Here is a 72,089-nt window from a genome sequence, read left to right as displayed (position 1 = left end):
GTTTATATTATGCATTCTCATATCCTTTCTTATGTCCCTAACGTTATCATTAAAGATGTCTTAGTGCAAACATATCCGGAAGGGAGACGAGGCAAATGGATCATAGCTTCGTTAGAATATGATGTGGAGATCAAACCAACAAAGCTCATTAAGGGGCAAGGGTTGGCAAAACTGATGGAAAAATCTAATTTGCATGCCTTGGACATAAATCTAATTGCTGCTATGTCTGAAGAAGATGAACAAAGTTCGCTTGTTCAGGTATCTGAAATGTTTCTTCTTTCTGCTTGGTATTCAGATATTATCTATGTGCTCCAACATCTTCCACTGCCACCTGGAATGGCTAGGACTAAAAGTATGACACTGAAATTAAAGGCTGCCAAGTTTTGTATAATGAATAATGCACTCTATTGTAAAGATCCCGGCAGTGTCTTGCTGAATTGTTTGGTCAAAGAAGAAGCAAAACATGTCATGGATGATTTTCGCAAGGGAGATTATGGAGGTCATCTATTTTGGAAGACAACAGCCAATAAAATTTTGAGAGTAGGATATCATTGGCCATCCCTCTTTGATGATGTGTACAAAACTATTACAAGCTACCACGAATGTTAGATTTTCAAGGTAGGAGAAAATTACAGCCTTTACCACTCAAGCCGGTTGAAGTAAGTGCTCTGTTTCAGTAGTGGGGTTTAGATTTTATTGGCGAGATCCATCCTAATTCTTTAGCTTAGCATAAGTGGATCCTCACAATGACATACTATTTCACTAAATGGATTGAGGCGATTCCCACTCGGCATGCCACTGATTCGGTAATCATTTAGTTTCTTGTAAACAATATTTTGTCACGTTTTGGTTGTCCTAACAAGTTTATTACAGATAATGCAGCAGCTTTCAAATATAAAATAATGATTGATTTTTGTAATAAATACCAAATAACCTTGGGGCACTCAACTGCATACTATCCACAAGGTAATGGATTGGTGGAATCCTCAAAGAAATCATTGGTTAACATTATCAAAATGCTGCTAGAAACAAACAAGAAGAGTTGGCACAAGAAATTGGTCAATGCACTATGCGCGGATAGAGTAAGTCAAAAGAAATCAATAGGCATGTCCCCTTTCGAGATCATGTATGGTGTTGACACGATGTTCCTAGCATCTCTTGCTGTCCCAGTTGTTAAACTTCTGCAGGAGGCTGGCAGCAAGGAAGACCATTTGCAGCGAAGAATCAATCAAATGATCCATTTACAGTAGATGAGAGAGGAGGTTTCTCATAATACCTTCAGGCTACAAGAGAGAATCAAGAAAATATATGATCGAAAGGAAAAGGCAGACAAGTTTAAGATTGAAGACATAGTGTTGAAATGGGATGCTCGAAACGAAGACAAAGGAAAGCATGGAAAGTTCGAGAATATGTGGAAAGGACCATTAAAGATTGTTGCATATTGGGGTCAAAATGTTTTCCTACTAAAAGAGTTGAATGGAGAAGATTGTCCAAGTGGGCTAGTCAATGGTCGACTACTGAAACAGTAACATATTTGAAATGTTTTCTGTTGTCATATGTATCATTGTACATACCATTTTATTTCCTTCATTGTAGGTGTGTACTGTCATCATTCATTCAATTTGGGGCCTAAAGTGAAGGCTATAAAACTGAAGGTCTGATTTCAGTTTTGGTTTGGATTGTTTGAGTCACTTTTCAGTCGATTTCAGTGTCGAAATTGAATCAGTTTTGAGTCAGATTTCAGTCCTGAAATTGAGTCAAGATATTGGTTTTGGTTTGTTGAAGTTATTGACTCCATAGCCCAATGGAAGAAAGAATTGTCTACTTTCCAGATATTTGTAGTTCTTGGCACCTCCAAGGAGCTACCATCCCCATTAGAGAAAATGTTAGTATCGGTATCTTCATCCCTCCATCAGTGATCAAAATACTCTTGTTGCATTTCATTTTAGGTGTCTCATCCGATCATCTGCATTCAATTAGGATCATGGATCATTTGATGGAAGTGGAATATTATAAATTTTCCCTCATAGTCTTTACCTACTAGCCCATTTTCATACATTTAGGTCATTTACAGTCATTTTTTGTCCTTACATCTGCAAAATCTATTTTTAGGGTTTTAGGTTTCATTAGGTCTAGGTTTTGTGAATAAAGTCTTGTAAAAGCTCAATAATAGTCAGCAGGCACATGAGGAGGTCAAATAAAGTCTTAGCAACAGAAATTTAAATAATCACATGCTCAATAATTGATTTTTCCTCAAAACCGTGTTCTAAGGAAAAACATATTTTTCTATATTTTATGTACAAAATTTCATTTAATTTCATTTTTCCTATATGTAATAATTCCGAGAAGTAGGCCTGGTCACCTTTCCAAGCTCCTGCACTCCAACTCCTGCAAAAGAGTAAAAAATTCAAAGCATTTAGTCCATCAAAGGCAAAAAGCAAGTCAAATTGCCAAAACAGAGTTTTAAAAAGCAAGTGAAAAGAAAACTTTAGAAAAGTGGGTTTTTGTAAATAAAAATTAAAGTCCAAGGATATATAAAGTGTTTCTTATGATCAAGAGTTCATTTGTGTGCCAAAGAAGAGAAAAATAAGAGCCAAATCATGTTTGAGGCCAAAGGAGTGAATTTGCAGCAAAACTATGAAGCTCAGAAATGCACAGCACACCTGGTTTGAGGAGCGACACATCTAGTTAGCGTGGCGCATAGAAGCTCAGAAATGCCAAAGAAATTTCAACTAGCATGACGCATTAGTGTGGCGTGGTGCACCTATTAGTGGGCACGACGCACCAGTCTTCTGAACCCAAACTTCACTCAAATCACCTCATCCAAGCTCCAAATCATGCCAACCTCATTTCACAAGTAAGTTTTGACAATCCGAAGTGCCGTTGGAAGGGTTTTAGTTAGTTTTCATGGTGTTTCAATAGGTGAAAAGAAAAACCATAGTTCCTTGCATGGTCAAATTGAAAAAGATGCCTAGGCGCAATTTTTGTTGTCTTATCCCCCTCTACAATTTTCACATCCTATCACTACATTTCACTCACCTAATTTCTCCTTCCCTCTTTTATTTACACTCACCTATCCCTCTATCCCTAAAACTAAAAACCCTAATACCTAATCCCACTACTCCCAAACCCTAATTGGCATCTCTAAACCCTAATCCTCATTCCCCAAATCCTACCACTCCCAAAAAACCCCACAGTCGGTAGCAAATTCCCACATTCACAGTCCCCACTCATCAATTTGTTTCATTGAACAACAAACACCTATTATTCATATAAAATCTCTTCATACTCATCACATCAACCTAAACAGTGGCGAACATGGGACAGATTCACCTTATGAAAGAGATGAGGAAACAGTAAGTGTTTCCTCCCAAGAAATTCGTCCACCCAGAAAACCTCACAAGGGAGGAAAACACATTCGCGAGGAGCCCACTACACTTACTGAGCTATTGACTTGCCATTTTGTTGTAGCATGTTTCAAACATTAATCTTGCTACCAGTTTTGTGAGATGGTGGAAAGAGTCAAATACTACCATGAGCTTGCCAGACCTTTTGTGCTCCATCTTCATGATGGCTAGGTCAATTTCGCAGGTGTGACATTCACTTTGACACCTGAAACTATACCTGAAGCAACAGGTGTTCTGAATATGGGTGAATAGTGGAACAAGGGATAACTGGTGGACAAAGACCATTATGAGCCTTATATCAAGGTTGGCTTTCAGAGGAATATCAGTAGGCTCTTCCCTTTTAGATACCTACAGGACACATATGCTCCCCTTATGAAAATCATAATCAAATATTTCAGCTGTGAAGGTATATTTTCTCACCTATACACCTATCATGTCAGATTATTGATGCATTTTGCTAGAGGATGATGAACATCCCTTATTTCATGTGCTGAAATATTGAGAAAATGACCACATTGGTGCAAAGGAAACCTCCTCATCCGTATTACAACAATATCTATCACTTTGCATTGATCAAGATTGTGGTTTTGCATCAGCTGAGTTTATTTAATGTTCCATGGGATGATTTCATTTCACATGAGGTATTCACAAGCCCTCAAGTGACTCCATTAGTTGTTCATGAGGCAGGAGGGCCTACACATCAGCAAGAGGTGCATGAGACTCAAACCACCAGTGTGCCAGTATTAATCACTTATCAAAAGGGGATAAGGATATTGTTTGTAGTAGCCAAACGAGTACTATCTCCACCCGAGGTGGAAGGGGTCTCATTTCCTTCAACAACAAAGCAGGTACAGGACAAAGGAAAACAGCCATTGCATGATGACGAGCCTTGAGAAGGTCAATAGAGGGAGTTCTTTCTCATTTAGGATGATGACTCTGGTTTGGGCTCCCAAAACTCAAATCTCAAGGAGATCATCCAAGAACAACAAGCTAACATTCATGACTTGTCTCTCAACCTGGAAAGAGCCAAGTGGGTAATAAACTATCTTGAGAAAAGGAACAAATAGTTAGAGGACCAGCAGATTATCATGGAGCTCCAAAACATAAGAGAAAATTGGCAAGCAGTGAAGAGGAGGAAAATCAAGTTGACAGCACTAGCGCAAGAGGTTGAAGCTAATCATGAATCTTGGCTTGAGAGGGAAAAAATGCACTTGGAGAAGATGCTAGAGAAGGCCAAAAAAGAGAAAAATATGTTGAGGCACGTGGCCTATCACTATTTGGCAAGAAACAAAGTTTGCAAAGCTAGAATAAGGACTTTGAAGGCCAAGTTGAGGAAAGCTTTGACGAAGAAGAAAGAGCAAGACAAGCTCAAGAATTTGGCTGAGGCTTCCTTAGCCCAACATAGAACTTGATTTGGGTCACTCAGCCCAAATTTCAAGAAATTTGGCACACTTTTTGTCAATTTTTAATTTTTGTAGTAAAAACAATTCTTTCTACCTGGTGCGTAACGCCACCTGGCACTCGCTTTTGCTAGGGACCTCCTATGGAAGAAAACTCAACATTTTTGGATTCCTCTTGAAAAATTATGAATGCCAAAAAATGGCTAGAAAGTTTTTTCAAGTTTTGAGCTTCCAAAAAGGTCAAAAACACCTCAAAAATGCCCTTTCTGCCCCTTTTTGGCCACACAAGAAGAAATGTTGGGAGAACTCACTTTTGGAGGGGCAAAATGGACACCAAATTCAGAAATTCCACATGTTGGGGAAAGTAGATAGATAGAAATTTCCAACAAACCCACTTGGAGGAAATTTGGTGCACAGGAAGGCCTTCAGAATCAACTGCAAAAGGACACTATGCACAGGAACAGTGGTGCGGCGCACATGATGGAAAATTGTCATTTTTGGCAAGAAACTCTGTTTTTCGCCTAGTTTTTTTCTTAGTTTGAATTTTCTCTCTCTCATGGTCAAACTCATGATGTAAATTAATGTAGCATGATGTAATTTGATTTAAAAATGTTAAAAATTCACTCATGGAGGTAGATACATCATGAAAAGGTAGTTTTGAACTAAATGAACCAGTTTCCTAGGTTTTAGAGGCAAGCTGTTCCACTACCTACTTTTCAGTTTTTAGTTTAGATCTTGTTGAAACAACTCCTAAACTCATGAATTCGACCTCTAAAGCCTAGCATGAGTTGTGTTTTGCCTATATCTAGTATTTTCTCAGTCATTTGTGAAGGTTGGACTCTTGTGAATGCTTTGAGCATTATTGTACATTCATCTCTGCAGTTTGGCAAAGGAATAGACCAGGGTTTGCAGTGTTTCATGGGATTCTTGTGGCAAGTTGATTTGGTATTGTTTTTCTCTCTGTAATTCAAGTTTACATCTGTTTATGTATGCCATCATCTCTCTTTGTTCAGCTTAACTAAATTAATCAAGGATAAAGGTAGAATTCATTGATGTTGCAGTGATCTACCTAGGGTTTGTTTAGTTATTTATGTTTCGAACTATTTGAAGAGGATTCCTGAGACTCTCATGCCCTCTCCAACTCCTCACCAGTCATAAGACTCTCCATATCACTTATTTCAAAGTACTAAACTGTTTGCTTACCTCGCTCCACAGAAACCTCTGCAAGACTATGTCCATTCCCCGAACCCAAATCTGCCTTTCACATTTGAGCCAATAAACCAACATTAAATTCAATCAAACTCCTCTGAGCATGTACCTAGCCTAAAATTAGTCTTTATATCAGTCATATCAACCCTCATTTGCTATATTTTCCTAATATTGAAAAGGAGAGAGCCCTCTCTCAACCTAGTAGGGTTAGCTACCTAGTTAAGCGTGGTTTGATGTTACCCTAGATCCTGTCTTTCTCAACTTGAGGTAGATTTACGCCATAACATGACCGTGATGACACTTTTGTGACAATGTTTACAACTTTGTGTTTGAGTATGAATGATGTTCATAGGGTGAAAACAACTCATACACACAAAGACAAACCTTCAAAATTGCTACAACAAACTCGTAAGCATGACATAGCAATCAACATGCCAAAAGGTGATCGGTGCTCAATCAAGCAAAAAGGGTGTAAAGAATCAACAAGATCTAGTGGGATGAGCTCGAGCATTTGCAACCATCAAGGGGAAAATCCAAGGAAGTCTCTAAAATTTGGATGTAGGCTAAAATTTTGGATGGTGTTGCAACCGCTACAACAAAATAATATCAAGATTTGTTTCAGTCATTAGTCTAGCCATACCCTATCCTTTAATTAACTTGTTAGGTTTAATTTCCAAGTCAAACTCCAACATTTTAGCAATCCAATTCCTTCTTTACCATCATTGTTTGGTTGTACTAAAATACACTTTATTGCATCATCTGACACATACCCAGTCATATGGGAATGCAGAATAAAAAATCTAAAATATTTTAGTGCTTTTCATAAATCATATGCCTATTAGTCTAGAATATTGTACTTCAATTTAACATCCCTCAATGCCCTTCTAAAAAAGGATATGGGTTGTTCTTGACCTACCTCATTCTTCTGAAGCAACACACTAGAGATAGTGTGTTTAGAGGCAGAAGAGAAAATCATGAAATCCTTCAAAAAACATGGACTATGAGTAAAGGTTCTTGGGCTAAGGCTCTCTTTCTATCATTAAAAGAATTCTTTTCTTTCTCAGTACGCTTAATTTTTGTTCTTTTATTAAGAATTTCTATTGTTAATTTTAAATTTATACAAAATTTGGAATAAATTGCCGCAAAAAATTTACTTTGCCTAGCAATGGTTACACTTCCTTCTTGTTTCATGGCTGCTCAATTTCTCTGATTGATGTCACTCTGCTGGGGTCTATCTTGATGTCGTCCTTTGATACTATGTTTCCTAAATACCTTTCCTTCTTTTATGGTGAAATGAGAATTTTTTGGATTTAGAGAAGCTCCAAATCTCCTGCACTTGTTAAAGACTGTCCTCAAATGTTTTCGATTGGAAGATTTAGATTTTGAGAAAATAGTAATGTCATATAGATAAATTACCACAAACTTATCTCTTTTGTCAAAAAAGGTGATATCCATTATGCGCTAAAATGTAGCTCCTACATTCATGGGTCCAAATGGCATCTTAGAATACATGAACATACCACATGGTGTGGTGAAGGCAGTCTTCTTCTAATATTTTGGGTCAACTAGGATCTGATTGTATCTTGAGAACCCATCCATTTTCAGCAAAGGATAATTATCCTCTAGTGAGACTTTATTTAAATTTCTAAAATACACACACAATTGAATTTTCACTCTTTTCTTTTTTATCGGCACCTAGTTCGATACCCAATTGAAAAATCTGAGTGGAATGATAATTTTGGCAGGCAACCGCCTATTTACTTCTTTCTCAATCAGGGGCAGTAGTTTCAGAAAGATCCTTCTTAAATTTTGTTTAAATGGATTTTCATCTTCCTTAAGTGGTATAGTATGCTAGATGATGGAATGATCATAAATATTCAAATCTTCATACCTCCAAGTGAATATATCAACAAATTCTTTCAATAATTCTTCATATTTTGGTTTCTGCTCCTTTTTCAAAGTGTTGGAAACTTTGACTACTTTTGGGTCACTTTTTCTCCCCAAATTATAATCCTCTATCCCACCATCGTTGGGCAGAATTATTGGCTTTACCGCTACACCATTAGAATCAAAAAATCTTTATAAAGGTACGAAGCCTCTAGGAATCAAATTATTACTTAGTTGAATAATTTCCTACCCCACTACAACATTCAAAAAGACTCATGTTTCAGAATATCTACTTTTAATTTCATCTTCATGCTTTTCTTTTGGGGTGCTAAGAAATTCATCTGTTCTTTCCATACAACTTTTGATTTGTTGATCCTCTTCAACCACCTTCCAATGCTTTGTATGATCTGGAATTGAAGAGATATTTGGAACATTTATCTTGTCCTTTTCATTTGGATAAATCAGAATTCTAAAATAACTAGTAGTTATTGCTAAGGAATCTACAATTTCATTCTCCTATCTTGATAACAGTGAAATCTCATGTTCGGAAAAGAAGTTAGAAAATAAATCTCAAAATTTGTTCATGTAGGCTCTAATTCTCGGAAGTTTAGTTTGATAGGTACCTTTTTCTTGGTTCACAATCAGCTATTAGTCCTTAAAGGTATGAATTTTTTGTGCCTTCTGCTCTCCTAACAGGTTTAACCCAATGATGAGAGATTCATACTCTACCACATTATTAGTACAATCAAAGTGAAGTTTAAGTGAATACAATTTACTTGTTCAATCTAGTGGAACAATCCACACTCATTCTCCAGAACCTTTCTCACATGTGGAGCCATCAAAATGTCATTTCGAGACTTCATCCGAAAATTTCTAAACTTGTTCCTACTGAATATTAGTTTCATTTATTGTTGTTGTTTCTCCCTCAAAACAACAATCATTGAAGAATAATTTTGATCCCAACTTTGTGTCTACTATATGTATCAAATGATTATCCGGTTGGGTTTTGTTGCTCACCATGCATGTCAGTTGAACCTCTTAGTATAATCTTTTCATTTCACAAAACAATGGGATAGAAGCATAGGATATGTCCATCTGTAAAGTTCCTCCCAATCTTGCTTCCTAAGATCTGGATAACGACATGCCAAATCTATTAGGGATGTCTGCTACTACTATATCCATCAATACACTCTTAGCGGGAATTTGAGCTTAGGTGACAACCAAGTCTTTTATCAGTCCTAGGCATTTTACCTTCCTAGAATCAAAGGTGAACAAATCATTGTAGGATCTAATAATTTGGATTCTTAGATGGTCCATGACTGACTTAGGCATGAAATATGTGAAGCTCCAAAGTCTAACATAGTGTTTTGAAGAATCATATCATGTACATTTAGACTTACATAAAATTGGGGCACATCATCATTTGAACTTGTGACATGTGGGCCAAACAAAAATTCAGGAGCATCATCATCTAGGTTCAAAGAATCTTGTGAATCTATGTTGACTTGATCAATTTCTTAATTTTTAATCATAATATAAATTATTTTCCTATATCTCTCATTTCCTAAAATTTCAGCTAAAGGAATGAACACTTTCAACTTACTCATTTCAGACTCTAAATTAAAAGCTTACTCTAATTTCTCTACATCTTTGGTCTCCTTTCTTGCACCTTTAAGGTTGTCCTTCTTTGGCTCCTTTGGCTTATTCAGTACCTCTTTTCTAGCTTCAGCTTGTTGTTGAGCTACTGTCTTTCATGGTGGAGCTTTGATACAAACATTTTAGTTTCTGAGATTATACTACCTCTGAAAATATACCACCACATTATTATACCCTTGCTGATAAACAATTGAATCACAGATATGAGCATTGTCCTTCTCTCCTAAACATCCAGTAGAAATGTCATGTTCTTCTTCGGTGGAAAAGACTTTGGTTTCCTTGTCATTGAAGCACACAATTTGACAGTCTTATTCATACAAATGATTCTGGAAAAGGAGGTCGAACAGTGGGTTGTTGTTCTCTAGGAGATTTCTACTCTGTAAGACGGTTTTGACCAGCCCAAGGTCTCCTAAAATTGAGGTTTCTGACTCGAGCATGATTCTCACCTCAGGGAGGAGCCAATTTATCCACCAATTTCTCCATAGTTTTCATCATCACATCAAATTTCAAGTCTGGAGAAGAAGATGACTCTTCTCTTCTTTCGACATTCATTCTTGGCTTCTTTTCCAATAAATTGGCCTCCACTCCAGTCGCGTTACTCTGCACTTTCTATAAAGTGGTAGGATTTCTTTCAAGGAGTTGATAAGCAAACTCGACACCAAAGTAGTTATGATGATGTAATAAAGCTAAACTGAGAGGAGGTTTTATCTCATTTGTAATAGAATTATAAGTCTTATTAAATATGATCGTGAATTCTCATACAATTTCTCTTGGATTTCTTTTAAGTGCATTATACCTGGCTAAAATTTGCAATGGGTTTTTCTTCACTTCTCATCTGGCAAGAAGAAACTGTTCAAACTATTGGAATTTATTAAAACTAAATGCAGGTAAATATCTAAAGCATTTATTTACCTCACCTAACAGATTTTGAGCAACAATTCTGAGTTTGATGTCCTCATGGTCAACTTATTCTAGATCTATGAAATTGTTAAGTTTGTCTACATACTGTTGGGGTGTCTAATACCCAATACCATCAAATTGAATAATACATTTTCGATAATTTTGTGGGAGGTCATGGATCTGACCCCCAATATCTAAAGGTTCATATCGGGAAACCCTAGGCTTGTGTGTGAAATTATACTAACAACAGGAGTAAGGACAATATAGGTTACAGGTACTGAGATTGTTGTAACAGAAGTTGATGGAATAATCTTTTAAAAACCTCCAGAGGACAGCTAACTAGTTGGGGCAAACAAATATGGGATTAAATATAGATAAGTTGGAGATTTAGGAGTGACTTCTTTAATTTCATGGACTTTTTGTTCCAATTTGTGGAAATGAGACCAAATCTCAAAATATTGGGGTAAAATCTCTAGTTTTGGGATAGAGGTCCAAGGGGTGGAGGTCTTAAGATTTGTTGGATGTAGAATAGTATCTGACAAGATTTGTAGGTAGAGAGAAAGATCTTGCTAAACCAATTGTATATGTTTCCTTGGGAGTCTTTTTCTTCAAAAACTTTTCTGGGATTGAAAAAATCTGGGGTGGATTTGGATCCAGTTTGCTTCAAGTATCAACACCTGTATGAGCCAGAACTTCGTCAATAAGAACCCTTCATATCATAGTGTTGAGTCACCAGAGAAAAAATCTTGCATCCAAACTAATATAGAAATCTATGTTTTCCCTCAGAGATCTGATCTTCAATAATTAAATCGTTAGGGGAAAATTATGCTTCTTATTACCCAACAACGAGGCCAAAATATTATCATTTAGGGAAAACCTTGGCTATGGGAAAAACCCTAACGTAAACTCAAACCTCTTTTAGGTTGAAAGTTGGCCCTTCAACCCGGAGAGGGATCTCTCTATAAAACTCAACTACTCTATGGTCACTATAGTAGAAGGTTTCGCAATTGAGTTCGATGTACAAATTTAAATCATTGGATCAAATTGGTCGGGTGGTTTACAAAACATACCATTGGGAATAGAGTCTAGTTCTAAACAAGTAAGGCTAGAAATGTAATGAGAAATCTATAAAGAAAACATGATATCAGCAAATCCTTTGACTGTTTGAGAAATTGGAATAAGAAAAGTGAAGTGAGACAGACTTTATAGCTGACTGAAATAACAAATACTAATGTTTGATAATACAAGAAAGGAGCATACATGAAGTACACTCTTAGAAACTAACATTCTCAGACATGGAAGAGAGGTTGTATTAAAAAAGGAATACTGATAGGGAACTACAACAAATGAGTTTCATACAAATTTCCCATTAAAAACTACAAATATATTCAAGGCTGCTCAAATATATAAGAATCCAAAATATGTTTTTTTGGATAAAATTCCAACCCTTATTCATTCTTCATAAACTTTTTTTATAGAACTTACATAAACTATTTCAAAAATAATAGTCTCCATATTAATAAAAAATCTTAGATATATAAATTATCTGTCAAGTTCGTGCGTGTAAAATATAAAACTTAAATATATTTTGTTTTCCTAAAATAGCTACAAGAAAATATGTTGGTATCTAGATGAAGTAAAATATCTCTCAAATTATCTTCCTTAGAAAATGAAACAGGTCCCTATCTGGTGGTTCAACATCCTAGCTGGAAAAACTGGTCCCTCTGCAAATCAGGCCCAAAACTCCTCCAAAACTGCTTTACTCTTCATCCTTCTTTCCTTCAAATTTCCCGGAAAAACACTAATATTGTTGTTATCAACTTCAATGTTTTTTGTTTGTGGTTTTTATTGGCAGGCTAACTGTCAGCATTTTCATTTCTGCCTAATTTTAAAATAGCCGACAATGCATTAGGAGAATTTTGAGGTATAAAATGGGAATTCTAAAGAAATGATAAAATAATAGTGGAAATAATAAAATAAGATTAGAGAGCGATGGCGGGCGAACTGCGCAGCTAGGGTTTCGGCGCAGCGAAGGCTGTAACAGAACTGGCGCACTACAAACTCAAACTAGCAGCTCTGTATCGAAAGGGCCAACGATTGTCGGACTGGATGGGAGCAGAGGGGTCCAGTGGGACCCCTTCGTTTAAGCAAATTCTCCTGCAGAAACAACAACCGAATATGACAGAAGGGGTTAGAATCGAGGGGTTGAACAGCACAATCCAGAACAGTAGGAAAAAGAAGGCAAAGACACCAATGATGTCTGACAGGACAGAAAATACAACAGAAGACAGAGATACAGAAAGGCAAAACAGTGCAGGCACTCAAGACAAAACAGATGTCAAATCCCAGCCCTCAGATAAGGAAGACGAGGAAATGAAAGACGACAAAGAACCAAAAAACAAAAGTAAGATCCAACCGGAGAAGGAAGGGGAGTCCAGCGCAAACCCCAATAGAAACCCGATGAACAGCAGTGCATGTAAGCCAAAGAAAAAAGACAGCCTGCGGGTAACTATCACTGACCCCGAAATCCAGGCTTATAGGGAGCACATGGCTGAACATGCCATCATCTGTAAATTTATGGGGATATGGCCTTCTGAGAGGACTCTATGTCAATGGATAAGACAGCAGTGGAAGCCAAAAGGGGATGTGCAGTTACATCTGGGAGCCAAAGGGTTTTTCACAGTGGTCTTTACCAGTCTAGAAGATAAAGATAGGGTGTTTGAAGGTGGCCCTTATTTCTTAGCAGCAGCAGGGTTATACATGAGACCATGGAAGGCGAACTTCGTTCCAGAAAAGGAATCCTTCACTCAAGTTCCGGTATGGATTAGACTCTTCTCTCTCCCGATTGATTATTGGGGTTTGAATGCCTTAAAGCAAATAGGGGATAAGTTGGGAACGTTTGTCAAAGCTTCAGAAGCAACCATCCAGAAAAGATACACTACCTATGCTAGGATATGCGTGGAGATGGATGTATCCGGAGCACTTCATGAAGGTCTGTGGCTGGAGTACAGAGATGAGGAATATTTCCAATCTTTAGACTACGAGCAAATACCTTTCAGATGCAGGAAATGCCATGAGCATGGACATCTGGTAAGAGATTGTCCATTGAACAGAAAGGAGACAGAAGAAGATAAAACCCAGAACAACACAGACAAGAACAACTTCACAAAACCAAAGAACAGGCAGCGCGCCAATAGAAGAAGGAATACTAAAGGAAATATAGGCAAAAACCACTTCCGTAACCCCTTTGGGATCCTAGAGGTGGATACCGACTCGGAGGAAAGGCAGAAGACACCTCACGAGGAGGCAGGGCAAAAGGAACCGGAAAAATTCACAGGGGAAGGCACTGAGGAGGAGACCTTCACTGGTGAAATACACATGCAAGATAGAACAGTGGAAACGGATGAAGAAACAGAGATGTTAACTAGTGAGGCAGGGAGTGAGGATCTGGAATTCGAAGATACCTTAGCTAGGGAAGGTATGGACCTCACGAAGCTCGTAGAAAGATGGAGAGCTAAAGGGATTGAAGCTGTACCGGAGGAAGAAATAAGAAAGGTCAAGGACCTCTTCATAGCGCGGCAGAAGGCAGTATTCGAGAAACAGAAGAACAAGTTAGGCATTATCAAAGGGAACATCCCACAATACAAAGCAACACTTGGAAGAACCTCTGGTTCGAGGCACAAACGTCGCAGAGGCCGCAAGTCATGCCAGGAACAATTGCAGGAGCTTGGAGAGATGCTGATCAACGCAGGTAAGATAAGGCAGTTAAGTGATTATCCGTCCTTCCCTAAAATCGTTTAAATATGAAGATAGTATCTTGGAATTCAAGAGGCATAAACAGCTTAGCCAAACAAAGGCTGCTGAAAAGGCAGATGGAGAAGAACCACCCGGATATGTTATTTTTACAAGAGACCAAATGCAACAGAGTCCTTATAGAAAAGCTACGAGTCAAGTTAGGCAGACACTTTGAAGCCTTAGAGATCGAAAGCAAAGGGCGAGAAGGAGGTTTAGCAACCTTCTGGGATACAAGAAGATACCGTATCCTCACTGCTGAAGCAAGCAAGAACTACTTAGCACTGGAAATGCAACCTACAGGTATTTCTTCTTCTTTCCTATGTATCAATGTCTACAGTCCTCAAAGGTTAGATGATAAGATAAGCTTCCTAGCTTCATTAACCAATTTTATAGAGAGGCACCCTGGTGCCAATTTCATATTGGGGGGGGATTTCAATATGATCACCTCCCTACTGGAAAAAAAAGGAGGACTAAGGAAACTAAACAGGGATGGGGAGGTCTTCATAAGTTTCATTGATAATGCAAGACTGGTAGACGTTTACCCCAAAAATGGACAGTTTACCTGGAACAACCGAAGGGGGGGGGGGGAGACTAATTTCATCCAGATTGGATCGTTTCTTAATCTCAGAGAGCTTCATTTTAAATGGTACTGCAGTAGAGTCGAACATCCTCCCAAGCGGAGGTTCGGACCACTGGCCGATCTCTTTAGCTGTCGAGCTACAGGGGACCCCCAGGAACAAACCCTTTAGGTTTGAGAAGTTCTGGATAGAGCACCCTACTTTCCTCACCATGGTGGAAAAGTGGTGGTCAGAACCTTTAGAGGAAGAAGGATCCAAAATGTTCAATCTGCAAAAGAAACTAAAACTCATCAAATCGAAATTAAAAGATTGGAACAAAACAGTATTTGGAAATATTTTTCAGGAGAAAGCTACCATAGAACAAAGGCTGGAGCAAATTCACAAGGATGGGGCGGCAGGCTGCAGGAATGAGGAAACCTGTGAATTAGAAAAAAAGCTAACTCAACAATGGCACAATAGATGCAAGCAAGAAGAATCTTTATGGAAGCAGAAATCACGAATCCTTTGGTTGAAGGAAGGGGAGCAAAACACTAAATTTTTCCACAGATCAGCCATGGACTACAGAAGTGCTAATAAAATCCTTGAACTAAAAAACAGTGAGGGGGAATTCCTGAGGAATCACAACGAGATATCAGCCTCCCTGGTGGATCATTTTAGCCTCATAGCGCAGGAACCAAGGATAGACAGAGAAGCGGCCATCAAGGAAATAACTACTGTCATACCCAAGACAATCACAGATGAGCAGAACTGGGCCCTAAGAAGAAGAGTCACCATGGAAGAGGTCGAGGAAGCTGTCAGAAGCATGCCCAATGACAAAGCTCCCGGACCGGATGGGTTCACCATAAACTTCTATAAAGCCTGCTGGAACATAGTAAAACAAGACATATGGGAAATAGTGGAAGACTCAAGAAGTTCCAAAACGATTCTCAAATCTCTAAACTCAACCTTCATTGCTCTTGTTCCCAAAGTGGAGGAAGCCAACACTCCAGAAAAGTTTAGACCCATAGCCCTCTGCAATGTCATATACAAGATCATATCAAAAGTCATAGCCAACAGGCTGAAGGCCATCCTCCCGGGCATCATCTCACAAGAACAGTCGGGCTACGTGGAAGGAAGACAGATTCTAGACAATATTTTGCTGGCCCAGGAGATGATTCACTCCCTCCATTCGCAAAAGGAAGCCGGAATGCTCATGCAATTAGATCTCTCCAAAGCCTATGACAAGGTAAGCTGGTCTTACCTGGAAGGTGTTTTAAAAGCCTTTGGGTTCAGTAAACAGTGGATCAAATGGGTTTTAGCCCTAATAAGATCTCCAAGATACTCTATCCTAGTGAATGGTGCCCCCTCTGATCCCTTCAGCCCTTCCCGAGGCATCAGACAAGGGGACCCGTTATCCCCTTTCTTGTTTGTCATTTTAATGGAGGGCCTAGGCAGACTAATTGCAAAGAAGAAAGCAGAGGGACTAATAAGAGGTCTGCAACCTATTAGAACCAGCCCTGCTACCACGCATCAACAGTTTGTCGATGATACCATGTTACATGGTACCCCTACCGTAAAAGAAGCTTTGGCTTTTAGAGATATTCTTAATCTTTTTAGCAAAGCTTCAGGAATGGAGATAAATTTTGCCAAATCAACCATCTTCTTCTTCAATACGCATCGGGCTATCCAATCTCATCTTTCTAGGCTGCTGGGGTTTAAAATTGGCTCTTTACCTTCCAGATATCTTGGCGCCCCCTTAACCCTTAAACCTTGGCAAAAGGACCACTGGGAGAAAGTCCTTGCCAGCATGGAAAGGAAATGCAAACATTGGACGAATAGGGCTTTGAATTTTGCAGGCAGATTAATTCTAACAAAAGCGGTCTTGCAGGCTATTCCTCAGTATATGCTCTCAATATTACCTGCTCCGAAAGGAATCCTAGAACGCATGAGAAGCATCCAGCGCTCCTTCTTATGGAGTGGAAACAATGAAAAGAAGAAGTGGTCGCTAGTGGCATGGCAGAAAATATGTAGGCCTAAGAACAGGGGGGGTTTGAACTTGGTTGATCCCTCAGTGGTTAACAGGATTTGCGGGGCCAAAATCTGGTGGAGATGGATATCGGACACAGGCCTGCCTTGGGCAACTCTATGGAAGGAAAAGTACAGGCCAAACAGCTACAATCAAGAACTAATTAGAATGCAGGAAACCCCCATCGGCTCACCAATATGGAATCATGCCCAAGCCAACAGAACTATTGTGCAGGACTACAGCTTTTGGGAGATAAGGAATGGAACCCAAGCACTCTTCTGGGAGGATGCTTGGCAACAGTCCCCAAAACTGGATACCCCTCAATTCCAACCTTTGAAACATCACTCGCAGAATCAGGGCAAATTCAGAGTCAACCATTACTGGAACCCTACCAGTGATGACCCGGAGTGGAGAGAATGGACTATATTTAACTCGACCCACAACGAAGAGTTCCAGATTACCACTCAAGCTTTAAACCAACATATCCTCAAAAGGAAAATCAGGATAGCTGTAGAAAATGACAAGCTCAGATGGGGACCAAAAGGAAACGGGGATTTCTCTTTAAAAGAAGCCAGAGGAATCATAGAAAGGGAAGAACAGCCTGACATTTTGCCCTGGCCTGATAAAGTTTGGGACAGCCTTCAATGGCCGAAAATTAGAACCTTTCTCTGGCTTCTAATGCAGAAGAAAACCCTGACTTGGGAAAACTTGTTGAAGAAAGGGTTCACGGGTCCCTCCAGATGCCCAATGTGCCTGAAGGAGGCGGAAACAATGAATCATCTTTTCAACTCCTGTGATTGGGCTTCCCAGCTTTGGCAATGGATGGAAGACATTCTGGAAGCGTCTGACAGGAACAGGGACTCTATTCAGGAGACCATCATCAACTGGAGAAGGAACTTTTCTAGAAGTCAGAGAGTGGATAGTATATGGAAATGCATCCCGGGTTTTATAGCTTGGACAATTTGGAAAGAGAGAAATCGTAGAATTTTCACGGAGGAAGTCAGAAGCTTAGAATGTGCAAAAGATTCTATCACCAGCAACATCAAACAGCTAATACAGGTAAAATGCAAAGCTGAGACGAATGAACAACCCACTGCTCAGGACTTACGCATATTAAAAAGGTTTCAACTGGAAACCTCCAGCAATCAACCTCTGGGGGGAAACAGAGCTCAACCCTCTTCACAGATTCACAGATGGCTTCGCCCTCCAGAAGGCTGCCTAAAACTAAATTTCGACGGGGCTTCGAGGGGCAACCCAGGGATTGCAGGCATCGGAGGCGCTATTAGGAACCAAGATGGAGATATTATCCATATATACTGCAGGGCTCTTGGAGAATGCACTAACAATGAAGCAGAGTTTGCTGCTCTCGAGCTAGGATTGAAAATTCTAAGAAACATGAGACAAAGAAATGTCATAGTGGAGGGGGATTCCTCTTTGGCCATTTTGACGGCTAAACGCCTACAAGCGGGCACGAAAGCCAGTAAGGCCATCAAACATTGGAGGCTAGCAAAGGCTACAGAAAGCATAGAGGAGATGATAGCAGAATTGAGAGGCTTAGTTTTCCAATCTGTGAGAAGAAAGGCTAATGGGTTGGCAGACTTTTTGGCAAACCACGGTGCTGACAACCCAAATACAATTACAAACAGTGGGTGGCAAGAGGTAAATTGCCCAATCCTCAAGGGGACATGCGCACAGTTGGCGGAAAAGGACTCGAATCAAACCGATCCATCCCAGCCGATAATGGCTTAGACAATCGGCACCGGAAGTCTGAGGAAAACGGTAAAAGGTTTAATCATTACCGAAGTAACGGCATGACAGGACTCATAGGAAGGTGGTGTTATAGGCGGCGGCAGGCCAGCCCAACTAGCGATCATTACAGATCGAGACATAGATTTCAGGGCACCAGCACAATTAAAAATAGGACACTTGGGAGAGAGACGTACAGGAAGATATCGATAACATTTATGTGGACTGCAAAACGGGCATGGAGGATCAAAGCCCAGCGTATGGAGAATCGGAATGAAAGCAAGCAGGGTATGTCCGACACCAGTCTCATACACAGCAACCGTTTAAGCGTACAGAACACCTGGAAAATTGATAAATGGGTCATGAGCAGCCACACTCATTCCAATTCGACCTGCATCTGCTTCGAGTGTGTGAACTTCAATCAAATTGAGTACAGCAATACTCCTACCTACAACGGGTTTAAGACCGAATACAGAAGGCTCCACATTCGAAAACACTATAAAGCTGAGGGCATTTGCCTTGTTTCCCTCACAATTTCTTTTCACAGGGAAGAGAAAGCTCCCGTGAGTGATAGTTGCCTTTGCTGCAAGAAGCACAGAAAGTTAAGGATGGAGGAGGTAGGTTGTCGTTGTGCTGCTGCGAAGCAGGACCTGCTTGAGGCAGAGAGAGGATATGTAACCCGTGCCGCAGCTAGGAACAAACGTAAGGTGGAAGAGCTGGAGGCCAAGGTCAAGCTAGCGGAAGAAGGGCGCACGGAGGAGGAGATTGCAGAGAAGATTGATTGGTTGAAGGACCCGGGCACCCCATCGAAAAGGGCCACTCAATTTATCAGAACCAAGGCCGAAAGCTGGCGCACCAATATGCTCTTAGCCAAAGCCCTGGAATCGATTGAGAATGAGAAGCAGCCCATTATCACGGATGTGAACCTCACGGAGGCTCAAATGGAGAAAATTATCAACTACAACAACTCTCTGGAAGGACGGATCAACACGGTGCATGAAGCAGTTCAAATGGTCAATAGGAAGCTGACCCTACTCATCAGGATTCTGAGAGATACGGCCAACCCAGCTCCCAGCACTCCGCAGCCTACCACTACTGAGGTTCAGGATAATGAATCTATGGCGGCAGTGCAAGCCAGGATGAATACTCATATGAAGCAAATGGGTCTGGATACCATAAGTCAAATGGGCAAGTACATTTAGGGCTTTCCTCTGTTCTGTTTTCTCCGGCTTTATCTATGCTTCTGTCTATGTCTGGTTATGTAGATGTTATGATATGTAAGGTCTGGACTATGTCGGCTTATAGGAACAAGCTCAGGTCGAGCCATCCTACGAGGTGTGCTTTTTGCAGTCTCTTTTTTAGGAACTCTCTGAGCAGGTGTTTAGATATGGTTCATTGTTATTCCCTGCTATCGATCTGCCACGGTGGATTTTTTGTACTATATTTTGTTATATAATATAAAAACCTCTGACTTACAAAAAAAATAAAAAATAAGATTAGATTACATCATCAAATTTTGGAGGGAAAAAAGAAAAAACTATTTTTACAACTCATATTTTCAACTTATCTCCCTATGGGTTTACTAAAATTTCAAGTGGAAACACTCTTTGGATGTAGAATTTGACTACTCATCCAAGGAGTATTCGTGTTTCATACTTTTGGTAGACCCGACTACACGAAAAATGAGAAATACATGGAGAAACTTGATTGCAAACACGTTTTTTCATATATTTCTCATTTTTCGTGTAGCAAGGTCCATCGAAAGTATGCAACATAGGTATTCGTTGCATGAGGAATTAAATTTTTCATCCAATGTGTACTCCTGCTTGAAATTTGAGTAAAACCTTAGGGAGATAAGTTGATAAAGTAGTTTTGTTTTTTTATTTTATTTTTTAATCTTTTCGCTTTTTTACTCCAAAAATTTTGAATCATCCACCATGGTTGACATCATCATCTTGAATTCTATTGGTTCTTATAAAGTTTACTTTGGTTGTACATTTTTCTTAGGAGGTCCATTTTAGACCTCAAAATCCCCCTAATGGAGATGTCAACGCTCCCTCTTTGCTCCAAAAATGTTGACAGGCTAGTTGTCTACATTTCCCTATATCGTTTCTATCAACCAACATACATAGCTTCTCCCCAAAATACCTAACAATGGCTTTGTCAACCTTATCAAGAATGCTGACGACGGGAATTTAAGCTCTCTCAGCTGTTATTTTGCACACAAAAGCTATAAGGTCGAACATCACCGATAAAGCAAAAACTCTGTTGCATGAGATAGGTAGGGACAAAACCTCAATTTAATACCCAAGCATCTTAGTTGAGGGTACTAGCAACCTTCAACAATACATATACCTTCTCCAATCTCTTCTTTTTGCTCTGCCTTGTCTCCATGGGTGCCTTTCTCACAACTTCTTTGCTTCGGCTCTTTTTAGATCCTGTAGCCTTTTCCTATTAATAATGAGGTCCTTCAGAAGCACGTTATCAATGTTAATCACCTCCCTGGCCAACTTCGAGTTATTCCTTAGTCTGATCCTGTATCTTAACTTGTTAGTTGGACTGGTATGTCTATTGCTACTCTTGAATACCTTAGGCAATGTCTCGTCCGCTATGCTTTCCAACTCTAATTATTTTTCCCCTAGGATCCTTTCTTTTAGTTGTGTCTGCAGGGCATGTTTTGGAAGGTGGAGTTGTAGCATGGGAAGAACCAACATCAACAAGTGAGTTCACAGGGAGTATAGTGTCTGGTTTATGAATCTATGTGATTTTCCTCTAGTAAACCTTGGGGCTCTTCGAACGAACTGATGTAGACGGAACCAATAGGTTTTCTTTGTTGAGAGGGGGCTCAATAGGAGCATGCTTTTCATATTTTCTTCCCTTTTTGACAGTCTATGGTCTGTCTCTTCTTCTCTTAATGGGTTGAGGTTGAAAACCTCCCTAGAAAAGGAGATGATTCTAAGTTCTTTCTGCCTTAACTAGTTGGCTTTCTATTATCAATTTTATCAGGGCTTTGTAGTATATAAAGTGAGAAGAGAGGCCCTGAACCTAGCTGCCCTATGTTTAAGGCTATCTAATAGATGCAAACATGGATTGATTCTAATCTGACCAACAAGATGTGTGAGAAAGTAAAAATGGTAAAGGTTTACCCAATAAAATTTTCCTTCACATGTAAAATATTGTTGATAGAGGCATAAAGGGACATGTCATTAGTCCTGCATCCACTCCATTCGAACTCCAACCCTTCAATTTTTCCCTCTGAATTCTTTGAAGAAGAAGAAAGGGACATTAACCCCTTCCACAATATGTCTATGTAAAATATTCTCACTGTTCACTGGTAAGGTTGTGGCCTCAACAATGGTTTTCTTTGTAACGGCAAATGACAAGCCTACCACCTCCACACGGTTCCCATCAAACCCTTGCACAAAAGATTGAGCCACAAGATCATGGTAGTACGTACAACAATGGAAGAATTCTCTCCAGACTGCTTGCTAAAACAACTGAAGAATTTTGGGGTAAATGTCCAGCAAATCTAGCACTTTAGGCTAAGACCAGTTCATCTTACTTCCTCTCCCCATTTCGATGTGTGGCCTTCTCGGGATTCGATCCTGAATCACTATGAACAAAACAATTCGTAATGCCAAGTGTAAAGAATCTTGAACTAACACCAACAAATTGCTTACAGGACAAGGTTAGGTAACTTTGGCATGTGGTTGAGATAACAAAGGTGGCACATGAATAATTACATCATTTCAAGTTATGATTACGAATATATTTGTATCATATGGTAAAGTGATGTTAAATGATGTTCATTCATTGCAGCAGAGGAAAAATGATTTAACCTATACTATTACCCTCTCAAACTAGATGGAGACACATTTTAGTGAAAATGCTAACGCTTACGTGGTCATCACAGTCATCATTTTTTTAATTTGAAAACTGGTTTGGGCACTGAGAATTGGCCTCTCAACCAAAATGAAAAATGTTGCTACACTTGTTTTCAACAAATTCTTTCACAAGACCATATCACATTGCCAAAAACTCTAATAGCCTTGCTATCAGAAATTTTCCTTCTTTATTACAATTTAAATGCTGACAGTGGATAGCATTTTCTAAAAAAAACAAAAAATGAAGTTTATTGTGATAACATGACCCATAAGTGTATACATGTGAACTACTGCAAAAGTCTAGTGATGCCATGTTACATATATAAGTACCTCGCAAATGATATTTCAAGTGTCATTATGACACTTAGTAAAAAATTACAATGGACCACTACACAACATTAAAACACAATAATACATAAATTATATGATTTTTTAAATTCTATGGTTAGAGGTAGTATGTATCACCAAATTAGTGTATGAAACCCTTTTGTTTGTGAGACAAGGGACCAACCTCTTTTCTAAAATCTATAAAAACACACATACTCTATACTCCTCTAAATTTATATATATAACCTCTTATAAGAAAACACATACTCTTTAGCAATTAAACCCACTCTAATTATATACACATACACATCATTTCATTCTTTTAGAAATTTGTACACTACTTTTCTTGTGTGATATCTTAAATCACAAGTCCTCGAAAAGTATTTTAATTATTATCTTCATTTAAAATGTCATATATATATATCTATGAGAAATAATATTAACTTCGTTTAACAGTAGAATTATATATATAATTTCTTATATTATTGTAGCGAATACTTCGGGCTTTGATTCGTAATAGCATTTTTATATGGAAATAAAGTGTGCCTCAATGAATGAGGCTCTCTCTAGGGGTTGAAGAATTGTACGCCAGATTGGATACATATCTACTGCAACAAGTATTCATCTCTACATGCTCAGAGCTCATCCATGCATCTCCTGAAACCAATTCATCGTAGAACCAATTATATCGAGACAATCAACTTAAGTTACTGATCCACAGATGGACAAAACCAAAATTATAGCTGCTTAATATTTTCGTCCATAAATTGTTAATTAAGTTCTTATGACGTATTAACTTGTTACTCTCGATTATAAATTAACTTTGCAAATCAATCCAACTTAATGGCATTTGGAAGGACATAGGTGGCTGAAACTCTTGTGTTTTCTTCAATGTAAAATACGATGCAACGTGAGCGACTACGTGGCCTCATCAGCATTAGCAACAATAACCAACCAGAGAAGCCATATCATACTCTATATTTATGATTGCAAACATTAGCAACAATAACCAACCAGGGAAGCCATATCATACTCTATATTTATGGTTGCGAACAAAAAAACAATCCACGTATACGGTCTAATTTTAGCTTTATTATTGGGTTTGATAGACTCGGTCTATTTCAGAATAGGTCTTTCCCTACTCAAGTTAGTTTAGATTTTAAAGTACTAAAATATTTTTGTGTAGTTTACACAAAAAAAATTCCAATAATGGAATTTCTTATAACGTTTTATTATACATATTGGTATACACATGTTATCCCTGAGATTATCTAGCTGGCCGATTTTCTAAATAAACATGTTCAAGAATTTGACACCGATTACCAAATATTCGGTGAATTGGCAATCCAGATAAAGATGCCTCGCTTGTTACAAAGTGTTTCCAAATATAATTAATAAATTATAAAAGACTCTACACTCTCCCATTGTTGTTTGTTCCATTCTGCACTGCCTTGTCTGTTCCATTGCCTAAGTGGCTGTTTCCTTACTCTTTTTTTATGTTTCGTTCCCTACCAAGAGAGAGACCGTTCAATTGTGAAAGAGAGCGAGACAATTAAAAGGGGCTACTGCATTCTGCAATGGATTTTAGATTTAGGTGTAAGGCTTTTTTGTTTAGATTGAAAGCAATAAAACGCCTCAATCTGCCTGAAAATTCTGTGTTTCCACAATGTTGATCCTGTTTCTTGGATCACTGCAAGCAAATTCTATAGATATTCGTACGATGGATCTCAGTTTGGGCATTATCAGAGGACAAAATTTTTCGCAAATAATTTCTCAGGTTGTAATCGTCAATGATGATTCCATGCTTCAAATCTCTGAAGAAGATTACGGTGCTTTAGCCAAGATGCGGTCTTTACTGTTTATCACGATGGTAGTGCTAATTATACCAGAATTACTGACGGGCTGAATGCTGCTCCAAACAAAAGTTTAGATAGATATGTGATACATGTTACAGAGGGAGTCTACCAGGAATACATTGAGGTGCCCAAATACAAAACAAATATCATATTGGTGGGAGATGGCAAAACAGCCTAAGTAATCGATAACACGAGTTGTTTAAAGGTGAGTGAGAATTTAATTAGGTTATATATTCTTTCATTCCAGTGTCTAATTTAGTTTCAGTCAGTTCAGTTTAATTTAGTCTCACTGGAATTATTTATTGAGTTTGTTTCAGCTAGTTCAGTTTGAGTTTGTTTCAGCTAGTTCAGTTTAATTTAATTTCACTGCAACTATTTATGGTTAATATCTATAAGTTAATTTTTGGGAACGCTTTTGATATCTGCTGTCGAATTACTCTAGTTATCAGTTACAAGATTTTGATGAGCTCTCTGCTATGTAATATGATTGTTATATTATCTTAATATAACTTATGATGATTTTCTCTTCTGAAAAAATATATATAACTTAATTTCATTTAACTCATTCATACTACTGAAAAGACCAACAATATGCTCCACTTTATTCTTCCATCTTCATCATAATATCAAAACTTCATGTCAAATAAGACTCCAGAGTTTTGGTCTAAAGAGAGAAGAAGCGTCCGTTGTTGTGAAGAAACTAGTTGGGTGAAGTCAATTCTACTTAAAAGATGAAGCAGATTGTTAGCTCGAAGTGAAAAGGGAACACATTTTTTAATTATTTAAAAAAATAAAAAGTTGAGTGACCAAAGCACCCATACATTGGTAAAAGCGCCTCAACTCATCCTTCCTCTGTCGAGGAATGCGTTGAGCACTACAAAAAAAAATACCTCCACGCAGCCTTCGAGAGGTGCGTTGACCACTCCAAAATATAGCAACTGTCCGCTCACATTCTGTCTCGCGACGTGAACTGACGTCAAGTGTCGGTATGCCTTTCCAGTAAGTCAGCTTTCCACGAATGTTAAATTCAAAGCCGGTGCAAAGTCTTTTATTCATGATTAAATGATTAAGTCGGGTTACAAGTTTAAAGAACCTTACTGATTTAAAAGGCTTTAACCAAAGTCACGTGTTTTGAAACGATTTTTTTCACAAAAGTTAATTAATTTGGAGTTGTCTATAATGCGATTTTTTGGAGATTCCGGTGACGGAATTTGGGGGAAGAAATTGAGGTTAAATTTTGATTTGTTGCACTTAAAATGGTTTTTTAACTGCATATTTGGATTGAGCACCCTCAAAAACCCCTGGGATGCTTTCATTGTGCACAAACTAGCTATCAAACCTGCGATTCCAATAAATTCCTGCCGGATTTCGACCGGAAAAACCCCCAAAAAAGGCTTTCAAAAATTCGCGTTATAGACAACTCCGATTAATTTAAGAAAAAAGTCTTCCCTTTTTGTATAAAGGCTTGCTTATCATATTCAAAGGGAGGATGTTCTTTTCTTAAGGGTTCTCATTTTAAATGGAGTTTTAGAAGGCAAAGTGTAGTTTAAAGAATAAAATTTTGAAAGGGAGATTCCAATAAAGGCCTTGTTAAAGTTTTTTATATATAAAAAAAATGAGGAGTGTTAGCTATTTTTTATAGTTTTGAAAAAGAGATTAAAATAAAAGGTATTGTTCCAATTGCCTCTTGGAATTATATTATAATATTTCTGTGAAAGTTTTATGAAAGTGTTGTTTTATTAGAGAATTTTTGGAAGGTTTTGGTAGAGAATTTCTAGACTCACTTGTTTGTGGAATCTAAGTAGCAATGACATTTTCATTGCAGTTAGTTGTGATGTGTACAATTTGCTTTGCTTGTTGACTAATAGTAAGTCAGCGTTCAACAAATGGGAAAAGCAAAGAGGCTAATAAAATCGAAGCAACAGCTAGAGTTATGTGAAGTTTTTTTAAAGAACTGGAAGTGAAGAGGTAAAAGAACATCTTTGAATTGAAATGCATAATAAAATATGTAGATGACAACTTTCTTCCCCTGATTTCAGATGCCAAGACAACCACGGAGGATTGGGATACCCTTGAGGGGTGTTTTGGTGTAAGGGAGAGTAATTTAGTTGATGATGAAGAGTTCGGTGAATCCCACTGTGCTTAGCACAAGTGGATGATGATTGTGAAAAAATTGTCCAAGAAACAGAGAAGGAGCACGTAGATGCTCATGATTCCCACTGTGCACAGCCACAAGTGGATGACGATTTGGTGAATCCTGCAATAAAGATTGCTAATGACAATGAAGCTGCCATTGAGGTAGACAATACTATGATGAATCCAACAATTCAATTTGTTGATGTCAAGTTTTATGAAAACATGTTGCCTAATGGTGAATGGTTGCAGATGTTGGAACAAAAACATGATATCAACATGATACTATTTAGTGAGATAATCCCACTTGAGTCTGCAAACCAGGTGGAAGAAAACCTTCCTGCAACAACATAGGTTAGTAAAGAAGTGAAAGAGGCAAAGACAAAGATAACGAAAAATGCAGAGGCAAAGAAGGAAGCCCACAAGGAGAAAAAGAAGGTAAAGGCAGAGACAGAGAAGGAATCACAAATGGAGAAAGTTCTCATTATAGAGCTAAAGGAACAAAACCAATGTGGGTGTGCAAATATTTTTAATTCTAACATTCATTTCGAGTGTGCAAGTACACAGAACGATTATGAAGAAAAGTTAAATTTCCTTGAAACATGGCTTGTAATACCATGCATTGATAAATTCTGTATAGAATCTAAAAAAGGAATGTTGAAGACAACTTGGATGATGAAAACACAGGTATTGGATTTCTGAAGGTTTTTTTTTTTTAATTTAAACTTATTTTGGCACAAATTGATGATGAATACCACACTACAAAATGTGACATGTGGTAGGAGTCCACATACAAACTGACTTTTAAAGAGGTCAGGGACATTCTTAGACAACTTGGAAAAATGGAAGACTTGCACCAACAAAGGAAGAAACTAAAATTTGAATCCTATGCCAAGAAGAAAAATGTGAAATAATTTAGAGGCTATAGGATTTGGAAGAAGAGAAGAAGAAAAGTAAATGCAGTCGAAGTTAACTTTTTAAATTGTAAGCCTAGTTCAAACATAGACCACGAGACATCCTAATTAAATTTTTATGTAGTTGTAATTAAGGGGGAGTGTTGGAGAATCTAATTCCAACAACTTGATAGGTGTCCCATTTATCCATCCAAGCATCCGAGTTCAATTTCAATTGGTCCAATTAAGTTTAGTCTCACTCCAATCTTTTATTGTTTATGCCTCCAATGTAATATTATTTTACTCATTCGTAACATTGAGAAGAGTAATCCTCTACTCCCCATTATTCTTCAATCTTTTTCATATATTATTTTGATCTATATCCTTTCATACTCACCTCAAAATGACCTAAAATAATTTTTAGATGGAAAAAAGTCTATACGACGACTTATGAGGGCTACATATCAATAGTTACAGCTTAAGAGAATGCATATTATTGAAATGATGATTGCTATAGAAGGGATACCATAGATCTAAAAATATGTGGTAATTTTTTTTTTAATAAATTGTCTTTACAGGCTTCGCATCTTCTTCCAATTAAATGACTCGTGAATGATGGGAGGAACCTTTATATTTTAATCTCTAGATCTTGAGCTTGCCTGTTTTTGTTTTTTGTATACTTTGAAAACGGTATTTAGCTAAACATCGTATGTTCAATAGATCCAAATATCTATTATAGTGTGTTCCATCAATGTATTGTGAAGCAATACAACACATTACAATATTGCACATTGTATTTGTTATGTACTACTTAGTATATTTATGCCTTAGATTTTGATTCGATGCTATTGGTATAATTTAATCCATTTTGTAATCATTGATACAAAAAAAAAATAAAGGTTGGCGTGATAATACATAGTGATGGTAGATTTGTTAGACTAAAGGAAATATTATTGATATTCCTACAAGTTCTTTAAAGTGGCCAACACAATGAGGATACATTCTCATTGATATAAACCTATCCATGTGTTATCACTGAAAATGCCGTTGTCAAAATTTTTTAGTCTAGCTTAAAGTCAGGGTGTTTTCGCAGTGCCTGAATTCTGTTTAGCAGTTTCGCAGCGCTACCTGTTTGAGTGGTTTCGTAGCGTGCTACGAAACTGGGAATTTGTTCGAGTTTACAGTGGAGGCCCGAATCACAGCATGTCTGTTGTACGCTGACTACAACTGCTGTGGATGAAGTTGATGTGATTAAAGGTCTAAGGTTGACTAAGAATATAACTCTGGTGTTGTTGCATATGATACTCTGATCTATGGATTTTGCAAAATGGCCAGAACAATCTGAAGAGCTATTAGGGTTGATTGTCGATTCTCTCAAGGCATTTGATGGTGTAGTTCCTCACGGTGGCCAAAGAGCATCGCACAGTAACATTCCTTCATACCAGCTACATAAACAACATAGGAATCAAGTTGTTGTTTCAAATCTTTGGAATTGAGAAATATGGAGATGAATGTCGGTGATTTTTCCTCCATAATCATAGTTGGAGTATGCGTAATGGAAAAGAAGGTTCCTTCTGCTGCCAAGAAGTACATCCTGGATTGGCTGAGGGAATTTGGTGAATTTGAGATCATAATATTTGGAGACATCACCATTCTTGAAGAAACAACGATGAAGTGGTCAATTTGTGATTGTTTTTTATTAAACCAGCTATCCTTTTGAAAAAGTTGAAGCTTATGCTACTCTTTGAAAGCTTTTCCTTCTGAATGAGCTTAGATCTTAACATCCTCTCCATGATAGTCAAAAGGTATATGAGCGCCTTCAAAATTTTGGCATTCCCACTCCAAGTATGCACTTGTAAACGGGGATTACCTCTATCAAGAGTTGGACTATTTTGTGGAGCAAGGGATTTTGTTCAAGTCCATGAAAAGTGAATTATGAAGCCTTTTGTGAAAAACCCAGTTCATGGATATGATCACAGTGTTATGATTTACTATCCAAGTTCTGCTGGTGGAGGAATGAAAAAAGCTACTTCAAAAGGTTGGAAATCATTCATGTGAGTTTTGTCAAGATGTTAGAAATGTACGAAGAGAAGGGTCATACAGACATGAATAATTCATGCCCACTGGGGGAACAGATGTTAAGGTATTTAAACTCGGGCCTGACAATGCTAATGCAGAGGTCAAAAAGTCTCCCGTTGTTGATGGCATTGTCATGAGGAGCCTTGATGGGAAATAGGAGAGAAGATTCAGTGAATGACTCAATCATTTCGGTCAGCTGATGATGATTGTAAAACCAAACTAGCCATAGTGCAGAAAAGACTTCCCGCACTTACAGAGTCTGGTTACAATGCTTCTTGATATTAATAGTGACCTGGCACATTTTATGAGAAAAAGAGCAAAGGTTGAGGGTGGCGCATTTGATCATAAGGCACGTATGAATGCTATATATTGCCATGTCCGTGAACTAGCATGGAGGATGCGCATTAACTGTTTGACAATATCAGCATTCGAATTTTCTCTTATGCAATGCAGTGATTAAATGCCAAATGTAAAGTGGTTTTTATAAAGGTTTTGATTGCCACAGGGTCGCCATGATTAATGACACCGGGATAGAGATGTGGCAAACGAAGATATTAGCTGTTCATTCATTTGCTCTGCCACCGATGAAAGTCAGAGACACCTGGTTGATATTTGTTTTTCATTGCCATCTGCAGATTGCGCAAAAGGGATCGTATTAGTTAAAGTCATTCCACCAGCACATTGATACAAACGGTATTGTGACTGTATCTGCTAGAGAAAAAGCAATGAATACTGGTGACTGGTATCGTAAAGTCTATGAATTCAGATTTTCGAAGATGTAAAGTTTCTATCTTGCGTTTTCTGCTGAGAAAGAAGGGAGGTCGACGGCAAGGCGGAGGAGATGGTTCTGCAGGAGTTTGGTTACGGGTTTCCACTATGACAAACGACGAGTTGGTTTCATCAGAGGCTACCGTCGTTTTTTTCCATCAAGAGAGCAGTGGGTTTTACACCTATGCGATACATGAGCGTCCAACGGGTGGCCATATTTTAATCTCAATCAAACTCGTATTACATTCAAATTGAGGAAAGACAGATTTCACTACATGGTAATTGCTGATAACAAGCAAAGATTGATGCCATCCCCGGATGATCGGATGCCAAACAGATGCAACATATTTACATATCCTGAAGCAGTTTTTCTCTCAAATCCTGGGAACCCTAGTCTTCAAGGCGAGGTCGATGATAAGTACCAGTACTCATGTGACAATAGGGAGAACAGAGTCCATGGATGGATCAGCTTTGATTCCATGGTTGGGTTCTGGGTCATCACTCCTAGCGATGAATTTCGTAATGGAGGTCCAATAAAACAAAACTTGACATCCCATGTTGGGCCAACATCGCTTGCAATGTTTCATAGTGCTCATTATGCAGGTAAAGAGCTATGTCCTAAGTTTCGTTCTGGAGAAGCGTGGCAAAAGGTTTTTGGCCCAGTCTTCATTTATCTTAATTCTTCATCAAGAGAGGCTCACCCATTCTCCTTGTAGCAAGATGCAAAGTTACAGATGATAAAGGAGGTACAAAGTTGGCCTTATGGGTGGCCTGAATCTCCATTATTTAGAAAGAGACCAGAACGAGGATATATTACTGGACAACTGTTAGTACATGATAAATATGCTGTTGAGGATGTTCACCCTGCTCGTTTTGCTTTTCTGGGATTGTCCACACCTGGGGAAAAGGGCTCTTGGCAAAAAGAGAGTAAGAGCTACCAATTTTGGAGTCAGGCTGATGAGAATGGGCTTTTCTCTATAGAAAATGTTGGCTTTGGTACCTACAATCTCTATGGTTGGGTGCCGGGTGTTCTTGGTGACTATATGAAAGAAGGCTTAATTAACATATATTCAGAATTTTTCATTCCAGATCCCAAGCCTTGCCACATCAACAAATTATTTCTCAATCATCCTGAAAGGTTCCGGCAATATGGCCTTTGGGAAAGATATTCTGAAATCTTCAAAGACAACAGAGGAGCGACTGAAGGATTATTTTATGACATTTGGTGATTTAGTGGAAGTGGTGATCATGAAGGATAAGTTCACAGGCAGGTCACGAGGGTTTGGCTTTCTTGTTTTTGCAGATCCAACTGTGGCAGAAAGACTTCTCTTGGATTCCAAGCACAACATCGATGGCCGAATAGTGGAAGTTAGAAAAGCAATTTCCAGAGATGAGCAGAATCACATAAATAGGAGTAGGGATATTACACATGGTTATAGTGGCCAAAATCAAAGTAGGACAAAGAAGATATTTGTGGGTGGCCTACCACCCACTGTTACTGAGAATGACTTGAGGGAATATTTTAACCAGTTTGGTACAATCACCCACGCAGTTGTGATGTATGATCCTGTAACTCAATCATCTCGAGGGTTTGGCTTCATCACATTTAACTCAGAAGATACTGTAGATATTGTTGTGCAAACACCCTTTTATGAGCTCAATGGGAAGATGGTTGAAGTCAAACGATCAGTGCCCAAGGAACTTTCTACTGGCCATGGTCGTTTTCCTGTAGGTAAAGGAGGGAATTTTAGTTTCAGCAATGCGCGTGACTTCAATTCTACTCCAATTCCTTCAGCGGGCCATTTTCCTCCAATGAACACTGGTTATAGTGCTGCAGTGGGAGAAACAGGTAGCTATTCTTCATATGGACCTGCTGGGTCTAATGTTTCCAGTTATGGAACTGCTGCAGGATATGGACCTGCCATTACTGGTAATGGCTATGATAACACTAGTTTTGTAAACAATATTTCTAGCACTGGGAGAATCTATGGAGGAGCACCCATTAGCTATGGAGGTCCTGTTGCCTACGGAGTAGACACTGCAGGGAATGGAGGATTATATGGCAATGGTGCTACACCTACTCCAGATTCAAGTATGTGGGGTGCTCCAGTTATGCCTTATGGAAACACAGGTAGCTTTGTTGGATATGAAGAAAGCAGAGGAATCCGGGCACGCCGTTTGAGTTTTGTTTTTAGGAAAAGCTATTGACATTCAAGCCTGGTAGCTAAACAGGATTATTTGCAAATTGTTGTTCATTTGTTGGAATGAAGAGATCATTAATAAATCTAGCACAGTGTTAGCAGAAAACCAGTGAGGAGGACTGTGTTTTTAAATCACACAGCAGTTTCGTAGCGCGCTACGAAACTGCTGTAGGTGATGTTTTCAATGCAAAATGAACAGTTTGACCAGGAATGATTAGAGGAGAGACACTTGTACATCAAGGCAGAATACAGCTCATCTGAAGACATGGTATGGTATTTGGTAGCAGCGTTCAAAGTTATTAAAGAGTTGGGAACATACTTCTACACTTTCGGAAAGTGCTGGGAGACAGAGACCGTTAAAATAGGAGCACATCTTGTGGTCAATTAAATGAGCCATCAGCGCTTTCAAGCATCCCAAGTTAGCATTCATCGCATCTGTAAGCTCAACCATCTCAACTTAACTAAAGGAGGACAGCTGTCACAGCATTCAAGAAAGCATCAAGCCTGCGAGGAGAAAAGAATTAGTGTTTTAGTTCGATTAGGACTTTATGTAATTACAGCCGAGCATGTTTGTAATTAATGCATTAGTTAGTAGCATGTAGGAATAGTTAATAGCCACCTTCGAGGCTCCCCTCATGCTGGAGGAGGAAGCTCGAGGTGATGGAGTTTGCTTGCCTATATATGGATCAATATAGGATGTAAAAAGGGTTGGATACTTTATAGAAAAACAGAGTTGTTTTGGGCCATTGTAAGACCTTTTTTGACAGTAATAGTAAAACAGAGTTATTCTCTTCTCAAGATTCTCGATGGATTGTCATGTTCAAATATAATGATGGTGTTTTATATTTTATGTTCTTTTATAGTCTTGTTGCAATGCAATCACTCAGAATTCATAATCATATGCTCTGACTTCCTGTGTATTCAGCAAGCTATGTTTTGGTGGAGTATGTTTGACATGTAATGCTAAGAGCCTTGATTTCCATGAGATCACTGTGTTTTCCTTGTTTACTTAATATTATAGACTCCATAGCCCAATGAGAACCAGTTTGATGTGTTTCCAACCAGTTATGCTTTCATGATTAAATAAGGAGTTAGCCATCCATTGTTTGAAGGATTTTATCAAGAGTTTGTGAGAGAGCCCTCTCTGATCAAAGAGGCTAATCTTTGGTCTAAAGATAGGTTGAAATAGTTACATGAAATCTCACTTGGTTGCAGCCCTCAGTAGTGATTTTGTGATAACATTTTGGTGCATCTGCCGGGAGCTTAAGATTGAATTTCTGAAGGTAGCAGGAGTTCAAATGATTTTCAAGGCTGCAGAACTACCTTGGCGACTCTACACATCAAAGAACAAATTAGAAGGTGACTCCACTGCTAGAAGATCAGTAGCTTGATGAAGTTTCAAGACGGATTCCACTGCAAGAAAGAATGCCAGGTATGCTCCTATGAATCGGTCTCATATCCCTGGTTTTCCAAATCCTATGCCAAAGGTTGATTGGTTGGATGATCTTCCAATATTCAAAGATGAAAAGAAGGATGATGCTGCTCTCCATTTGGTTAAGTTTCACATACATGTACGCAGTCTTAAGGTTCATTTCCCTGAAGATTGTCTCATGAGGATGTTTATGGCTACTTTAGAAGGAGAAGCATGGTCTTGGTATAAAAGTTTGGAAAATGATTCATTATCTTCTCTTGCTGATTTCCATGATGCGTTCTGTGAAATGTATAAAGAATGTTATCCTTCTTTGTTGCTGCTCAAAGATTGCTGTAGGCATTCTTTGAATCTTATTCAGTACTTGGAGGATTGTTATGATGATGATGAATTTACAGATGAAGAAATTTTAGAGGCTCTTCATAGCAATGTTTTTCAGCATCAAGGAGAAGGTATAATACTCCATGAAGCACAACATGAGGAGCAGCAAGAGTTTACCTGTGAAAACCATGTTTTATCCTTTGATATTGATGTAGAGATGCAACAGATTGGTCCGGCTTCAGATCATGATGAAGATGAAATTGATTGCACCCAGCAAGAAGAAATATTGGAGGAAATTTTCTATGACCCCCAGGCAGAGGAAAAGCTTGCTCAATTTTGTAATTCCTTACAGCAGCTTACTTCAAATAATGATCATAGTAGTGAGGAAAATTACATTGTTTGTGAGCATCATTCAGATAGGCAGTTGGATAGTATATCAAATAAATTTGGTGTGGCTGAAGATAAATTGTCTAAAGATACAGAAAGTTTTGAGAATCAGCAAACTAACCATGTGTTTTTTGACCCTATAGCTGAATACATGGATAAGATTTACTGTTCAGGCGGCTTCCAGTTATATTTTCATGTTGAAGAACAGTTACACCTCATGCCGCCTCGGTTACTTCAGTATCTGATTTATTTTTGTTTCAAGCACAGCCAAAGGACTCAAATGTCAGATAAGATGAATGATTGGCTACATTGGAAATATCATGTTGCTTGAGCTACAAGTGGAGTTTGCAGCTGGTAGGGTAGGTAGGTAGAGGTAAATGCAAAATAAGCTCAAGGTCAACTGAGCATTTCTCAGTAGATATAATTTTCTTTCTCCTACAATCATGCTTATAAGGCACTGGAGCTGCATGTTCTTAGTGTACCACAAGGGCACACTATCCCAAGTGGAGCCACTGTTATCACTGAAAATGCCGTTGTCAAAATTTTTTAGTCTAGCTTAAAGTCAGGGTGTTTTCGCAGCGCCTGAATTCTGTTTAGCAGTTTCGCAGCGCTACCTGTTTGAGTGGTTTCGTAGCGTGCTACGAAACTGGGAATTTGTTCGAGTTTACAGTGGAGGCCCGAATCATAGCATGTCTGTTGTACGCTGACTACAACTGCTGTGGATGAAGTTGATGTGATTAAAGGTCTAAGGTTGACTAAAGAATATAACTCTGGTGTTGTTGCATATGATACTCTGATCTATGGATTTTGCAAAATGGCCAAAACAATCTGAAGAGCTATTAGGGTTGATTGTCGATTCTCTCAAGGCATTTGATGGTGTAGTTCCTCACGGTGGCCAAAGAGCATCGCACAGTAACATTCCTTCATACCAGCTACATAAACAACATAGGAATCAAGTTGTTGTTTCAAATCTTTGGAATTGAGAAATATGGAGATGAATGTCGGTGATTTTTCCTCCATAATCATAGTTGGAGTATGCGTAATGGAAAAGAAGGTTCCTTCTGCTGCCAAGAAGTACATCCTGGATTGGCTGAGGGAATTTGGTGAATTTGAGATCATAATATTTGGAGACATCACCATTCTTGAAGAAACAACGATGAAGTGGTCAATTTGTGATTGTTTTTTATTAAACCAGCTATCCTTTTGAAAAAGTTGAAGCTTATGATACTCTTTGAAAGATTTTCCTTCTGAATGAGCTTAGATCTTAACATCCTCTCCATGATAGTCAAAAGGTATATGAGCGTCTTCAAAATTTTGGCATTCCCACTCCAAGTATGCACTTGTAAACGGGGATTACCTCTATCAAGAGTTGGACTATTTTGTGGAGCAAGGGATTTTGTTCAAGTCCATGAAAAGTGAATTATGAAGCCTTTTGTGAAAAAACCAGTTCATGGATATGATCACAGTGTTATGATTTACTATCCAAGTTCTGCTGGTGGAGGAATGAAAAAAGCTACTTCAAAAGGTTGGAAATCATTCATGTGAGTTTTGTCAAGATGTTAGAAATGTACGAAGAGAAGGGTCATACAGACATGAATAATTCATGCCCACTGGGGGAACAGATGTTAAGGTATTTAAACTCGGGCCTGACAATGCTAATGCAGAGGTCAGAAAGTCTCCCGTTGTTGATGGCATTGTCATGAGGAGCCTTGATGGGAAATAGGAGAGAAGATTCAGTGAATGACTCAGTCATTTCGGTCAGCTGATGATGATTGTAAAACCAAACTAGCCATAGTGCAGAAAAGACTTCCCACACTTACAGAGTCTGGTTACAATGCTTCTTGATATTAATAGTGACTCGGCACATTTTATGAGAAAAAGAGCAAAGGTTGAGGGTGGCGCATTTGATCATAAGGTGCGTATGAATGCTATATATTGCCATGTCCGTGAACTAGCATGGAGGATGCGCATTAACTGTTTGACAATATCAGCATTCGAATTTTCTCTTATGCAATGCAGTGATTAAATGCCAAATGTAAAGTGGTTTTTATAAAGGTTTTGATTGCCACAGGGTCGCCATGATTAATGACACCGGGATAGAGATGTGGCAAACGAAGATATTAGCTGTTCATTCATTTGCTCTGCCACCGATGAAAGTCAGAGACACCTGGTTGATATTTGTTTTTCATTGCCATCTGCAGATTGCGCAAAAGGGATCGTATTAGTTAAAGTCATTCCACCAGCACATTGATACAAACGGTATTGTGACTGTATCTGCTAGAGAAAAAGCAATGAATACTGGTGACTGGTATCGTAAAGTCTATGAATTCAGATTTCCGAAGATGTAAAGTTTCTATCTTGCGTTTTCTGCTGAGAAAGAAGGGAGGTCGACGGCAAGGCGGAGGAGATGGTTCTGCGGGAGTTTGGTTACGGGTTTCCACTATGACAAACGACGAGTTGGTTTCATCAGAGGCTACCGTCGTTTTTTCCATCAAGAGAGCAGTGGGTTTTACACCTATGCGATACATGAGCGTCCAACGGGGTGGCCAGATTTTAATCTCAATCAAACTCGTATTACATTCAAATTGAGGAAAGACAGATTTCACTACATGGTAATTGCTGATAACAAGCAAAGATTGATGCCATCCCCGGATGATCGGATGCCAAACAGATGCAACATATTTACATATCCTGAAGCAGTTTTTCTCTCAAATCCTGGGAACCCTAGTCTTCAAGGCGAGGTCGATGATAAGTACCAGTACTCATGTGACAATAGGGAGAACAGAGTCCATGGATGGATCAGCTTTGATTCCATGGTTGGGTTCTGGGTCATCACTCCTAGCGATGAATTTCGTAATGGAGGTCCAATAAAACAAAACTTGACATCCCATGTTGGGCCAACATCGCTTGCAATGTTTCATAGTGCTCATTATGCAGGTAAAGAGCTATGTCCTAAGTTTCGTTCTGGAGAAGCGTGGCAAAAGGTTTTTGGCCCAGTCTTCATTTATCTTAATTCTTCGTCAAGAGAGGCTCACCCATTCTCCTTGTAGCAAGATGCAAAGTTACAGATGATAAAGGAGGTACAAAGTTGGCCTTATGGGTGGCCTGAATCTCCATTATTTAGAAAGAGACCAGAACGAGGATATATTACTGGACAACTGTTAGTACATGATAAATATGCTGTTGAGGATGTTCACCCTGCTCGTTTTGCTTTTCTGGGATTGTCCACACCTGGGGAAAAGGGCTCTTGGCAAAAAGAGAGTAAGAGCTACCAATTTTGGAGTCAGGCTGATGAGAATGGGCTTTTCTCTATAGAAAATGTTGGCTTTGGTACCTACAATCTCTATGGTTGGGTGCCGGGTGTTCTTGGTGACTATATGAAAGAAGGCTTAATTAACATATATTCAGAATTTTTCATTCCAGATCCCAAGCCTTGCCACATCAACAAATTATTTCTCAATCATCCTGAAAGGTTTCGGCAATATGGCCTTTGGGAAAGATATTCTGAAATCTTCAAAGACAACAGAGGAGCGACTGAAGGATTATTTTATGACATTTGGTGATTTAGTGGAAGTGGTGATCATGAAGGATAAGTTCACAGGCAGGTCACGAGGGTTTGGCTTTCTTGTTTTTGCAGATCCAACTGTGGCAGAAAGACTTCTCTTGGATTCCAAGCACAACATCGATGGCCGAATAGTGGAAGTTAGAAAAGCAATTTCCAGAGATGAGCAGAATCACATAAATAGGAGTAGGGATATTACACATGGTTATAGTGGCCAAAATCAAAGTAGGACAAAGAAGATATTTGTGGGTGGCCTACCACCCACTGTTACTGAGAATGACTTGAGGGAATATTTTAACCAGTTTGGTACAATCACCCACGCAGTTGTGATGTATGATCCTGTAACTCAATCATCTCGAGGGTTTGGCTTCATCACATTTAACTCAGAAGATACTGTAGATATTGTTGTGCAAACACCCTTTTATGAGCTCAATGGGAAGATGGTTGAAGTCAAACGATCAGTGCCCAAGGAACTTTCTACTGGCCATGGTCGTTTTCCTGTAGGTAAAGGAGGGAATTTTAGTTTCAGCAATGCGCGTGACTTCAATTCTACTCCAATTCCTTCAGCGGGCCATTTTCCTCCAATGAACACTGGTTATAGTGCTGCAGTGGGAGAAACAGGTAGCTATTCTTCATATGGACCTGCTGGGTCTAATGTTTCCAGTTATGGAACTGCTGCAGGATATGGACCTGCCATTACTGGTAATGGCTATGATAACACTAGTTTTGTAAACAATATTTCTAGCACTGGGAGAATCTATGGAGGAGCACCCATTAGCTACGGAGGTCCTGTTGCCTACGGAGTAGACACTGCAGGGAATGGAGGATTATATGGCAATGGTGCTACACCTACTCCAGATTCAAGTATGTGGGGTGCTCCAGTTATGCCTTATGGAAACACAGGTAGCTTTGTTGGATATGAAGAAAGCAGAGGAATCCGGGCATGCCGTTTGAGTTTTGTTTTTAGGAAAAGCTATTGACATTGAAGCCTGGTAGCTAAACAGGATTATTTGCAAATTGTTGTTCATTTGTTGGAATGAAGAGATCATTAATAAATGTAGCACAGTGTTAGCAGAAAACCAGTGAGGAGGACTGTGTTTTTAAATCACACAGCAGTTTCATAGCGCGCTACGAAACTGCTGTAGGTGATGTTTTCAATGCAAAATGAACAGTTTGACCAGGAATGATTAGAGGAGAGACACTTGTACATCAAGGCAGAATACAGCTCATCTGAAGACATGGTATGGTATTTGGTAGCAGCGTTCAAAGTTATTAAAGAGTTGGGAACATACTTCTACACTTTCGGAAAGTGCTGGGAGACAGAGACCGTTAAAATAGGAGCACATCTTGTGGTCAATTAAATGAGCCATCAGCGCTTTCAAGCATCCCAAGTCAGCATTCATCGCATCTGTAAGCTCAACCATCTCAACTTAACTAAAGGAGGACAGCTGTCACAGCATTCAAGAAAGCATCAAGCCTGCGAGGAGAAAAGAATTAGTGTTTTAGTTCGATTAGGACTTTATGTAATTACAGCCCAGCATGTTTGTAATTAATGCATTAGTTAGTAGCATGTAGGAATAGTTAATAGCCACCTTCGAGGCTCCCCTCATGCTGGAGGAGGAAGCTCGAGGTGATGGAGTTTGCTTGCCTATATATGGATCAATATAGGATGTAAAAAGGGTTGGATACTTTATAGAAAAACAGAGTTGTTTTGGGCCATTGTAAGACCTTTTTTGACAGTAATAGTAAAACAGAGTTATTCTCTTCTCAAGATTCTCGATGGATTGTCATGTTCAAATATAATGATGGTGTTTTATATTTTATGTTCTTTTATAGTCTTGTTGCAATGCAATCACTCAGAATTCATAATCATATGCTCTGACTTCCTGTGTATTCAGCAAGCTATGTTTTGGTGGAGTATGTTTGACATGTAATGCTAAGAGCCTTGATTTCCATGAGATCACTGTGTTTTCCTTGTTTACTTAATATTATAGACTCCATAGCCCAATGAGAACCAGTTTGATGTGTTTCCAACCAGTTATGCTTTCATGATTAAATAAGGAGTTAGCCATCCATTGTTTGAAGGATTTTATCAAGAGTTTGTGAGAGAGCCCTCTCTGATCAAAGAGGCTAATCTTTGGTCTAAAGATAGGTTGAAATAGTTACATGAAATCTCGCTTGGTTGCAGCCCTCAGTAGTGATTTTGTGATAACACCATGTATATCAACCACATATAATAATGTGGTTGTGTTAATAGTATGTGAAATTACATTTAATAATAAGGTTGTGCTACTAGTATGTGAAATATCTCTTTATACTAACATATTTACCTAATATAAAAAAAAATTGGTATCATCAGTGAACAAGATGTAGATAAGGAAGTTTACCTGTAATGATTATATTGCTATCAAAATTGTAATGTATATAAATATACAGTTATTGTACCATGAATGTACTTCGTTTGTACAATGAATATATTTCCTTATAATTACAAGGTTTGGTTTCCCACTTTATCAATCTTTTGTTACAAACATTATGCAACCACCTCCCAAATATTTGAAAGGGTTGCTTGAAAGATAAATGAGATGTATCCCAACTATGTGGATGACTAAGTAAAGGAATATAGCACCATAGACATTTCCCTTTGGTCGTATTTGTAACAGGGCATCTTATCTCATTAGATGTGAGAAATTGCGGTAGAACTAAAAATCTCTATGCACTTCATACAATTGATGTGATTAAATATTAATGATCTTATGTTTTCGTAATGTACAATATAGGGGTTAAGGGACAACTTTAACAATGGACGTAAATAACGTTACGCTTTTAGAATTGCATTAGTTGATAAAGTGATATCTTTTTGACATTTTTGAGGATATATGGCCCTAAAACCTAAGGATTTTAACATTGCTAGAATAAAAATGTCACTGAAATTTATCTTAGGCATTTTGAAAATCAGCCTAAACAAATAGTGCCTCAATTTGAAAAGAAGTGATACAGTCCATTCCCTCCCGCACAATAGTGATGTTGTTTATAACGTAACATACTTGAGTGAAGTTAATCTATTTTTGCTAAATATGTTAAGCACAACATATCTCACCCATGGCTGTCTATGAGTGACATCCATACCTCACCCCACAATACTATCAGCCAACAAGGGAGGAAAAGAATTGTAGCCCCGCCACCCCCTGTCCCACGTTTACCTTCTTTGTGATCAGAATAAAATCTTTATTTCTAAGCCAAATTACACAAAGGGTAGTATGAAGCATGAAATCCATCATGAATCATTTAGAATATACAATATTTACCCCACTTAGTAAAACCAATAGTTGGTAAAGTGGTTCTTTTCAGTATCATTGTGACCTTGGGAATTCTAAGAGGTCACTTTCACTTGAAACCTATACGGTCATACATCTTCACTAGTGCCAAAGGAATTACACACCAAAATACTCTTTATCAAAGCAGATCCCCAAGGAGGTTTACTTTGGCCATATATATTGGTTATCAATATAATTAGTTTTTGTCATTTTCATATGAAGGTAGGAAAGGTGTTGAAAAATGTGTAACTGGGTTTGGTCTTCATAATTATGAAATGTACTTTTGATTCTTGTATATTGTAAAATGAATGAAAATTGCTATTATTATTTTTGGAGCATGGGTTTCATGCTCGAGGTCTTTTATTTTATAGGTCAAGCACCCATTGAGTGCTTCTAGGGTTTTTCTTAGGTCAAGAAGTCAAAAGAGTCATTATCATAAGTTGAATACCCCATGGGGCACATTGTCATTGTAAATTGTAAAGAAAATTATTTTTGTCATTAAAAGTGTCAAAATACCCTTTAAGACCAAGTCGCCCAGACAGCTAGGAATTTTTCCTCTTTTGAGTAGCCACATCCACCTTGAGAAGCCTATGTAAAGGAGGGAACTTGACCTCCTTGAGAAACATCCATCACTCACTCATTCAAGAAAAGGAAACGAGAAAGAAGGAAAATGAAGAAGAAATAAGACAAAGAAAGATTGATTTTGGTCTAATTCTCTCTGACATGTGCGAAGTAGATAAGTTATGGTTTGCAGCTTCAATGTCAAAATTCTCAATCTATAGGAAGAAGATCAAATATGCTCAAAGAAGGGTCTACTAGGTCACCTACTAGCCCTAGACAAGGAAGCAAGGCAAGTGAAGTTGTTGGGAGCCCTTGGAAGGCTAACTTCTCTCACATGTGTGGATGCAGTAGCAACTTCAGGGGGATGAAAATTCCAGACCTATAGTAGAGGGAGAAATTCTGAAGTTTGGGGTCGGACTTGTGCTTCTGGAAGGGATTTGTCTAGGTTTGACATGGACAAGGGAAGCATATCATTCAACAAGGTTGGACTTGGTCTTCTAGGGTATTGGTATTGGTGTAGAGGTCTTGGAATTCGTTAATAGAAGACTCTATAAGAAGAGAAGATATTTTGCGGCTTTTCCTCTGAAGTGGATAGATTTTGGCCCTCGCTTGTAGCCTATATTCTGTGTTCTTGTGTACTATTATTCTTCTTGTTTTTGTATTTTTTTGATGATATTCAAGCATAATAATAAGTGAAGAAGCTAATAAGTAAGAAAAATTAAAAAGACTTGACAAGAAGTTATCGTAAAAAGAGAAATCATCTTAACTATTTCCCTTTAGATTTCTCAATAAGGAGGTGGTGAGTGAGCATGCCTACCCCTCACATTCATTTTCTCCTATGATTTTTGTTCTGAATTAAATGGGAGCCACATCCCCACTACAGCCAATAATGTATGATCCCTTAGTAGGGTGATGTTTAGTTGTTGTGGCCACATCTAAAATTTAGCTATGGTGGTGCCTTTTCCCTTATGCACAACTTCAATGCAGGGCACCTTAACCTATTTTGGGAGTCCAAGAAGCTTGATAGGTAGGTTTACTTTGAGTATCTATGGTTTCTTTAACAATGTGATGTGTCATAAGTAGACAATCTCAAGTGTGATGCTCTAACCCTCGATAAAAAAAAATGTTGGGAAAAGTAATGTAGTAGAGGAGCTTGTTACAGAGATAGCTGCTAATATGAATGTGTATGAATTCCTTGAAGCCCCTTGACAAGTGACTCACACATACATATGACATTGAGGCATAAGAACGAAAATATTTTTGGTTCTTCATAGATGAAATCCCCTAAAGGGAGATAATCCATCTAATGCTTCTCTAAAAGCTTGTGGGAAAGTCAAGGGAATTATCCAAACTAGATATAGTAACTAGACATCTTAGATAGCCAAAAAGTTAGGAACCATTAGATTGTGACTGCTATGACATTCTAGAATACATGGGGACTACATACGAAGCTCAATAATGGCATTCCATCATATTCTAGCATGATTACTATGGTATTCCATCATCTTCAATATTAGGCTCAAGAATAAAGTTCTTTGTACCTTATGGTATACCTCTCACATAAACTTCTAAAGAGGGTTGGGTGGAAATACTTCCAAAGAGCCTTAGGTGTTATTAGTAATTGTGGATAAAAACACATCATTGAGAGAAAGTACAAATAAGTTAGAAGAAGCCATTAAACCACCACAATGGCTATTTGTTTGAGAAGTAATCTAAACTATAATCAATATTACAAAGATAATATAATTACTTTCTAAATTTTAGTATATATCTATCCTCAAAACATTACATCACCCTTAAAAAATATGGAAACACATTCTTTAAATATAATTAATATCATATTTATTTTCTCATATATAAACTAAATAAAAAAAAGTTGACGATTTCATATATTAACATCTTCATGAATATACAAGTTTCTATAGTCCCCACAATGTCAAATGATATGAATGGCCTTGAGGTAGTCTCCACACTCTCAAATGATTTAAATGACATTGAGGTGAGAAGAATGTAATGGCCTTGAGGTCGTCTCCACAATGTCAAATGATTTGAATGACATTGAGGTGAGAAGAATATAAGGTGATACCCAAGAACAAATTTAGGAATATTTAGACTAGTAGTATTGGTTTAGCTATGTCATAACGCTCGTTCCATATCTACTCGATATCTTGAACCTTACATTATTAAAATTTGTTCAATATTAAAATGTGGTTTGTGTTGTAAACTTTTAGATGTTAGGTTGCTTTCACATATAATATCAGTTGTACATGACTTTCAGGTTGGCCTTAGTCATGCGCTTGAAGTAACATGTAAGATGATAATTCGCAGTATACACACTGACACTACTACGGCTATTAGGATGTAACAATATAATGTAACAAATATATTTAAAATATAGATTTCCCGATGACATTGCACTATAAAGCGGGTGGTCCGGAGAACCACTTTCATTAAAATACCACAACAGGGAACGACGAGATAAGCTGGTGTGGGGATTTGATATGGTTATGGCAATCCAGCGTTGTAAGAAATGGGTGGAATTCTGGAAGAAATCAGAGACGCTAAATATCAGAAGAGACCATGACCAACAAGAGTTCGTCAGTAATGGATCCGTGGATTTGAGAGGAAGGCCCGTCCTCAGAACGCAGCCTGGTGGATGGAAAGCTTCACTTTTCATCATGGGTGAGTCATGAACTTATAAATATGGTATCTTTTGTATACTCATATGTAATCGGGGTTAAAGATTTCATGTCTATTGGTGAGTTAAGGCTTTTGTGATGAATAATTTTTATTAAAATTTTGTGGAGTTAATAATTTCTGAATCTATGTTTAGATTCAGTAAGCGCAGTCAATTCTCATAATTTTTTTGATGATGAGCAAAAAAAACACTCATTATAATTGATCTGAAGAATTTAATCAAAATTCCATATCTAGTTATGGTATGCCAATGTAATTTTGCAAAATTCCATATCTAAATTATGGTATGCCAATGTAATTTTGCAGAAGCTCAATTCAACGATGGCCTGACATTCCTCGGGCTTTCATCAAACCCGATCATATATTTAACAACCGTCTTGCACGAAGGGGTAGCAAATTCTATCAAACATGTCAACTATTGGGCAGATGTCATGGCCGCTATCTCCCTTACAGGGGCCTTTATAGTACATGGTTACTGTGGGCAGTACTAGGTGGTGCTCGTGTCATTATTTGATTATATCTTGGTGAGTTTAAAACACTCAAGGCTCGATATAATCTTGATTATAAATTTTTTGATCATGCAAATGCATCTATTGGGTGCTTATGGTATGAATCAATGTTTCAGGGATTGGTTTTGATGACACTATCAGCCTCTCTGTTGACTCTAAAGCCACTTGATCAATGTGATGGGATATGCAGCAAAGAAACCAAGACACAGATCGGTGCTTTTTATAGACATATTTGGGCACTGCAAACCCAATCACATATCTCCATAAACCAAGGGTTTCTAAACCCCTAAAAGTGTTGTTTCATACCCTAAAGGAACAAGGGGAGTTGATTACATCATCTCCCAGAAGTTCTCCCTTAAAAAGTACTCAGAATTCGTCAAAATTGGACCATACAGACTGCTCCATGCATAGAGTGCAATGCATATCACCTATTACACACGGAGGGTGTGATGCATACTCGAAAACCCTTCTGTAGGGTGCGATGAGCTAGAACATACAAATGGTAGAAGCAGTTTGCTAGATGGAAACCCAAAGAATCTTCTAGAGACTGCTCATATGACACTTGCCTCTCTGAATTCACCCAGGGATGAGTAAGAGATCTAAAATCTCCAAGTGGAACCAAGAACTATCAGTGAAATGAAACTAATCAAGATCACAGAAGCTGACTCACTCTCCTATAAACATCTATATATGGATCTCTCATCCTAGAGATCCAAAGGCTGGAATTTTGTAATTTGCAAGGAAGTGTTGTTGGTTTCTCTTTGAAGACATTGTTGGGTGATCTTGCTGTGTATGAGGTGAAGAGGGCTTTCTTGCTGGGAGGATGATGGTTGATTAGATAGCCTGGTTGTAATCATTTCTTCTACTACTATGAATAAAGCTATTTGAGTTTTCCTCCATATGCTTGTATATCTCTGAATCTTGTATCTGTATATGCATTTACATGGTTAATTTACATCTGATCCTACATTGTTTATGGTTATAGATCTCTATGATTTGATGGTATTTTGATGTCTTGACTCTATAGGTGTTCTTTGAAGTGGGACAAGCGAGAAAGGAGTGGCAAAAGGTCTATCAAGGGTGAGAAGAAACAAGAAAGGAGACTAGCGAAAGACTGAGGTTGGTACTCTCTACTTCTCTCTCATCTATCTCTCATAGAGGAAAACACAAGTGACTTTAGTTTGTTTGTTTTTAAGATAGCTACCCATCTTACTGGAACTAGCAGCACTGAATGGACACTAGTTTTCCCGATAACAAAATGGCGACTCAGCTGGGGAGTGAATAGTTTGTTTGTTTTGTTACTATTGTTTGCCTTATAAACCACAGACGGAGCCTAAAGTCAAGCCAGCTAGCCTTCGAACTACTTTTTCTATGCAACTGCAAATTAGATCAACGCTGCTTCAGTCAATCTCCTGGTTGGTTTATGAACTGAACACTAGCTTGCAAACATCCTAAGTGCCCTAGTGCTAGCTCAAATAACCTCATTAGATTAGCCCTTATAGATTGTGTTTACTCACAATCATTAGCTCAGCCTAAATCCCTGAACTTAGCTGCAAACTGTGAGTAAAAACCAAGCTCAGTCTTCTCCCTAGTCCATTGAACTATCTCTTCTTCGCAACCTGGATGCATCGCACCTCCCATGTGTCGCAGGTAAGATGCATCCCTATTTCCCTGTGTTACAGGTGCGATGATGGACTAAGATTGTTTTTGCCTCTAGATTTTGGTTTTTTCTTCATTGTCTTCAGTTTTATTCAGAACTTTTTCTATCTAGCATTAGTATATATTTGTTGAAATCATCTTCCTTTACATTATTTAGCCTCCATTAGAAGGAATTGTGAATGTTTTTTATGTATTTTTCATCATTTACAATTCTCCTTTGCAAATAGTAGCTTAATCAAACTGTCGTCCTTTCAATTGAAAGTGTCACAAGTGTCTTTTTCAGTCAAGAAAAAGAGTGTCACAAAGCATTCCTCTTTTAGATAGTTGATTACACTTTTTCCATTGTATTTGATTTGAATAATTAGTATTTAAAGTGTCGAAAGTAGTTTTAAATTCAAAATCGCAAAGTGTCAACTTGACCTTACTTTCATTTTTTGAAAAGAAAATTGTTAGTACTGTCGCTTTGAAAGAAGATATTTATGATCTATACTTAGTTTTCTTTTTGTCATTCTCACATTAAGGAAACTGAGAAACAATACATGCATGTGCATTTGCATTCAGACTGCATGCGGAAGTTGATTTAGGAAAAGTACATCTAGTGTGTGATCTTTGCTCTATGTTGAAAGAATTTCATCTCTCTTTCCTTAGTAGCTAGGATTTTCATTGCAAAAAGAAAGTATATGAGTGTTTATCATCTTAGATTGCATATATAGGAATTGTATATCTACATCACGCGGTGAACCTTCAAGGCAAACTTCTTAAGAAAGATCAACTGTAAAATAAACCTCAATGAAGATAAAAATTCTTTGTTACCTAACGCACAACATTTAGAAGTCTAGGCTAGAGACGTATTCCAGTGACGTAAAGCCTGGTAATTATCACTTTCATCGTAGGTTGGTTGATTCCTCCTTCTTGAGATGACAAGTGCCAGTACAGACTCGTGCTCCCATGTGCCGTTGAGTATATATTGGGATACCACAATAGGCTACATCCTTTATCCTTAGGAAGCCGTGTCTGCCACCCTATCGATCGCAATGCATTGAGCACAACATTCGAGAAGAATCACTACCATACTGTAAAAATTATTCTGTAGTTTTGTGATTGGTTTGGTAATCCCGTCTATCTAGATTTCCAGAGTAGCCACTTTCATTCCTTTTTAGACTCATTAAAAGAAAAGGTCCATCTGAGCACTTGTCACTTCAATCTCATTAAAAATCGAAGGTGACTAGAGTCATCTTTAGCTTTTTCTCAACTCTTAAAAATTGAAAAAGCAAGTTGTGTCAAAGCGTCATAAAATTTATTTTAATCGGAATAATGTCATTGTTCCCTCATTGGTCTTAGGTTGAGAAAATGGAGTCTACCAATCAAGGATTTCCCCTTGGGGGAAATCCTAGTCCCTTCTTTTCTTGGGGGGATGTTGGTGCTCCACACATGTCCACATTGTCCCTTCCAGGACTCACAATTGGCCTGCCAGTATGGATTTTCTTGACCTCTGTCATTCAAAACACCGCAATTCCTCAAAAATCCAATCAGCAACCAGATGAAGTTGCTCAACAAACTTCTACTTCATTTGTTTCTCCCTCTCCTTATTCCTCTTCGCTTGGTGAAGCTAGTCACGCTACTGAGAAGAATAACAAAGCAAAGGAGAAGAAGAAGAAGAATCCAACAGTAAGAAGGGGCAAACGTACATCATCTGGTGAAAATCCACACATCGCACCTTCCAAATCTAAATCTCCATGTGTCATTTGCAAGGGACACCACTATCATCGAGATTATCCCTGTATACCACGGATCTTGAGGGACTGGTCTCCCCGCTTCCACAATCGAATGTCTTCAACCACTAACGATCATGTTGAGAGCACACTGTCAACTAGTGAAAAGGAAGTCAATGGAAAGAAAGGAAGATCCAAATTTCCTTATAGACTGTGTGAAGGCGACCATGCCCTCCACCGTTGTCCCCTCCTAGACGAAGCTAAGAGATTCTTAGATAACCGTCCTACTTCACCGCAGCAACTTCCTCCCAGATACAAAAAAACTCTTGCCGAGTCCATCGCTAGTTGAAAATCCAACTGACACACCTTTATTGTCGGTCGAATCACCTATCATTGAAGATAAACTCTTTGAGTCCACACTAGACCAAAGTCAATAGTTCGAGACGGCAGTCAACCCGATCTTGTCTTCAAAGGGTCCACCTTCAGATGATATTGTCACCAAGGAGAATGAGAATGAAACCATTTAAATTCTCTTCGTAAACACAGACTTCGATGAACATCGGGGAAATATACCCATTCCTTTACCGTAGGAAGGAGGTTAATTAGAGATTTATCTGGCCATTTATTCGATCGCACCCCAAGAAATCTAGTTGTTTCCTTCAATTGGAATCTACTAGGCAGACCGCGCTTACCATCTAACGTACCATTCCGAATCATAGTACAAGCTTACAGAATGATCATGGTTGGTACTATCATAGATGAAGGGGCTTCTGTGAGTATCCTTTACTCAGCTGATTTGAAAGCGCTTGGTTCGCCATCGCTTCTGCCTGAGATTCAAAATTTGATAGGCTTCAACAAAGGAACCAGCTGAACATTTGGGATCCTTCCAAATTTTCCTATAACTTTGAGAAGGAAAACCATTCATCTAAAAGTGATGGTAGTCCAAGGACCTCTAGATTACAATCAACTCCTTGGGAGTGACTACATTTATAGCATGGGAGCCATTGTTTCTTCACTCTTTCCAGTGATGTGTTTTCCACATGAAGGTAGAGTGGTCCAGCTCATAGACCAGCTTTCATTCCCTGGATCAAACACAACTATTAGTCAAATGCCATCCCTAACTGGTATTTTTTCCCAACGAATGTATCATCAATCTCAAGTCCGTCCACCTGATGAGCGCGAGTGATTCTGTGGTTGTGACTAAAACCTAGGAGGCATGCACCTTGGTTTACTTCAGTAGGAAAACCCCATATAAGGTAGGTTTCCACGTAGGAATATTACTAATCTGTTACCCATGTCCTTTTAGGAAAATGGATTTGGATTGGAAAACGATTCCCTCGTCAAAGGTTATGTGATTGGGACTGAAAACAATCACCTTTGTCCATTTTGATGGACATCGCCAAGGAAGTGTTTTATCTACAACACAGGTGGAACAATATTGCTAATGCAAGAACTTCCATATGGTGACCTGGAAACTCTACTTTATACTTGGGGCATGCAAAACTTTTTTCATTCAAGTGAAAAGTGACCATTTATTTTCTTAGTTTGTAGGCTCTTAACCCTTTAGACTCATAGGTTGGTCGTTCCTATCTTGCATAACGAAAGGATTTGGAGCAAAGTTGCGCATGGGGCAAGCTCCCTAAAAAATGAACCTACTGATGAGACATCTTTATTATAGGACTGGCACAAGCCGTTTTATGCAAAGTTCAAGCTCGTTAAAAAATAAGCCCCACCATGAGAAGTTTTACATGAAGTTCAAGGTCGTTAAAAAATAAACCTATCAATGAGCAAGTGTTCCCATAGAGTTTAAGCTCATTAAAAAATGAACACCACCTTCAGTAAATAACCATTGCAATTGTGTAATTATCAGCTTTTGAACCTTGGTCGTTTCTTACCATCACCTCCACTCTTTTTTAGCTGATCAGATGCCTTCATTTGAATGTTTACCCTTTTGAGGAATAGTTATGATGAGTGATTCTATTAGCCACCTTCTTTACAATGTCGTGATTGAAAAGTTCCAAGCCTTACCTGGAACCAGTTGCTATCCAAAAAGATCACTCGTTCCTTAAAAAACGAGTTTCCTTTAAGCTCTTTTCATCTGACTTGTAAAATATGAAAATATTGTTGAGCAATTGGCTTGTCCAGCTCGTTAGAGCGATCGGAAGTGCCATCCCTCCTCTAGATTTAATATTTTTGGACTTGAGGAATTATTACACAAAACGATCGAGCGCTTGTCTTGTTCGGCTTGTTAAAACTATCGGAAAGTCATCCCTTTCATATTATTTTACACTTTTACGGACTTAAGGGATTACATTACGAAAAAGGACGACTTGAGTTTCCTTTCCGTCCCTTTTTAGACTCTCTAAAATTGCAAAGGACTGAGTTATCTTTGTCGTTAACTCGTTAAAACAATAGCGACAAACTTGTCCATGCAAACAAGAGCGAGTTTCACTATCGCTAGGCTCGTTAAAACATAGCGACGGGTTTGTCCAGAGGGAAAATTATAGAACAAGCATATTTTATCCTCCTCAAGCTTGACAAAAATAAAGAGGTACTGGTCAGCAATGACTGGAGAAGAGGGGAAGAAAAATTGAATAGCTTCATTGGTAGTAGGTCGCTCTTGAACATGACACATTCACTCTGTCACCATGATTGAGTCGGGTTGGGTTATTCCATTCACAGGTCATATCATCATTGGTCCATTGTACCATCCACCTTGGGGTTAACACTACCAATCCATTTCAGTGTCGTCGGTATGTTCGAGAGAAGTCGCTAAGAGAATTCACCAACCTAGCTAACGCCTCATCTGCTCCAATACCTTCACTCTCCATTTTTCATGACCGCCACGCTGAACCTTATATCGTCAGATCATTTTCACCTCCACAAAATCATTTGCTCCATTCTGTGTCGTAGATGTGGGATTCATTAAGGCCCTCCTACGATGGGTCACTTGTTATTGACATCATCTCATTATCCAGGAAGTTGACATAGGAACAACCCTTTCAGTACTTTGAAGCTTGCATGCCTCAATGGCAAGTTTCTCCTTCCAGTGACAGGTTTACCTCAATGACCATAGACCAAAAGATTTTGCTTGGTGTTTGACATCAACTCATATATTCACACCACATCAATTGTATTGCAGTACCTTGAGGGTCATTATCATTATTGGTGATTCCTCTCGTGCTTGTTAATAGCTTACATCATTGGCTTGTAATCAGGTGATGTCTTTCCATGTTCGACATTAGAACATCTTCTCACATGGAGCGACTTGTACTTTGGGCGAAGATTGAACGAGTTTGAAGACCCCAGATCTAGTTTCATCCACCTGGGCTATGATATATTCAGGAAAATAAAGACATCAAATGTACATCATTGCTGCACAAATAATCATCTAAGCTAAAGGATGATGGCTCTACCAGTATCATCAGTCTGCCACATAGATGATCGTCTGTCATATGTACATGAAAATGAATTTATAAATCTGAGCATGGGAATGCCTGCCTCAACTAAATCATGAAAATATTATGAAGATAATATATTGTATTGTATCTTATTGCAAGTCACCTTCCAGTTCGAAAAACATCAAATCCTCATTATAGAGCATTTCACCCGACATCAAAAGATTTACAACCTCATTCTTTAGGGGGCAACTGTTATAGACATATTTGGGCACTGGAAACCCAATCACATATGTCCACAAACAAGTGGCTTCTAAACCTCTAAAGGCGTTGTTTCATACCCTAAAGGAACAAGGTCAGCTAATTACATCTTCTCCCAGAAGTTCTCCCTGAAAAAGTACTCAGAACTAGTTAAAACTAGACCATACAGACTGCTCCGTGCATAAGGTGCGATGCATCTCACCTATTACAAGCAGGGGGTGTGATGCATATTGGAAATCCCTTCTGTAGGGTGTGATGAGTGAGAGCAGACAAATGGCAGAAGCAGTTTGCTAGGTGGAAACCCAGAGAATCTTCTAGAAATTTCTCATATGACACTTGCCTCTCTGAATTCGCCCAGAGATGAGTAAGAGATCTGAAATCTCCAAATGGAACCAAGAACTATCAGTGAAATGACACTAATAAAAATCCCAAAAGCTGACTCACTCTCTTGTAAACATCTATATATATATATGGATCCCTCATCCTCGAGATCCAAAGGCTGGAATTTTGTAATTTGCAATGAAGTGTTGTTGGTTTCTCTTTGAAGACATTGTTGGGTGATCTTGCTTTGTATGAGGTGAAGAGGGCTTTCATGCTAGGAGGATGATGCTGGATTAGACAGCCTGGTTGTCATCCTCTCTTCTACTACTTCTATCAATAAAGCTATTTGAGTTTTCCTGCATATGTTTGTATACCTCTGAATCTTGTATTTGTATATGCATTTATATGGTTAATGTACATCTGATCCTACATTATTTATGGTTATAGATCTCTACACTTTGATGGTATTTTGCTGCCTTGACTCTACAGGTGTTCTTTGAAGCGGGACAAGTGAGAAAGGAGTGGCAAAAGCTCTATCAAGGGAGAGAGAAAACAAGCAAGGAGACTAGTGAAAGACTGAGGTTGGTACTCTCTGCTTCTCTCATCTATCTCTCATAAAGGGAAACAAAAGTGACTTTAAATTTTTTTTTCTAAGATAGCTACCTGTCTTAGTGGGACTAGCAACTCTGCATGAACACTAGTTTTCTCGATAACAAAATGGTGACTTAGCTAGGGAGCGAATAGTTTGCTTGTTTTGTTACTGTTGTTTGCTTTATAAACCACATATGGAGCCTAAAGTCAAGCTAGCTAGCCTTCGAACTTCTTTTTCTATGCAACTGCAAAGTAGATCAACGTTGCTTCAGTCAATCTCCGGGTTGGTTTATGAACTGAACATCTAGCTTGAAAACATCCTAAGTGCCCTGGTGGTAGCTCAAATATCCTCATTATATCAGCCCCTATACTTTCTGTTTGCTGACAATCATTAGCTCAACCTAAATCCCTAAACTTAGCTACAAATTGTGAGTAAAAACTAAGCTCAGTCTCGTCCCTGGTCCATCGCATTGTCTCTTCTCGGTAACCTGGATGCATCGCACCTCCCGTGTGTCATAGGTGAGATGTATCCCCGTTTCCCTGTGTTACAGGTGCGATGATGGACTAAGACTGTTTCTGCATCCAGATTTTGGTTTTTTCTTCATTGCCTTCAGCTTCATTTAGAATTTTTTTTTGTCTATGATTAGTATATCTCTGTTGAAATCATCTTCCTTTACATTATTCAGCCTCCATCAGAAGGAATTTTGAATGTTTTTTAATGTATTTTTCATTATTTATAGTTCTCCTTTGCAAATAGTAGCTTAATCAAATTGTTGTCATTTGATTTGAAAGTGTCGCAAGTGTCGTTTTCAGTCAAGAAAAAGAGTGTCACAAAGCATTCCTCTTTTAGATAGTCGATTACACTTTTGACATTGTATTTGATTTAAATAATTAGTATTTAAAGTGTCAAAAGAAGTTTTAAATTCAAAGTCGCAAAGTGTCGACTTGACCTTACTTTCATTTTTTGAAAAGAAAATTGTCAGTATTGTTTCTTTGAAAGAAGATATTTCAAATCTATACTTAGTTTTCTTTTTGTCATCCTCACATTAAGGAAACTGAAAAACAATACATGCATGTGCATTTGCATTTAGACTGCATGCTGAAGCTAATTTAGGAAAAGTGCATCTAGTGTGTGCTCTCTGCTCTATGTTGAAATAATTTCATCTCTCTTTCCTTAGTAGCTAGGATTTTCATTGCAAAAAGAATCTAAACGATTGTTTATCATCTTAGATTGCATATTTAAGAATTTTATATCTACATCAAGCGGTAAACCTTAAAGGCAAACTTCTTAAGAAAGTTCAACTACAAAATAAACCTCAATGAACATAAAAACGCTTTGGAACCTAAGGCACAACATTTAGAAATTTAGGCTAGAGACGTATTCCAGTGTCGTAAAGGCCGGTAACTATTGCTTTCATCGTAGGTTGGGTGATTCCTCCTCCTTGACACGACAAGTGCCAGTATGGACTTGTGATCCCACGTACCATTGAGTATATATTGGAAGACCACAATAGGCTACATCCTTTATCCTTAGGAAGCCGTGTCTGCCACCCTATCGATTGCAATGTACTAAACATAGCATTCGGGAAGATTGACTATCGTATCGTAAAAAGTATTATGCAGTTTTGTGATTGGTTTGGTAATCCCCTCTGTCTAGATTTCCAGAGTAGTCACTTTTGTCCCTTTTCAGACTCCTTAAAAGAAAAGGTCCATCTAAGTAGTTTTCACTTCAAGCTCATTAAAAATCGAAGGCGACTAGAGTCATCTTTAGCTTTTTCTCGACTCTTAAAAATTGAAAAAGCAAGTTGTTTCAAAGAGTCATAAGATTTATTTTAATCAGAATAATGTCACTATTCCCTTTTTGGTCTTAGGTTGAGAAAATGGAGTCTACCAATCAAGGATTTCCCCTTGGGGTAAATCCTAGTCCCTTCTCCTCTTGGGGAGATGTTGGTGCTCCACACATGGCCAGATTGTCCCTTCTAGGACTCACAATTGGCATGCCAGTATGGATTTTCTCGACCTCTATTGTTCAAAACACCACAGTTCCTCAACAATCCAATCAGCAACCAAATGAAGTTGCTTCCCAACCTTCTACTTCATTTGTTTCTACCTCTCCTTCTTCCTCTTCGCTTTGTGAAGCTAGTCACGCTAAAAACCAAGTAATTGAGAAGAAGAAGAAAGGGAAGGAAAATAAGAAGAAGAATCCAACAGCATAAGGGGGCAATCGTACATCCTCTAGCGAAAATCCACACATTGCTCCTTCCAAACCTAAATCTCCATGTGTTATTTTCAAGGGAGACTGCTATCATCGAGATTGTCCCTGCATTCCATGGATCTTGAGGGATTGGTCTCCCCACTTGCACAATCTGGTGTCTTCAACCACTGACAATCATGTTGAGAGCACACCGTCAACTAGTGAAAATGAAGTCAGTGGACAAAAAGGAAGGTCCAAATTTCCTTGTAGACTGTGTGAAGGGGACCATGCCCTCCACCATTGTCCCTTCCTAGACGAAGCTAAGAGAGTCTTTGATAACCATCCTGCTTCACTGCAGCGACTTCCTCCCGGATACAAAAAACTCTTGCCTAGTCCATCGCTAGTTGAAAATCCAACTGACACACCTTTGTTGTCGGTCGAAGCACCTATCATTGAAGATAAACCCTCTGAGTCCACACTTAACCAAAGTCAACAGGTTGAGATGGCAGTCAACCCAATCTTGTCTTCAGAGGGTCCACCTTCAAATGATACTGTCACCAAGGAGAATGAGAACGACACCGTTCAAATTCTCTTCGTAAACACAGACTCCGATGAACATGGAGGAAATCTACCCATTCCTTTGCCGTAGGAAGGAGGTTCGCGAGAGATTTCTCTGGCCATTTATTTGGTCCCACCTCCAAGAAATCTGGTCGTTTCGTTCAATTGTAATCTACTAGGCAGACCCTGCTTACCATCTAATGCACCATTTCGAATCATAGTACAAGTTTACAGAATGATCATGGTTGGTACTGTTATAGATGAAGGGGCTTCTGTGAGTATCCTTTCCTCAACTGCTTGGAAAGCGCTTGGTTCACCATCGCTTCTACCTGAGATTTGAAATCTGACAGGCTTCAATAAAGGAACCAGTCGAATGTTAGGGATCCTTCCAAATTTGCTTATAACTTTGAGAAGGAAAATCGTTCATATAAATGTGATGGTAGTCCAAGGACCTCTAGATTACAATCTACTCCTTGGACGTGACTACATTTATAGCATGGGAGCCACTGTTTCTTCACTCTTTCGAGTGATGTGTTTTCCAAATGAAGGTAGAGTGGTCCAGCTCGTAGACCAGCTTTCATTCCCTGGTTCAAACATAGCTATTAGTCAAATTCCATCCCTAACTGGTCTTTTTGCATAAGGAATGTCCCATCAATTTCTAGTCAGTCCACCTGATGAGCACGAGTGATTCGGTGGTTGTTACTGAAACCCATAAGGCATGCACCCTAGTCTGCTTTGGCAGGAAAAACGCAGATATAAGGTATGTTTCCACGTAGGAATATGACTAGTCTAATACCCTCATTCCCTCATCAAAGGTTATGTGATTGGGATTGAAAACAATCACCTTTGTCCATTTCAATGGACATCGCCAAGGAAGTGTTTTGTCTGTGATGCAAGTGGAACAATTTTGCTAATGCAAGAACTTCCATATGGTGACCTGGAAACTCTACTTTATACTTGGGGGCATGTAAACCTTATTGCATGCAAGTGAAAAGTGACGATCTGTTTTCTTAGTTTGTAGGCCCTTAACCCTTTAGACTCGTAGGTTGGTCATCCCTAGCTTGCATAATGAAAGGCTTCGGAGCAAATTTGCGGATGGGGAAAGCTCCCTAGAAAATGAACCTACTGATGAGACATCCTTATTATACGACTGGGACGAGTAGTTTTACGCAAAGTTCAAGCTTGTTAAAAAATAAACCTAGCAATGAGCAAGTGTTCCAGTAGAGTTTAAGCTCATTAAAAAATGAACCCCACCGGTAAATAACCATTGCAATCACGTAATTATCAGCTTTTGAACCTTGGTCGTGTTCTTACCATCACCTCCACTCTTTTTTAGCTGATCATATGCCTCCATTTGATTGTGTACCCTTTTGAGGAACAACTACAATGAGTGATTCTATTAGCCATCTTCTTTAGACTACCGTGATTGAAAAGTTCCAAACCTTACCTAGAACCAGTTGTTATCCAAAAACATCACTCGTTCCTCAAAAAACGAGTCTCCTTTAAGCTCTTTTCATTTGACTCGTAAAATATGAAATGTTTGCCGAGAAATTGGCCTCTCCAGTTCATTAAAGTGATTGGAAGTGCCATCCCTCCTCTAGATTTTAATCATTTTGGACCTGAGGGATTATTACACAAAAAGATTGAGCACTTGTCTTGTTCGGCTCATGACAACTACCAAAAAGTCATCCCTTTCGTATTATTTTACACTTTTTCGGACTTAAGGGATTACATTACGAAAAAGGAAGTTACTAGAGTTGCCTTTCCGTCCCTTTTTAGACTCTCTCAAATTGAAAAGGATCAAGTTATCTTTGTCGTTAAACTCGTTAAAACAATAGTGACAAACTTTTCCATGTAGACAAGAGCGAGTTTCATTGTTGCTAGGCTTGTTAAAACATAGCGACAGGTTTACCTAGAGGGAAAATTATAGAACAGGCATATTTTATCCTCCTCAAGCTTAACAAAAATAAAGAGGTACTGGTCAACAATGACTAGGGAAAAGGAGAAGAAAACTTGAATATCTTCATTAGTAGTCGGTCACTCTTGAACATTACACTTTCACTCTGTCACCATGATTGAGTCAGGTTGGGTTATTCTGTTCACTGGTCATATCACCATTGGTCCACCGTACCATCCACCTTGGGGTTAACGCTACCAATCCATTTCAGATTTGTCGGTATGTTCAAGAGAAGTTGCTAAGAGAATTCACCAACCTATCTAACACCTCATCCACTGCAATACCTTCACTCTGCATTTTTCATGACCGTCACCCTGAACCTTATATTATCATATCGTTTTCACCTACACAAAATCCTTTTCTCCGTTCTGTGTGGTAGATGTGGGATTCATTAAGGCCCTCCTATGACGGGTCACTTCTTATCGACATCAGCTCATTATCCAAGAAGTTGACTTAGGAACAACCCTTTCAGTACTTTGAAGCTTGCATGCCTTAATGGCAAGTTTCTCACTTCTAGCAATAGGTTTACATCAATCGCCTTTGACCAAAAGATTTTGCGTGGTGTTCGACATCAACTCATGTATTCGCACCATGTGAATTGTACTGCAGTACCTTGAGGGTCATTATCATTATTGGTGATTCCTCTCGCGCCTGTTAACAACTTACATCATTGGCTGGTAATCAGGTGATGTCTTTCCATGTTTGACATCAGAACATCTTCTCACATGGATCGACTTGTACTTCAGGTGAAGATTGAATGAGTTTGAAGACCTTGGATCTAGTTTCATCCATCCGGGCTGTGATATATTCAGGGAAATAAAGACATCAAATGTACATCATTTCTGCACAGATAATCATCCAAGCTAAGGGATGATGGCTTTACTAGAATCATTAGTCTACCACACAAACGATTGTTTGTCCTATGTATATGAAAATTAATTTATAAAGCTACGCATGGGAATGCCCGCCTCAGCTAAATCATGAAAATATTATGAAGATAATCTATTGTATTGTATCTTATTATAGGTCACCTTCCAATTCAAAAAACCTCGGATCCTCATTATAAAGCATTTCACTCGACATCAAAATATTTACGACCTCATGCTTTAGGGGGCAACTGTTATAGACATATTTGGGCACTGCAACCCCAATCATGTATGTCCATAAACCAAGGGCTTCTAAACCCCTAAAAGCGTTGTTTCATACCCTAAGGGAACAAGGTTAGCTGATTACATCATCTCCTAGAAGTTCTCCGTGAAAAACTACTTAAAACTGGCCAAAACTGGACCATGCAGATTGCTCCATGCATAGGGTGTGATGCATCTCATTTATTACACAGGAGGGGTGCGATGCATACTGGAAATCCCTTCTGTAGGGTGCGATGAGCAAGAGCAGACAAATGAGAGAATCAATTTTCTAGGTGGAAACCTAGAGAATCTTCTAGAAACTGCTCATATGACACTCGTCTCTCTGAATTCGCCCAGGGATGAGTAAGAGATCTGAAATCTCTAAGTGGAACCAAGAACTATTAGTGAAATGACACTAATCAAAATCCCAGTAGTTGACTCACTCTCGAGTAAAAATTTATATATGGATCTCATCCTAGAGATCCAAAGCCTAGAATTTTGTAATTTGCAACGAAGTGTTGTTGGTTTCTCTTTGAAGACATTGTTGGGTGATCTTGCTTTGTATGAGGTGAAGATGGATTTCATGCTGGGAGGATGATGCCGGATTAGACAGCCTCGTTGTAATCCTCTCTTCTACTATTTCTATGAATAAACCTATTTGTGTTTTCCTCCATATGCTTGTATATCTCTAAATCTTGTATTTGTATATGCATTTATATGGTTAATGTACATTTGATCCTACATTATTTATGGTTATAGATCTATATGCTTTGATGGTATTTTGATGCCTTGACTCTACAGGTGTTCTTTGAAGTGGGACAAGCGAGAAAGGAGTGGCGAAAGCTCTATCAAGGGAGAGAGGAAACAAGCAAGGAGACTACTGAAAGACTGACGCTGGTACTCTTTGCTTCTCTCTCATCTATCTCTGATAAAGGAAAACACAAGTGACTTTAGTTTCTTTGTTTCTATGATAACTAACCATTTTAGTGGGACTAGCAGCTCTGAATGGACACTAATTTTCCGGATAACAGTGCTTTCCTCTGGGCTCTGCCTTTAGTATTTGTGGGGGCCGCTAGCCTCAAGCCCTCTCTGTAAGCACTTGGCGTGGACCAATTCAATGACGAAGATGAGACTAAAATGTTTAAGAAGAATTCCTTCTTTAATGCCAGTTATTTCTTTTTCTACGTTAGATTTATCTTAGCAATCACTGTTATTTTGTACGTCCAGGAGAACAGCAGCTGGGCATTAGTGTCCGGTATTCAAACAATTGCTATGGGTATCGGCATTGTTGTGTTTTTCTATGGAACGCCATTCTACTGATAAAGGCTTCCGGGAGGCAACCACATGTCTAGTTTCACTCAGGTTGCAGTGTCTACTATCAGAAAAAGAAATATTGACATGCCTTCAGATATTAACTTGCTTTATGAGAATCAGGATGTGGAGTCCATAAAAGTAGGACAGAGGCTTCTGTGCCACACAGATAATTTTCAATAAGAGTTTTGGTTTTTGGTTTTTTTTTTCAAATTATGCTGAGAGGTATGTTTAATTATGGATATCTTTATTTTGTTAATTTAACTATTAATGGTTATTAGATAAATAATAGAGATGTGTAATTTTTTTTAAATATGTTAGAATAGTATATCTAAATCAAAGTTTGATATTTATTTTGAAAGTAATATTTTTTTAAACTTTTAATTACTTTTGTTAGTATTATGTATTTTTAATTAAATTTATTAATTAATAAAATTTCATATCAAAATGAGTTATAGCTTTTGGGTATGTGATATTTATGGTATTGACTTTTAGTATCTTAATAAAGCTCCTTGACATATTAAGAATCTCTATGATAATGTAGAGATGAATTTCCATTATCAAAATTTTTGTTACATGTTTTTCAAAATCTATATATATTTTAAGTTATATTATTTATAATGATAATAAGAATTATTTCAAATAAATTGAATATTTAATGAATTTATATGTTTTTTTTTTAATTTTAGGAATTTTATGATGTTAATATTTTAATGTTTATTATGTATTGATGGGCATAGATATTTTAAACAATTTAATTTATATAATTGTACTAATTTATTTATTTTTTGGTTAAATTGAAATCCATATAAATTAAGCCAATAAGCCAATTATTAGCTTTCCATCTCTGAAATGTAAATAAAGTAATATCTAATGAACAGAACCAATCAATAGCTTTACTGCATAGTGTTTAATATTTCCAATTAAACTTACAAACAAAACTATATATTTTATATAGAAAAACAATTTAGATAAAAACCTGTATCTAGATTTGTATGTGATCAGCCAATAATAGTATTCTGATACCTTCTTTTGTTTGAGAATGGATTAGGTTTCTGGACAAAGCAGCCTTAGTGTTGCAGGATTCTTCGGTGTGGAATATTGATGCAGAGGGAAACAGGAAACCAATTCCATGGAACGTCTGCACGGTAACTCAAGTAGAAGAAGCCAAACTAATATTGAGGGTAATCTCCATCTGGTTATCCTGCCTAGTGTTTGGAATGACAGCAACACAGAGCCAATCATTGTTCATAAAGCAAGCCAGCCAGCACCATGGATAGAAGCCTCGGTTCCCATTTCATAGTCCCGCCAGCTTCTCTTATGGCACTTTCCCCTATCAGTGGACTTGTTTTCGTAACTTATTATGACCGTTGCTTGGTACCACTGGCCAGAAGAATAACTGGCAATGAACGAGGAATAACTGTTTTTCAAAGGATTGGAATTGGCATGTTGTTGTCTGTTATGTGCATGATAACTGCAGCTCTAACAGAGAAAAAGAGGGTCCATGTGGGCAAAACTCATGGCTTGCTTGACAGCCCAAGATCTGTGATCCCTTTGAGTGTTTTCTGGTTAACTCCACAAATTGTCCTGATGGGAATAGCAGGTGTGTTTACTATAGTGGGAAAGAAAGAATATTTCTATAATCAAATCCCTGACAGCATGAGAAGCTTGGGAATCGTCGTTTCGGAGAGTGTTCTGGGACTCGCTGGTTTTCTGGGCAGTCTTGTGATCACCATAGTTGAAAGAGCAAGCAATGGAAGATGGTTGGTGAACAATTTAAATAGAGCGAAATTGGATTATTTTTATTGGCTTTTGGCCATATTAAGTGCAACCAATCTTTGTTGTTATGTTTATATCACACGCATGGTTTCTTATAAAAAAGGTGGTGAAAGATTTAAGAAATTATATCTGATACAACTAGCTCATCCTAAGCTATTCGCAGTGGCCAAGGGGGATAGCAGTCACTATGTTTAATCTCCTCGGTTGCAAGCTAGATGGAGAATACAGAACCGAACAGGCGCTCCTCTTTTGGTGGCTTTGCACAAGTTTCTTATGACTAGTGATATTTGACCTAAATTGGCTTATTCTAACGGAGTAGACCAGTGGGAGTTGACCGGCATTGTTGATTCTTCAATTTCAACCCATTTCAAGGGAAGAACGGAAGGCGTTATGTCCGGCTGGTCTTACCCGTTGTTGCTCGTAAGTTCTGGCCCTACCAGTCCTCCTTCCTTACATCTGCAATAATTTCTGGCCCTACCAGTCCTTCCTCTTTCTACATCTGCAATAAAGGATCGTCAAGTTTATGGCCGGTTATCCTGTTTTATTATATTCGTGTGTTCATTCGGAAATGTAATAGTCACTGCATTTCCACTTTGTAGCGTCATGAAAGAACCCAAAACAACAGCTGTGTTTATGATGTTCACTATCCTTTGGAACCTGAATTTATTGACATTGCAGATTCAGGTATTTAATAATACAGAGGAAAGGTATTCGCACTTTAACTTAGTTTGATTTATCTCTGAACATACCTCATTTACAATCGATACAAATATATTCTTTTAAATAACTGAAAACGATTTTCATATTAAATTTAGACTCTAACTTCCCTTCAGCATTAATATAATTTTGTATAGCCAAGCATGTGATTTCCATAACTAAATCGTAGCTCTCAAATATGAAATTCTCTTATTGTCATTGAAAAAGAAGAGAGATAATTCCTAATAAATGCCAATGGGCTTTAATGTTCATGTCATACTTCTACATGTTAGATTGGATTTACTTCACGATAGGTTACTAAAAAATATCGGGAATAGTTCTTACATTCTGGTAAAGTAATTTTGATATAAAATTAATTAATAATATAAATTTAATTAATGATAAAATATAATTATTTTTATGTACTAAGTTTATGTGGGGTTTAATTTTCATTGGCTTTCATTTAATTTTTATGAAAGGGAGTGAGGGGAATTATTTATGAAAAATAAATATAGTTTTAGCAGGTTCACATTCTAATACAATTAGTTTTAGTAACAATATCTTAATTGGTTTTTTCTTATAATATTAGAATTGGCTCCATCTAAACATTTCAACTCATTGTAATTGAAAAAAAAAATCTATTATAATAAAATATTAATTAATTATAAAAAATTTACAGTAAAACTTTGTATTAAACAATTTTAAAATTGTTTTTGTCAATTTTTTTATTACAATTTAATACTAAAGTATATTACCTATATATATATATATATATATATATATTATATTTCAATTTCACTATATGTGTAGTAATATTAACTTTTCTAAATATTTAGTTAACCAAAATTAGATATAAAGTTATATTACAACAACATACTTCATCACATAATTAGCCAAGATTTGAACCTAGGTGTGAAAGAAAACAATCATTCTTCTCAATCACCAAATAAAACTCTAATTGACATGTCTCTCTTCCTCTATCTATATAAATATGTGTGTCTATGTGTTATTTACATGTCAACTTCTTAATAAAAATTAAAAGACTATAAATCTCCCTCATATCTCTCTATATAAAGGCTTGCTAGTTCCACCCACATGCTTGGATAGAAAGTCATATTACAACAATATAGCTCATCATACCATTAGCTAGCAACCCTTCCTCCCAACTGCCTAACAAAACCTCAAATAACTTTATATATATAATTCTAATATCTATATTAAAATATTTGATTTATAACCATATTAATATTTTTTTGTTATTAACAATTTTTACATCTTATGAATGGAATAAATTATACATCTTCCTTACAATAAATAATTAAAAAATATATAACATTAATATAAACTTATCTTTATTTAATATAAAAATTAAAATATTTTATTTATACTTAAAATATATATATATATATATATATAAAATATCAATACTATTATTAATTCTAAACCAAAATGTAGATAACAAGAAATCCATTGCGGTGTACAAATACAAAACAAATACTATAATGGTGGGAGATGGCATAACAGCCCAAGTAATCAATAGCACTTGAGTTGTTTAATGGTCACTGAACATTCGCACAGAAACAGTGGTTAATGTAAATATATTAGTTTGATCTATATCTTTTCATAGACACCTCGAAACGGCCTAAAACAATGTTACATGAGAAAAAAAGTTATGTACGGCAACTAATGATGCCACAAACTTATGATGGCTACATATCAATAGTTACAGCTTAAGCGAAAGGCTATTACTGAAACGCTGCTGGCCATAGAAAGGGATGCCATAGATTTAAAGATTTTTGGATTATCTGCTTTTTTTTTTTTTTAATATATTTTTTAAAATAAATTTTTTTAACTAGTACTACACTAAGGATACTAAGGATATTTTTAAGACATTTTTTAACACAAAAGAAATTTTTTGTTTTAAAAAATTACTTTTTATTTTTGTTATTTTACATTAAAATTTAATATAAATTGAATTGTCTTAAATATAAACTTGACAAAAATATTTTAAGATAACTTTATATTTAAGACAAAAATAATTTAAGACAAAAGCAGTTTGAGACAAAAATGTTTTAAGACAAAATTTTATATTTAATACAAAAATAATTTAAGACGAAAATATTTTGTGACAAAACTTTATATTTAAAACAAAAGTAGTTTGAAACGTACATTTAAAGACAAAACTTTATATTTAAGGCAAAAAAAAATTAAGACAAAAACAATTTTAAACAAAATTATTTTAAGACAAAACTTTATATTTAAGACAAAAAGAGTTTGAGACAAAAAAAATTTAAGACAAAACTTTATATTTAATACAATGGTCACTTTAGATGAAACATATTTAATACAATTAACAATTATGATACAAACATATCAATTTAAGACCATATTATCTAACAATTGCGAAATTGACTATGACAGTACTCCCTAAGTCTGCCAGCTTGCACGCAACCACTGTCTTGCACCTATACCAAGGTTTTTATTTCACTTACCATCCATGTTATCTTATATAAAGACAATGATTTGTTGGGCTCTTTCTTTTGTGGGGGTAGTCCACTAAGAAGAACACAACAACTTTTACTGATAAGATTTATGGGACATCAATTCCTCTTCTGTCCCTTTCATATCTGCTTATATGATTAAAGACAACTTGTCTATCGTTGCATTCGGTGCCTCTACACCGAGGGGGGTTTTAAAACAAATTTTTAAGAGAAAAGAAATATTTTGTCTTCAAATTTTCAGTACGAGGAACTAGTAAAAAGAGGTAAAAGTAAAGGATTAGGGATCTGTCTACTAGAATTCACCAAGTGGTTAGTTTACCATGGTTGTGAATTGATATTCAACAAAGGAAGAGTGTTCCTGAGACACATAGCCATGGGGGAGGTGAAGCAAATCGAGGTTCATGTGAAGAACCTGTATAAGCTAGATGTGGAAGATGGTGTTGCATTAAGCACTAAGGCGAAGAAAGTGCAAGTCAAGATGTCGAAGAAATTTGGCACAATATACTTGGTCATTCGCATCATGGTACCTCAAATATTTTACAACAAATAACCACGGGCCTCCCTAAAGGAGCACTTAAGTAGTAGGATATATGCAAAGGATGTACGTTGTAGGAGTACATAAAATCCACATTCTGTGATCGGGATGACAAAGCACATGTAGTCTTAGAAAGGATCCATTATGATGTTCATGGACCTTTCTCGACAACCTACACTATCATATACAAATATTTTGTCATTTTTATTGATGACTTTTCACGGAAGTGTTAGATGTTCTTCATGTGGAAGAAATATGAGACATTCTCCAAATTTGTAGAATTCAAGACACTAGTTGAAAAAGAAGTTAGCAAGAAGGTGAAGGCTATGTTGTAGCAGCTGCAACACCCTCCAAAATTTTAGCTTGCACTTAAATTTTAGAGTCTACTATGGATATTGTGATCAATCTTTCCTTAGTCACTTATTAGTAATTTGATGATCTCAAGCTCCCCTTTTCATACTTAAGAGTCGTTCATGCTTAAATCTTTACATAGAATGTGCCATCTTTGGGCATGGGGGTTATCGCTTGTCATGCAAAGGGAGGTTTGTTTTTCTTCAAGGGGGAATCTTTATGAGAATGGGTTATCCTCACCACATAGACATGTTTCACACTCATTTCACACACTCTTACACAAGTGTCACCTTTATCCTCCCAAATTCTATCATCTGAGCCACACTTGTTGTAAGTTGCCACAAAGGTTGTTGCATTAAGCGAAGTATGTGCTATATGTTCTGGATGTTCTATGTTGTATCACTAAGTTTTCAAGTATGTGATCGTAGTCAAGTTTTATCACTGTTCACATTAGTTCCATTGATCCCAAACTTAACTAAATTTCAGAGTTTCGTTATCAACCTAGCCTCATCCAACTTTCCTGAACTGCGCACTTCACATATGTAACCCTCAAGCTTTTCCCTTACCTATTAGAACTGTGCAATGCACAGAAATCCCAACCTCCCTTAGCATTCAGAAATGTGCAGTGGTTTCCTTCAATGTCCTTCCCTCAGGCGGAACCCATTGTCTGCAGAAACTGTGCAGTTTTGTCCCTTGACTACCCAGTCTGCCTTGCATCCTGAACATGAATAGATGTGTCCTCCCAAGGCCTCATCCCATAGCAGTGCCTTGCATCTTAAAACTATGTAAATGTGTCCTCTTAGGTCCTCATCCCACAAAAGTCACTGCCCACTGAAACTAGACAATTATGTCTCTCAGGGGCCACGAAGAAAGATGACATGATAAATGACTCTCAAGGAGCTTAGGAGAAAAATAAGAGGACCAAGTAACCCAAGTTATGATAGAATATCAAGACCACCTGAAGACTCCATCTGATTCATAACCCTTTGGAGGCTAGGTATGGAAAATAAAGCACATATTTGAAATACACCTATTACTGTAGCATAAAAGATTGCTTATTATTGTCATATCATTCTATCTTCAATGACATGCATGGTTGCAACAAATGAAAGCCATTCCATGTGTTTCCTCTACATGTCTTGTTCCCTTTCACTTGTTTATTAGATAGCTTAGAAGATGAAGAGTATTACCACTTGTTTATTTAAGGTACGGAGGTTGTGACTAACATGATCATATGACTAACCAGGCATGATGCAAGGCATCCTAAGTGGGATGAAATATGTTTGATGATATATAGTCAATGCACTCCTTTGCATTAATCCTTGCTTTGTATCTTGAATGTACCCTCACTGCTTGTCAGATTTTGCTATCTACTACCAGTAGTCTCTTAGCTCTTTCCTGACAAAGCAGGGGAATGAATTTCCTTCAACCTGATTTCTTCAAGGCTCTTAATAGAAAGTATAGAGCTAAGAGAAGGAGATGTGGAATCTCACTATCAAACTCTTGAAAATACTTTGCATGTTCGAATCTATCCAAACGATTAAGCTGCCACTCAACAACATTGTCAATCTTGGAAGACTCAAGAAAGATCACATCTCTAGATATTATAAACTTCTTATTCACTTCATCATTGAGATGGTATGCCTTGGAGGTATGACTACCCAAAGAAGATACATTTGTGACTCCTTGCACTGAGTTTTCCTTATATGTTCCTTAGGTATGAAGGCATAACATGAGGAACCAAAAACCCTGAGATGCCTCACCGAAGGAATGTGGTCATACCACATTTCATAGGGAGTCTTGTTTCTAATAGCGAGAGATGGACACCTATTATTTATATACACAACACATAGAACCACATCAACCCAAAACCTTATTAACTTAACATGTGAAATGTGCGAAGTTCATAGTGAAAGTAATGCATTCCAATGAACTATGTGTTGAAAAATGGAGCAAGAAATTCTCAATTTGATTTTTCCTTGATTAAATTGAAAAAATTCGAATTTCCACATCAACAGACAACTTGGATGATGTTAAGTTGTGTGACATGGCTTGTGTCTCCTAGTTTATTCAGTAAATTCGAGTTGTAGGAGTTAGAGTTTAGTTCGACATATGTGATTACTAATTTGTAGCAATAAAGGCCAATTATCTCACGTTGTTTCTAGTTAAACTAGTTCTAGCTTTTGGAGGAACTAGTGGAAGGTTATTTAAGCAGTGGGATTTTAGTTAAACTTGGTGATCATTCAGTTAATTGATCAATCAACCCAAAATATTTGGGGCATGCAAAGAAGTCATGTTCCCTAAGATTGGTGGAGATTCCAAGGCAGTTTTAATTTCTTATAGCTCGCACAATTGCAAGAACTTACTATAACCGTAGTGGAGGAGGTAGCTTGAGTTGGAGCTTATTGTGAAATTGGAGAGGGAATGATTTTTGGTAGCACTTATAGCCTACTAGCAATTTGTTTTGCACCACACTTCAATGTTTTGGGCATGGTTTTTGAGGGTGGATAATTTTCTCTGATGCTTTTTGGTCGTGCACGTCCTCACTAAGTATCTTGGGAGGTCTGTAATAGTTCCTTGCATGCCCATCCTTACTAAATATGTTTTGGGATGTCTATACTAGTTCCTTGCAAATTTATGTTTGTCAACACTTATCTACTTATGATCTTAGGTGCTCACAACAGTCTGACAATTTATGACACTCTCCTAATCACCATTCCGAAAAGGATCCAACAAAACAACTTGAGAGGAGGATGAGAAGGGCACACTCTTATTGGAACTAGCCTAGAACTAGTCGAATTGGTTGGTCCAAATGGTTTTAGAGTTGTACTAGTCTAGTTTGGTGGTTCAGATTGGCTAAGGTTGGTCTTGTATTAAACTGACCTTAAAACACCAAAGTGACTAGTTCTCTAGTAAACTCACCAATTCTGAAGAATGTAGTGCAACATAGCTAATGACCACCAAATAATATTTTTTTTAATAAAAAATACTTAAAAGGGGAAAAAATATCTTAACTCTAGGGTCCTAAAAAAGCTAACCCTAGTAATTAATGGTAATATTTAATTTTTAAAGTTAAAGTAAAAGTTTGGCATTCTCCTTATCTTTCCTCTTTGAAAAGGAAAGATAAGGATAATGTCAACTTTTACTTAAATCTTTAATATTAACATAATTGTTTCGGGTTATTTCGGAGTGGTTACAACTTCATTCAATTTTGAGAATGTCAAATTTTAGATCCCATTCAAAACTTAGTGGTGACTATTTGAACAACTCCTTTGTAATGAGTCCTAGACTTTGAATTCCAATTTTTCATGTGCATTTATTGCATAATCATATTCCTCCTGAGACTTTGCAGCATAATTTGATCTTTAATACATTGCAAGCACTTGACCTGGCTTAGGGAACCATCAACTACCCCTCCTAAGTTGCTCCTTGACATTGAAATCTTCTTTGGAAGTAGGCATTAATTTTATCCATTAGATCATTTTTTCCACTTTGACAGTCCAAAAGCACCCCTACCAACATATGCTTGACAATCCATCTTATCTTTACTGCTACCATATAAACACTTTTAAATATTGTGTCTCTAATCTAAAATAGGAAGAAACAGAAAGGGCCTTCTTGGCCCTCTTCTCAACCCACAATCTGTTTAGCTTCTCTCCTGTGCTTACACTCTATTCTTCTTGCAACTTCAGAATGGTGAATCTTAAACACAGTCTCATGATGTGCATTCAGGGAGGCATAATTCAACCTTGCTTTGCATCAAAATACCCCCTTAGCATTCCCTTTACCTTTACATGAAAGCATATATGTAACACCCTCCGGGATAAATGTGCATATAAGAAAACATAATAAGAACATAAATACAATAAAAATATTAGCCATCAAAATCCATATATACATCATTACATTTTCACATGGAAATCAAGGGAATGAATTATTTTCATTAATAATGCAATGAACCAATCGGTGATGGGACTACCACGTTCCACTCGACCGTAAATTGGTTGAGTCGATTCTCTCTTCAGCCAATCACCCTCGTGCCATATTCCAAGCATGAATGTGGGAGTCATAAAACACATGAAAAAGCACCAATAAATTTGGATGCCACCAGAGTTCTTCGCCTAGACCATGAGGAATTTAAGTGCCTCCTAGTCTCTCGGGCTTTACCGTGCATTCGCAATCTGATCCAGGGATCACTAGGACCTACATTGATACATACTCTCCAGGCTTTAACGTGCATTCCATACCGAAATCATTAGGCCCAACGAAGAGAAAATACACCGCTTGGCTTTATTGTATATCTTGCCATTCACCAGCAAGGATTCCTAGGCCCACCAAGGCACACAATTTGGCTTTACCGCAACCCACAGTCCAGTCTAGTGGTTACTTGGCTAGTGGCTTCATGCATCCTCAGTCTCGTTAAGGGACCACTACCACCATGTGTTTTTCAATTCATAGATCCACTCCACTCAGCTTTGAATCCAATTCGGCTATCCCCCACAAAATGCATGAGAGAACCCATCTCATCAAAGCTATCAAGAAATGGAAAAGCCAGGCTCAAAATAGTGTCACACCTGGTAAAACCCATGCCATGGTAGAAAATAAACACATGTAATCTCATGCATGCCAAATCTATTGAGGACAATACACATGCAAGTTGATACCTGCAATGAAGCCTATTGTAGCTACTTGATCCTACCTTTCCCTGCTTGATCTTTGCTTCCTCTTTCCTTCTTTTCCTTTCTTGCTCCAATGCCAAAGTGCTCTAGGAAAAATCTAAGTATCCAAGACTATGAGAGAGAGAGAGAATAATGAGAGATCTCTAGAACTGAACTAACCAAGTCTTGCCCACTGATCCTCAGAATCCTTTTTATTAACGAGGCCTCTATTTTCTTCATTTTGCATTAGTTTCCTTCATTTTCCTCCTCACATGAAACCTATGACCTTTCACCTCCTTTTTCTCCTAATTTTCATTATTTTCCTTCATTTTCCTGCTCACATGCAACTTGTGACCTTTTACCTTCCTTTACTCCTAATTTCCATTAGTTTCATAAATAAATGTGCCAAAATACCTCTTTGCCTCTTTAATGACTTAGCCATTGCCTTTGTCAATTTACTTAGCCATGAACAACCAAATGAACACCCCCAGGATGTATTTCCAACCTTTTAGCTTGGAATACATGTCCCATCATCCATGGTATTTATATATTTTTACATGGAATTTTCACAAGGGATATTACAGAACCCTCCCCCTTGGGGGAACACCACCCTCGGTGTTCAATGACACCTATAACCAAAATACCATTGAAAACAAAACATACTACCCATGGAGCTTTATAACACAGCTCGTTGTAGTATTTACAATGAAAGATTTCCTCAAAATCCAAACATTGTTGAAACATGACAACATGCCGCATAATAGAGCTTTATAACATAGCTCATTATGGTATTTACAATAACCACATATACACATATTCACATATGCACATTTTCTCAACCAAAAAATAAAATAATATGAATCCACAACAAGGGAATCTAGAGTCTCACACCTCCACCCCCAAAATAATACTAGGATCCACCTCGTTCCTAGGATGTCCAAAATCCACTAGAAATTCAAATCTACATCCAATG

At 37.9% G+C, this 72,089-nt stretch overlaps 3 protein-coding genes and 3 pseudogenes across 3 annotated transcripts; all 6 read left to right on the top strand.

The window, feature by feature from the left end:
- The first annotated feature begins 15,043 nt into the window (after window positions 1–15,043).
- Window positions 15,044–18,586, top strand: LOC149247523 (uncharacterized). The gene has a single exon (XM_089444447.1). It carries the CDS (start codon window positions 15,044–15,046, stop codon window positions 18,584–18,586), a length of 3,543 nt encoding a protein of 1,180 aa, XP_089300573.1.
- Window positions 18,587–29,754: 11,168 nt separating this feature from the next.
- LOC149247522 (rhamnogalacturonate lyase B-like) lies at window positions 29,755–31,752 on the top strand (annotated as a pseudogene).
- Window positions 31,753–31,771: 19 nt separating this feature from the next.
- On the top strand, window positions 31,772–32,731 carry LOC149247521 (heterogeneous nuclear ribonucleoprotein 1-like). The gene has a single exon (XM_089444441.1). It carries the CDS (start codon window positions 31,772–31,774, stop codon window positions 32,729–32,731), a length of 960 nt encoding a protein of 319 aa, XP_089300567.1.
- A 3,695-nt stretch (window positions 32,732–36,426) lies between these two features.
- On the top strand, window positions 36,427–38,424 carry LOC149247520 (rhamnogalacturonate lyase B-like; annotated as a pseudogene).
- Window positions 38,425–38,443: 19 nt separating this feature from the next.
- Window positions 38,444–39,403, top strand: LOC149247519 (heterogeneous nuclear ribonucleoprotein 1-like). Its single transcript, XM_089444432.1, has one exon. The coding sequence runs from the start codon at window positions 38,444–38,446 to the stop codon at window positions 39,401–39,403; it is 960 nt and encodes a 319-aa protein (XP_089300558.1).
- Window positions 39,404–44,568: 5,165 nt separating this feature from the next.
- LOC149247518 (protein NRT1/ PTR FAMILY 5.6-like) lies at window positions 44,569–62,570 on the top strand (annotated as a pseudogene).
- The last annotated feature ends 9,519 nt before the right edge of the window (window positions 62,571–72,089 follow it).

Source organism: Pinus tabuliformis, chromosome 7 (genome assembly GCF_031772625.1).
Source record: "Pinus tabuliformis cultivar Carrire ecotype Pingquan chromosome 7, CPIR1, whole genome shotgun sequence".
Classification (NCBI taxonomy): domain Eukaryota; kingdom Viridiplantae; phylum Streptophyta; class Pinopsida; order Pinales; family Pinaceae; genus Pinus; species Pinus tabuliformis.
Note: the sequence above shows the minus strand (reverse complement) of the source record. Positions and strands in the feature narration are given on the sequence as shown.

Coding starts and splice junctions, on each gene's coding strand:
- LOC149247523 (XM_089444447.1), top strand. CDS start 15,044: ATGGTGGAAAAGTGGTGGTCAGAACCTTTAGAGGAAGAAGGATCCAAA.
- LOC149247521 (XM_089444441.1), top strand. CDS start 31,772: ATGAAGGATAAGTTCACAGGCAGGTCACGAGGGTTTGGCTTTCTTGTT.
- LOC149247519 (XM_089444432.1), top strand. CDS start 38,444: ATGAAGGATAAGTTCACAGGCAGGTCACGAGGGTTTGGCTTTCTTGTT.